This window comes from Hemicordylus capensis, chromosome 4 (assembly GCF_027244095.1).
Source record: "Hemicordylus capensis ecotype Gifberg chromosome 4, rHemCap1.1.pri, whole genome shotgun sequence".
NCBI classification, from domain to species: domain Eukaryota; kingdom Metazoa; phylum Chordata; class Lepidosauria; order Squamata; family Cordylidae; genus Hemicordylus; species Hemicordylus capensis.
Genome location: NC_069660.1, coordinates 79563695 through 79635419, shown reverse-complemented (window position 1 = coordinate 79635419; position 71725 = coordinate 79563695). Strand labels below are relative to the sequence as shown.

The following is a 71725-nucleotide window of genomic DNA, read 5'->3' as shown; positions in this document are numbered from 1 at the left end:
CACCCAAAACTATGTCCCTGGGGGTTGTGCAGCTCTCAGGGACATATTTTTGGGTGACACAGAATGCTTCCAAGTGAAGGGGAGAGCGTAGAACACCACCACCCCCGCCCCTATGCACAACACCAGTGCAGCATTAATCTGACTGGATGCAAATCACGACACTGACTTCTATGGGAGAAAGTAAATCAAGTCACTTTTCCTTTCCTGGGAGAAAGTAAATCAAGTCACATTTGCTGGGTTTGTGGGGCATCCCCTAGAGGTCAGGAGGACATAGCACATCAGAAACCCTTTTTGAGCAAACTTTAGAAGCCAACAACTAACTTTTTGATTTGATGATGATGATGATGATGATGATGATGATGATGATGATGATAATAATAATAATAATAATAATAATAATAATAATAATAGGATTTCTATACCGCCCTTCCAAAAATGGCTCAGGGCGGTTTACAAAGAGAAATAACAAATAAGATGGCTCCCTGTCCCCAAAGGGCTCACATTCTAAAAAGAAACATAAGACACACACCAGCAACAGTCACTGGAAGTACTGTGCTGAAGGTGGATAGGTGGATACTTCAAGTGACATACAATCTTTGGGCATAGCTTGGATTCCTCTTTTGCCCAAACCTCTAAAATTTGGAATGTCTTTTGTTTTTCATGTTTACCCTCACAATCATCTCTGTCAGGTGTGCTATTATTCCTAATTGTAAGATAATAATTTGTCCAAAGTTACACAAATCCTTTAAAAGGCAGAACCTGAACCTATGTGTGCTAGAGCTATATTGCCTGGTTCTCCAAATGAGATATACTATTTGGCTTCTTTCAAAGGGTGAAAAAGAGTGGGAGAGAACAGCAGGGAAAGAGGGAAGAGCAGAGGGAGAGGTAAGTGCACCCCCTCCACCATCGAACCGGCAGAACCAGACGCCTTTTGAACCAGTTCGGAGGCCCATAAAGAGCCTCTGAACCGGTTCTGTGCACATCCCTAATAGCAAATACCATCCCCCACAACTCCTACCCTCACCTTGGTGCAGGGAGGAGAGCTGATCTTCTGGTAGCAAGCATAAATTGTCCCCTTTGCTAAAGAGGGTCTGCCCTGATTTGCATTTGAATGGGAGTCTACATGTATAAGCACTGTAAGATATTCCCCTCAGGGGATGGAGCCACTCTGGGAAGAGCAGAAGGCTCCAAGTTCCCTCCCTGGTATCTCCAAGATAGGCTGAGAGAGACTCTGTCCTGCCTGCAACCTTGGAGAAGCTGCTGCCAGTCTGTGTAGACAACGTTGAGCTAGACGGACCAATGGTCTGACTCGGTATAAGGCAGCTTCCTATGTTCCTATGATAAAAGCGATTCAGAATTTCCCAGCGAAAGAGTAAATTCCTTCAAGTACCACTTAGGAGTCTATGAAGCTGATGAAAGAGAGCCAGCACATATAAGAGGGAGTGAAAGATCAAAAACCATAGAGGCCTCCCAAGCCTCACAGCTTTAATTCAAAGTTAAATGGCTGAAAAGAAGCTAATGGGCAAGCACCAGTCACTTATGGGAAAGCCCCTGCTGAGCACCATTGTCTGGCCATCTGTCACTGCATCCACTCAGAGTTACTTGTCAGCCTGTGCTCAGTTGAATTCCCACCTGACTTCATGCAATGTGAGGCAGCTGGAAGGCAGTCTGACACCATGGATACTGGGAGAGTGGGGGAGAGGCCCATCGTAGTGGGAAGAAGACAGAGATTCTTGTGAAGGTGGGACAATCTAAATCTTTAAATGTACCTGGCATAATCCCCTAAACATTGGCCTATCCAAACACAAAGCTTTTTGTGTGATTTCTAAAAATTAATAACAACTCACCTCGTTTGTCTTGAAGATGGTTTTTCTCCCTCTTTCATAGCATTTTAACTTGGAGCCATCTGATAAAGTTGATCGGCAAGCGAGCCAGGACTCACAGGGGGAATGTATTTCTTCATGTGTTCTTTTAATGAGTTAATAAGTTAATTACGTGTTAAAAGAACACGTACTCAACTTATGGAATTTGCCAGGGGTATTGCTAGAAATGAACAAGGGGGAACAAGTGTCCCCGGGCCCATGAGGGAGGGGTGGCCACTAACTAGGAAGCAGCCCGCTCTTCATTCTCCCCTCCCACCTCCCTGACTTATTGGTAAGCTGCTGGCTCCTGATGGGAGTGTAGAGAGTCAGTGTGTGGGATATTATTTGCATAGGAGCAAGAGAAAGGGCATATCGAGAATGTTTTGTTTTTTGCCATGTCCATATAGCTCTTTTGCCACAAAGACCCATGCAGGGGGGGAAGGAGGAGGAGAAGGCAGAAGATGCCCAAGAGCCCATCTTCACTTCCTGTCCCAGGGCCCACTTTGGGTGGGGTCTGGGTGTCAACCTTGCTACACCCCTGGAATTTGCTAAATGTAACCTTGCTAAATGTAAGTGCTATTGCTACACCCCTGGAATTTGATGCCACAAGATGTGGTGGTGACTACTAGTTTATGAAACTTTAAAAGGTGATTGGAGTAGACAAATTTACTGAGGGACCTATTACTGATGGTTATCACTGTCATCATCATGATGGTTATGTGAAACTTCCATATTTCAGAGACAATGAGGCTGTTCTCATGTGCAGGCTAACCCATGCTAGGGACACCCAGCCTGGGTTAGGCTGTGTGTGAGAACTGCTGGGATCAGGCCCAACCCCAGCGGGCCAGTGCCGCCTAGCCCAGCTTTTTAGCCCAGCTGCTAGACAATGTTAAGGGACCGAGTGCTCCCTTAACCCTGGCTACTTGCTTATGCATGAGCCGGCCTGCTTCCAGCCCAGCCCCACACAGAGAAGGGCACCTAGAGTGCCTGTCTCTTGGGGGAATCCCCCAATGCATCATGCATGTCACACAGTGCATTGTGGGATCTCCGGAGGCCGGGATGAGTCCCAGCCACTGTTTACCTGCACTGCCAGGTGCGGAGATTCATCTGCGCTGCTCTCGGCAGTGCTGATTGTGTGGGCATGCAGCTTGCACATCTTCAGGACTGTGAGTGGTCATCTGGGGGAAGGTATGTTGAACATTGCCTTCCCCCTGCCTGCCTGCCTGCCTGCACAAATGTGGTTGTGTGAAGACCCCAAGTAGATCTCTGAGAACCATTTCCTGAATGGCAACAGCAGGAGAGGGCTATTGTCTTCACGACCTGCTTGTGGGCTTCTCAGAGATATCTGGTTGGCCCTTCAGTATAAGGGAGAGTACTAGACTTGATGGACTTTTGGTCTGATCCAATAGGGCTCTTTTTATGGCTCTCTCCGTTAGGCTAAATCCTAAAACTAGATTTGTTTTGTAGGAAAATGTATACATTGCCAGGAATAAAACTTCATTCTTATGAACCTCATTTTACCAAACATGGTTACTTGGGGGGGGGGGCTTGGAGTCACAGGAAGATCCACATAATGCTGTCAGTCACCATATATGGTATGCTTTCAAGGGCTTCTTGACCTCAGAGTGAGACACTTGCATGGATCAGAGCTGTCAGAGAGTACAGCAGTTACTCAACAACAATCTTGCCTCCCCTCCCCAGAAATGGGCACACAGCTGTAGTCTTACAATCCTAGCTTCGAACATTGGAGTTTACACAATTTTGATAGTAATTTTTAAAATATGTGTGTGCATATATAAGAAAAACAGTATAGTCTGTGCAAAAAAAAAATGGATCTCTTCTTCAAACTTAGATAAGATTTCTTTAGATGGGTATAAGGTGTGTCAGCATGCAAATCAGCTGACAGGAAAAAGAAGAAAGGATTATGAACAAACTAAGGAGGCAATCCTGAGCTCATTTCTTAGAAGTAAGTTCCCAGATTTACTTCTGGGGTAACTTAAATAGGCTTCCAGGTCCCTGTGATAGCTAAACTGCTTGATTTCATTAATTTAACCAACTGCACCTCACCTGGAAGGGATAAGCGAAGTACGCTGGAAGGTATGCTCCCAGTAGAGTCACCCAAAGCATGAAGGTCATACCAGCTGCCCAGCTAAAGTAAGCAGGGACCTGTATTGGGCAGCAGCGATATAGGAAGGTGCTGGAGTCGGACGATCACTTCAGTGACAACGACAAAGGCCTAATGTCATACTGCAGGAGAAGGCAATGGTAAACCACTCCTGCATTTTACCAAGAAAACCACATGGATAGACAAAATAGAATTATCATCGATGTAGTGCCAGATGATGGGCCCCTCAGGTTGGATGGTACTCAACATGCTACTGAGGAACAGCTGAGGATCTCTCAGAGTACCGATGGTGTTTATAATACCGTTAGACTAAAGCCTTTTGGATGTCTAGCAGCTGATGTTGCCATGCGGAAAAAGAAAATCCAAAGCTGCAAAGACAGAATTACAGTGGGAACATGGAATGTAAGAACATGAATATGGAAAGCTTGACACAGTGGAAGATGAAATGAATCGACTACAGATTGACATCTTGGGCATCAGTGAATTAAAATAAAATGGAATGGGACACTTTCAATCAGAAAATCATACCATTTACTACTCAGGACACAGAAACCAAAGCAGGAACAGTGTTGCTTTCATAGTCAGGAAGGATATAACAATGACAGTACTTGGGTACAATACGGTCAGTGACCGACTAATATCAATTAGATTTCATGGACAACATTTTAACATGACAGTTCTTCAAGTCTATGCCCCAATGACTGATGCAGAAGAAAAAGTTGATAAGTTTTATGCTCAAGTTCAGTCTGAAATTGACAGAACATGCAAGCAAGATGTGATGCTGGTGACTGGAGACCAGAATGCCAACGTTGGAAAAGGTAACGAGGAAAACACAGTCTGCCTATATGGCCTAGGAAACAGAAACTAAGCAGGGGAATGACTTATTAGTTTCTGCCAAGCAAATGATCTCTTCATTATTAACACATTCTTCAAACAACCAAAGTGGTGCCTATACAGATGGACATCACTAGGTGGAGTACACAGAAATCAAATTGATTACATTATTGGTGGAAGAGCTCAATTATGACAGTAAAAACATGGCCAGGGGCCGATTGTGGAACAGATCACAAACTGCTCATGTGCAAGTTCCAAGTCAAGCTAAAGCAGAAAAACAAAGCTATCCAGTTTCCATGATATGATCTTCAGAATGTACCCACTATTTTCAAGGAAAACATCAGGAACCACTTTGAAGTTCTGAACCTCATCGATAGGGAACCAGAGGAACTGTGGAATGAAATCAAAGAAGTTGTTAAGGATGAATGTGAAAAGAGTCTGCCAAAGACCACGAAACAGAAGAAAGCAAAATGGATGTCAGAACAGATGGTGGAAATTACCCAGAAGAAGAGATAAGCCAAAGTCAAAAAAGATAAAGACCTCAGAAAGGAACTTAATAGAGAATTTCGTAAACCTGTTAGAAGAGACAAGGAACAGTACTACAATGACATCTGTGAAGACCTTGAGCACAGAAATAGACACTGAAATACAAGGCAAGTTTTCCAAAAGATCTCTGAACAGAGAGGGAGGTTCCAACCTCGAATTGGTATGTTAAGGGATGCTAAAGGACAGATAGTAACTGATTCAAAGAAGATCAAACAGAGATGGAAGGAGTATACTGAAAATCTGTACAGCAGGGATGTCAATATCCAAGATACTCTAGAAGATATTCCCTACTTGCAAGAACCTCTAGTATGGGAAGATGACGTTAGATCAGCACTCCGGTCATTACCAAGTTGGAAGGCTACAGGAATTGATGGAATAGCTACAGAAATATGGCAGGCAACAGAAGAAGAATCAGTCAAGGCTCTAACCAAACTATGCCAGCAAATTTGGAGAATGACACTATGGCCAACAGATTGGAAGAGGTCAGTCTACATACCCATACCAAAGAAAGGAAACTGAACAGATTGCGCAAACCATCACATAATATCCTTAATTTCACATGCTAGCAAAATAATGCTCAGGATCATCCAACGCAGATTAGAGCCCTATGTGGAAAGGAAAATGCCGGATGTTCAAGCTGGTTTCAAAAAAGGCTGAAGAACAAGAGACATCATTGCTGATGCATGCTGGATAATTGAGAAAGCCAAAGAATACCAGAAAGAAGTCAATATGTGCTTTATTGACTACAGAAAAGCCTTTGATTGCGTCGACCATGTCAAGTTGTGGAATATCCTTAGGAAAATGGGCATCCCAGAACATCTCATTGTTCTCATGAGAAACTTATACACAGGACAGGAAGCCACAGTCCAGACGGAACATGGTGAAACAGACTGGTTCCAGATCGGCAAAGGAGTAAGACAAGGCTGTATACTATCTCCTTTATTCAATTTATATGCTGAACATATAATGAGAGAAGCTGGATTGGAAGAAGATGAGCATGGTTTTAAAGTTGGAGGAAGAAACATCAATAACCTGCGCTATGCTGATGACACCACTCTGATAGCTGAGAATGTGGATGATCTGCACGCTCTAGTAATGAAAGTCAAGGAGCGCAGTGAAAAAAAATGGGACTACAAAATGTAAAGAAGACTAAACTTATGACAACGGGTACAGCAACCAGCCTCAGAATTGGCAGTGAAGACATGGAAGTGGTGGATAGCTTCTGCCTTTTAGGATCAACCGTCAACAGTAAATGATCAAGCAGCCAGGAAATACGCCGCAGACTAGCACTTGGTAGGGTTGCAGTGAAGGCCTTGGAAAGGATATTTAGATGCCATGACATGTTTACACCTACAAAGATTAGAATTGTTTGGACAATGGTATTTCCTGTGACATTCTATGGATGCGAAAGCTGGACTTTGAAGAAGCAAGATAGAAAAAGCATTGATGCTTTTGAACTTTGGTGCTGGAGAAGACTTTTGAGGAGACCATGGACAGCCAGGAAAACAAACAAATGGATCATAGAACAAATCAATCCAGAATTTTCAATTGAGGCACAAACTATCATACTTTGGAAACATTATGTGGAGATCCAGCTCCCTTGAGAAGTCCATAATACCAGGAAAAGTTAAAGGAAAGAGAAGAAGAGGACAACCAACAGCAAGGTGGATGGACTCAATGACGACAACAGTGAATGCACCACTGAGAAACATTAAAGGCCAAGCTGAAGACAGATCATCCTGGAGAGAATCTATCTGTGGTCGCTAAAAGTCAACACCAACTTGACAGCACTTAATCAATCAATCAATCACCTCACCTGGGTGGAATACTAACATAGCTCTTCTTATCATAAAAAGGTTGATGAGAATTCACCAGTTATAAGCTTATTGGTTTGATTGATATTCTAAATAAGGAAATGAAATGTGCTTTCAAGTCAGTATTGACTCATATGCTAAACTTTTTCTGTCTAAGGTACGGTAGATGAACTGGTCATGGTTTGTGTCAAAGAACAATTTGGTTTCAGAGCCAGTCATTCAGCTATTGACCATTGCTTTGACTTTGTGCATATAAAATATAAATATGTGAATATTAAGAAGTTTCTCTTGTATACTGCTTTTGCTGATCTTATGCCAATTTGTGACACAATTAATAGGAATAGATTCTGGCAAAAGTTTACAAACAGGAATCTAAATCACTGATCCTTGACGCTGATGAAACTACTGTTTTTAAAACCCAGCTTTTAGTTTGCATCTCCTCTGGAATGGAGGTGTGCACTCACATATCAGCCCAATTTACCCTGAAGTCCCTGCGAGCTATCAGGGAACACTTCTCACACAATTTGGGTTTTTCATTGTGCGTTAAGAGTGTAGACCAATTTATACCGTATCTGGAGTAAAATAATCCACTTTTTGCATTTTTTTGGGGGGGGGGGACAACTTCGCAGTAAAGCCTGAGCCTCACAGAAAACCTGCAGTAAAGCCTGCTGTCTGGGAAAGCTCCAGGTTGATGGTCAAATATATTTCTGCTGGCCTTTTGACCAAATAGCTTTATTGTTACTTCTGGAGTAAGACAGAGTGCTTTCTTGCCCCTTTCCTGTTATTTGTTATTTTTTAATAAATTATCTAAAAGCAGGACTTAAAGATCAATTTATCCCCCATGGTCGGCAATAGAAAATTATCTGTCCTGCTGCTCTCGACTGACAACAAAGCCCTTCTCTCTTACACCAAAGTAGGTTTGCATAGGCTGATAGCTGCTCTGGGCATTTTTTTGCAGTAGAAATTCACTGTGTATAAATTATGATAAAACAAAAGTTGTTTTTGGACACAAACCAGCTACTCACACATGGCGACCTGACTCACACATGATGGTATAAGTTAAGTCATATTGGTATCTAGGAGTTTTGTTTATCAGTTCTGGTAAACCAGCTGGAAAACCCACCTGACTCAGTCCAGTTAAAGACCGACCACTCAATTTCTGATGTCAATCTTTTGGGGAACACATGAGCTATTGCAAATTTCATCTGCACTTAAAATTCTTAAATTTAAATTGCATCCCTAATTACTTTATGGACTGATACTTTGGATTGTACAGACATGGTCCAATAGAAACATGGAATTTCCCCCAAACATAGTTTTAAAGAAAACTATAACTGTTGTACCAAAGGGTACCCCATGCATCTGCTAAGAGTTCCAATAGGAATTCAGCTTGTATTGATGAGGATACAAAAGACTGGATCAAACTACATATTCTGAGGATAGGTTACCAAAGTCTATTTGAAACCAAACAATATTGAGGAAGGAAGGAAGGAAGGAAGGAAGGAAGGATCCATTCTTTGATCCAGGCCAGCTTAGGAGTAGGGCTTTAGTTACTTGTATTCCAGACCTGGAGTAGGGGCGTGGCTAAAAGACAGCCAGCAGCAAGAGCACTGAAAAGCAGTCTGCCCTTGGAGAGGAGAGCTGGTTTGGAGAGGAGAGCTGGTCTTGTGGTAGCAAGCATGACTTGTCCCCATAACTAAGCAGGGTCTGCCCTGGTTGCATTTGAATCGGAGACCACATGTGAGCACTGTAAGATAGTCCCCTTAGGGGATGGAGCCACTCTGGGAAGAGCAGAAGGTTTCAAGTTCCCTCCCTGGCTTCTCCAAGATAGGGCTGAGAGAGATTCCTGCCTGCAACCTTGGAGAAGCCACTGCCAGTCTGTGAAGACAATACTGAGCTAGATAGACCAATGGTCTGACTCAGTATATGGCAGTTTCCTATATTCCTATGTTCCTCTCTGAACATAATATCTATTTCATTGAACTCTTAATATTCCTGATTCCATTCCACTGCCTTGTCCTTGCATACCACATATCATTGGATCCTACTATTAGTCACTTGCATCCACTTCCAACATGACTCCATTTATCCACTGTACGATGCTATAATAAAATTTAACCATTAGTTTGAGAGTCTTGTTTATCAAGTCTCTGTAATTTTCCTGAGAAAAGTCATTATTCAGGATTCAACAAACGCTAGCAGCAGTTCTAGATGAGTGTTATGATATTTCTTTTAATCTTTGCCACTGAGATCTTACACAAGTTATCCTACATTAGAATGTGTCATTTATCTCTAAATAGGATGAAAGTTTCCCAGTTACTGGTGGTGAGCTCACTCAAAAATCAGATGCATGTTTCCATATTTCTACTTGTAAGTAAACAAATAAAAAACACAGAGAAAAGAGGTTTTGCCCTGGCAGCACTGAAGATTGTTCTATGCATATGCTGTCAATTAGGCAACTAAGGCTGAAACCCTATGCATGCTTACCTGGGAGTAAGCATCATTAAACATAGGAGATCTACTACTGAGTAACATACACAGGGTTACACTGAGTAAATTTTCTGAAATAATGGTGCTCCAGCTTCACTGATCAGTTCTGGTAGCTGCTCTACAAGACAATCTGCATTGGAAAAGGCTGTACCAACTCACACTCATAGAGTATATCTCAGATCAATTAGGATATACATTAGAGAATAGTAGAAACAGAACAAATGGATTCCAGTTTCCATGCTGTGAATTATTCCTACTGGGACTGTTATTCTGCCTTTGCAAATGGCTCCCCCATGTGGAGTTTTTTATGAGTGTAAAATGCACTAGGGGTTCTGCTCCCAGGGATTCAGGAGTTGAAATGATTTATTACCACCTGCATCCTTTATTTGAATATTCAGGCAATGCTGCCAGCCCTTGTGGCAGTTAGGGAGCACAATACATAATGCCGCAGAAGCACTGAGACTGACTTGCATTGTTGTATAACAACGCTAATGAGGTGGCAATAACACAATCTGCCACGCATTGGCTCTAAGAAGATCCATTTGACACAGAATGCCCCAATGGCTGGGGGGGGGGGGAGATGCTGTTTTTCCTAAAGCTGTTTCAGTGCGATGGTCAGTTTCATAAGATTTCATCTGCAGTTTTCACTAACAAAGTTTTTTAGTGCAAGCTTTGATGTGCTAGAAAAACAGCATAATTTAGCATGTGTGCACTACCCGATTCAAAAATGAATGGTGGCATTTGAACTTGCGGTGGGGCTGGGCATATTATACATTGCATATATGTTCCCTCTGCAGTCACTGCTTCTTCATCCAGAAAGCAGTCACTGTCAATCATATCTCCCTATCTCGGACCTTCTAGCTACTTCCCCCACTGAAACTCGGTCCCCTCTTCCTGATGCTGCTGCATTGTTGCCCTCTCCTTTGGTGTCTCTGCTTCTGTTGTTTAATTCATCCTGAAGACCATGGTGGTGATGGTGGCCGCCTTCTCTTCAAATGCTACCAGTTCCAGTCTATGTCCATCCCATCCCCCCATCACACTGTTTCTCTACCTTTGGTGTTCATTTTGCAAGGCTCCATCCTCCTCTGGCTCACTTTCCTGCTCTCTGACACTTTGCTCCCACTTTGCTCCTCCCACTCCCACTCTGCTCCTTCAGTGAGTTCAACATTTATGCAGAAAACTCCCCAAACCAGTTCTCCCCTCCCCGCTCCTTGGAAAGACTCCCCTGCACACTGCCATAGCCACCCCTGACCTTGTCTTCACCAGAAGTGCTGTGTTTCTGACCTCCCTAAGGTAGCACACTCTGTCTGATCATTCCCTTCAGTACTGCACAAAGCCCATCCCCTCCGCATACTCCACATGCTTCCTGCTCCTTCCACTGCCTGCGTTCTATTGATCAAGCTGCTTTCTCTGAAGCCTTGTCCTCTTCTGTCTCCTTCATCACTTCTGTCCTTTCTCAGACTCAGCAGTTTCCACCTTCAACTGCCACCCATCTTCAGCTCTTGACAGGTTTCCGTCTCTCCCCCAATGAACTATGTGTTGGAAGTTAAAGGACTTTGCGCTGTCTCTTGTCTCAGACAGTGGAGGACAGACTAGTGAGTCAGAGGGCTAGAGGGTCAAGACACTGGTTATCCCTTCTCCACTGCTCTGACACTATCCCTTTGAAATGTAGATTGGTACTCTTAGGGATTAACTTCCTTCCTCTCTCTCTTCCCTACCTGTTCTTCTACCTTGCAACGTGGCAAGCTCCTCTCCCTGCACCATGTGTGCAGAGAAGATGCAGAATCCATCTGCATCAAGCTAGATAGATAGAGTAGAGATCCTAACTCCTCACTTTCCCATCTAGAATGGAGTTCCTTAATAAATGCCTTATATATTGATTTGAAACTATGAATTGGCTCCAAGTTAGTTTACTCTCAGCACAGTAAATTCCGCTGTGTTGTGCCTCTGTGCACTCTGCTATAATGAAAAAGGGATTCTCTTACCACAGAGAATTTCCAACACTATGCACCCTTTCCCTTCCCAGTCCTCAACTGTTTTGACTTTGCACAGAAGTCAAAGACTTCTTTGCTTCCAGACATTGAAGCTATTCACACACGCAGGCAAAACTGGGCTAAGGCGGCAGCACCTCAGCGGCAAATCTGCCTCCACAGCCATCCTATAAAATGAGAGGAGGAGAGTGAGCGCTCTCTTAACCCTGTTTCTCTGATCATCTGCCAGCGGTCAATCTTGCAGACCGCAAGGATCCCAGCCAGCTCCAGGGAGGGGAGGGGGAGCCCCATAATGCACCGAACACTCGCACTCAATCCAGGGGGGTGATGTGGGGCGATATATCCCGGCACCTCAAGCCCCCAAGCTATCAGCAGCAGCTGGTAATCATCTGGGCGAGGGCTCCGCCCGCCAAAGAGGGAGCCCATGATCACCTGCAGGTAGTTCAGCTTTTTAAGGCTTCCTCCACACTAACCCTCTTGCCCGTTTTCACTGCTTGTGAGAAAGGGCTCATTATGTTGTACCTGTGTTCAGATGTCTGTATGCTTGTACATGTTCTGCGTGGATGACTGTACCTGCGTTCATTTTAAAAGTGAACTTGGGTACAGACCCTTCAAATGCGTGGTAGAGAGAGGAAGTATGCTGCTGTATTTGCTTTCAACAAAACATGTGAAATATTGTACCTGTACACAGATCTATACCTGTGTACACTGTACACTGTACACTCATTGTTAAGAGTGTTCAGCATAATGTGTGAATAAGGCTCTGCTGGAACTCCCTCCCAGATTACCTGCACGGTGCCTCCTCTCCTATTTTCTTTCAAATTTCTCTCAAAATCTCTCTTTTCCATTAAGTCTGTGGCACAACTCCCTACTGCAACTAAATCTACATACCTTTACATGAAATAATCACACATTCTTCCCCATTTGTTCTGCCTGCCCTCCTTCTGTTGTCACCCTTGTGCCTATTTCTATATTGCAAGCCCCTCAGGGCAGGGATCTGTCCTCTTACTTCTTATATAGCACCATGTGCATAGATGGTGCTATATGGGCTGAGCAGGGGTATAGCTATAAATGAGCAAATGGGTTCAAAAAACCAGGGGCCCCCAGTTTCTTAGGGGCCCCAGCAACATCCCTCCCTATTTTCTTCATTATCTCCCTCACTCCAAGGGGCTGCTGGGGAGAGGGGTGAACATGGGCCCCATTTCCCCTAGCTACACGCCTGGGGGTGGGGTGGGGGGTTGTATAACACTATCTGCATATAGTACTTTACAACAGGTAAGAGGACATTTTTATTTTATTTTATTTTATTTTATTTTATTTTATTTTATTTTATTTTAGTGTGGATGGATACACGACTGATTGTGCTGGAACTCATTACTGAGTCTTCACATATGATTCAGGAAATATTCAGTCATACAGTAGGTGCGTTACATAGTTGTGGCGGTTTTTCTGCCCACCCTGAGGAGAAACTCACACTGTCAGTAGTATGGCGTCTGCTGCTATACCATCTTTTATTGAAAGAGCACATGTTCACACTGAAGTGGGCACCTTATCAAGTTCGATCCTCAAACATCTCAAGAAAGGAGTCACGATCAATCCAGCTTCAATGGGACTGGGAATAGTTTGCCATTTCAGACAAAGTTTTAGCCATTCCACCCAATCTCAGCACATCATTGCTCAGTTTCACATTTGTGACTTCCAGTGCCTGCTCTTTACATTTTGGCAAACCCTACCCCAGCCAGGACACTATCTCCTGACAACATTTTAATTTTGACTGTATATTCCATGTCAGCTCTTGCATAGGGTCTTCCCCCAGGTCTCTATGCTGTTCCTCCTTATTAATGAGCTTCTTATCTCAGGCCAACAGCTTTTGGCATCTAGGGAGTTATTTTCATCGAGCGGCTTTTTTCCTCTTTGGTTTGGCTGGGAGCTTCCCTGTCGTGTTCTCACTCTGAGCTATTTGCTGCTTTCAGCCACCTTCTGTTTCAACTTTCAGCCTTAGCTGGAGAAAGGAAGGTGGTCCCTGGTCTCAGATTACCATATAAAACCAATACCACTATCCTTGAATATAAGGATATGAGGATATAATATGTTTCTTCTCCATCTCTACATTTTCCAGTTCCTACTATTCCAATGACGGTGAATTCTTTGTATTTTCATATGAAGCAGGGCTGGATCTTATCTATGGGCAAAGTGGGTGGCACTCGCCTTAAATTTCTCAGTCAACCATGTTGTCTCTGCCTCCATTTTGTGTGCCTACTGCCTCCCTCTGTTGTTCCTTGTTGCTCTTGCCTGCAGCCTGCTGCTGCTGCTGCTGCTTTTAAGAGTTTTGAGGTGGGTGATGGTAGCACTAACCAACCTCAGAGAACAAATGGAAAAAACCACAGATCTTATTAATATTAATAAGGCAGGAGCCAATAAGCATGCTCACTTTTGCTTTGCAAAGTTGGCAGTCCTAGGACCACCCTATAAACCAATCAGAGAGGGACTAGGCTGATTGACTCCTCAGGCAGCCAATCAGAGTGCTCAGAGGCTGGGTAAGTCTTCTTCTTTTAGCTGCTCAGAAGAATCCAAACACCATTTTGGTTAGAAAGCAGGTAGGCAGGCTGGCTATTGGTCTTTTGCTAGCTTCTTTGTCTGTGCTTGTTTGGAGGGTAGGAATGCAACCTCAGCTTTCTCTCCCTTGCTCTCTGATCTGATCCGTATGCAAAGCACTATGGCCAATTCCCAAAATGACATGCCATAAAATATTGGAAGCAACAGCAAACTGTAAGACTGGACTAATTAGATCAGAAACTGGCATAAGAAGCCAGAAAGTTCTTTTAGGGCATATGTATGGAATTCTGAGTCCACTGCTTTTCAAATAATTGCAGGAGTGGCTTTCCATGTGGGTGTGGTGTAGAGAATGAGTGGATTCTGCTGGAAGGAAAATAAATTTAAAAATCCATTTGCTATGCAGAGAACTAACCAGGTTTTTCTCTGGATTGTGGCCAATATCTATAACGTTAATATGTCCACTGTGGCTTATGGTTCATTGGACAAGGATTAAAGAGGTGATCTCTATTTTTTTTTAAATGTTGTTTGCTAGTATGGACACCCAGGCTAAATGGTGGACACCCAAGGCAGGCAGAGAGTAGTACCCAGCTGTTCAGCAGGAATGGAGTAGGGAGAGGTTGTTCCCATGCACCTTTGCTTCCCATGGTGTCCTCTAAGTTACAGGAGATGGTTCATAGATGCAGCAAGCATCACTGAAAAACCTGTGATTTTTCTATTATTTATGTATGCATTTTTGAAATAGACAAGCAGAGCTGCCCTTGTAACTTCGGAATGGATTTGTTCTCCACTTTTGTAACTGGTCTCTGCTTTTCCTGTGACTTCTATAGATTTATTTACTTTACTATACTTACTTATATAGATTTCTTTACTTTCAAACTGCACACAAACCGAGTCACCCGGTCCGTGAGCTGGTTTGATAGAACTGGCAGTGGTTCTGTTCAAGTTGAACCCAGTTCAATTGCCCTGCTTGTAAAGGGAAATCCAGTAAAGATTCACCTTTACAAGCAAAGGGGGCGGGAGGGGGATTCCCTATCTAAAAATGGGTTGGGAGCAGGGCATTTTACTGGCTTTCATGGTGGCAAGGTTGGTTCTGCAGTGCTGGTGCTCACCCCCCTCACTGTGGGCCGGTGGGCATGCACAGAGGCTGGAAATGAGCCACCCGCTGGCCCATGGTGCAAGGGGGGAGCACTGGCAGGACCAAGAGGAGCCACCACCACACACCTGCCCCCACCGCTACAAGAGGGAATCCTTCCTAGCCCCCTTTGTTGGTAAAGGAGAATCCTTACCAGATTCCCCTTTACAAGCAGGGCAATCAAACCGGTCCAAACTGGTTCAATCCAAACCGGGCCTGGTTTGAACTTGGACCAACCCCTTCTTTTGGGGGGCTGGGCCAGGTCAAGGTCAAACCGATTCAAACATCCCTACCCAATAGCCCTATGAGGAAAATTATGCTGAGAGATAAAGTGACTACCCCAGAGTCACCCAGTGAGTTTCATGGCTGAATGGGGATTTGAACTTGGATTTCCCCCATCTAGTCCAGCATACGAACCACTGTACCACTCTGTACCACTCTGGCTCAGAGTTCCTTCTTCTTGTTATTAGTAGTATTCATTTTTGAAATAATCAGGCAGACTGAACTTCCCTGGTGACTTCAGAATGCATTTATTCTCCACAGAAGCAACCTTTTGGTGCTGGTCTGTGCTTTACTTGTGGCTTGTACAGTTCCTTTCCTGTGTGAGTGTGCTTGTGTTTTGATCCTGCCATGTTAGATACAAATCTACACACTACTGTAGCCCTGTTAAGCACTATAATGCAACTGAAGTTTTCCATATTTCTCTGTATCTATGCTGATGATGTAGAGGGGTGTGTGTGTGTGTGTGTGTGTGTGTGTGTGTGTGTGTGTCCAATTTGTTAGCTACAAATCTACACTTTGCCAGTTATTGCTAAGGCACCTGCCTAGTCCTGCCTCCGCAGCTGCACACAGTTGGCTCCACCAGGGGCGTAACTACCATTAGGCAGGGGGAGGCAGTCGTCTGGGGGCCCCACTGCCTTGAGGGGCCCCCCAGAGACACCTCACATGACTCCCCATTGTCCCCTGCCCAGCCCCAAGACCCTTCAGCCACTTGCACTGTTTGCCCTCCCTCCTGCTTGTCGTCCTGGTCGGAAATCAAAGCAGCAGGCCAGCTGCTTCTCTCCCCGCCTCTCAGCTGATCGGCGGGTGGGCGGGGCTTCCAGGGAGGCCTCCGTGTAGGCCTCAGTGAAGCCTGAATTCGAGTAGGCTGGCAAGCCCCAGGAAGAAGGCTTGCAGTCAGAGTGGCCACTACAGTTCTCTGCAGCAGACCCTCTTCCCAGGCCAGACAGCTCAGCCTTTGCCAGGTAGAATGTGAATTCCTTTTTGTGGTTACACCCCACCCCCACCCCTATATAGGGAACTGCTTGCCATAGGGCTTTGATTGGGGGGGGGGGGAGACTGAGAAGTCTCTGAATATTTAATTTAAAACTGATTGGAAAATTTGCTGGCTTAAAAAAACCCTCTAAAAAGTCCTATAAGTGGCTTGTTTCATGGCAGGAAATTACAAAAACTTCTGGGACAAATTTATTTATGTATTAATTAATTAATTAATTAATTAATTAATTAATTCATAAATACACTTATGTTCAAGTTGTTTTGCAACCCAGGTCTGAGTGAGAACTGAGACATGAGTGAGAACTGTGACGCATGTGTTGTGCTTTTATATTTTTTCCCCTTAGGGTAAATCTGGCCAACATGTGAATGCAGCACCTCCATTCCAGAGGAGATGTGTGTTAAAGGGCTTTAAAAGCCTCTTGTGAAAAACCTCCTGGAATCAAAGTTTACTGAATTGGTTCAGAATTCTGAGAAAACAAACATAGGCTCACCCTGCATGGTTGAAAGTCTCCTTTGCTAATCTGCAGCAAGGGGCCCATTTTAATAATTAGTGTTTCTAGTGTCTTCTCATTTGCCCAATTTTGTACATCTGTTTTTTGTATGTTTTGAATGAGGACAGAAATGTGAGAATAAAAGTCCCCTGCTAACTGGGCAAAGAGGCACCTTTTTCTCTTGTAAACCGCCCTGAGCCATTTTTGGAAGGGCGGTATAGAAATCGAATTATTATTATTATTATTAAAAAATTTCTCGGCGGGGGGGCCCATTTAAGAATCTTGTCTCAGGGCCCACTCCAACCTAGTTACGCCCCTGGGCTCCACCTCTCATTATCTATGGCTCCACCCATCACCTGCCCTGACAGCATCCCCCAGGCCAAGGCACCACCAGCCACCACTGATATGAAGCACATTCCTTCTGGCTCCAGCTAGCTTTGTGGACCTGTGAGTCAGTAAAATAGCCTTCAGGTTCACAAAACCAATTCCTATAGAGATAACTGTGTTCACATATACTCCTAATCCCTCCCTTTCTCTTCATTAAACTTGTCTGTTTAATGAAGCGCGCACACTTCATGCACACCCACACACCATCTGCCATGCTCAAAAAGAACACACATGGGGCAGAGTTGGTACAGAGTGGGCTTTCATTGTTAAGATGTGAAAATTAATTCTGCGGCCAAGTCATCCTTTGTCTTCCTTTGAAATAAAAACAGAAAGCTCACCATTACAGGGTAGGAAAATAGACATATGAGCAAATAATAGAACATTATTTCCCAACGAACAAACAGCCAAGTGAAAATGTGAAACAAGGAACATCAAGGAAAGCATCAATAGCAGACATGTACAAACCAGAGGGCTAGGAAAAACCCTTGAAGGTATACGAAATAAAATATCCTAGTATCAACATGTTGCACAGCATGATCAGAAGCATCCTGGAGAGTGAGTACATGGAAAGTTTAGCCTTTCTGCTCTAGTTCACCTGTAATCCTCACCTGGTGCAGTTGTTTCTCTAAAGTAATGTGAACCATCCTCTCAGCTCTCTCTTCAGATATCAGTATTCAAGTGGCTGCTCTTTCCATCTAAAGAGTCATACTAATCTAAAGCCCCTGCCAGTTCAAAACCTGCTCCTGGTTCAGTGAAGTGGCTCAGAAGAGTAAAATAAAATTCAGTATTGCCATTAGTGATTTCCAAGGATGCTGGCAAAGAGGCACTATCCAGTATGGACCAATACCACTTGTGCAGATATATTCTATATAGCAACCTCAACAGCCAAGGATGACCTGTCTGCTAAAACAACTGGAGTGATTCTTCAATTGTCAGTGACTCCTACATTGCTATTTTGGTGCTAAGAAAGCAAAATATCCCTGAAACCTTTAAGGGAAGATATCTTGATTCTATGTGACAGATGAAGTACAAATGTGTTTTTTGGTTGGGGGTGGGGGTTCATTCCTCTATTGTGCTTGTCTCAAGAACCTCCAGATTGGATGTGTATGGGAAATCTGTAATCTGTACATGTGAACATTAGTTTCAAATTTCACTGAAGTCATATGTTTCATTCTGCCCAACGTATCTTGTATGACAAAGGTCAGCCTGCTCAGATTTTTCTTTCTGGCCAAGGGAAGATTACCTATTCAGTCCAATCCTAATTAATAACCACTAATAGTTCAGTTTGCCTGCTAAGCTGAGAGTCCTAGCAGCCCGGGAGTATATATTTTAAAGGATGTTTTTGTTCAGGATATCTTTGATCCACAATTGAGTAGTGAAGCTTTAAACCAATACAGGTATTTGCACCCTAACTCTGCGCCGGTAGTCTGTCCCTATTCTCAGCAAATATCTAAAGCATGTTTTAATAAGTTCACATATGCCTTTGTTCAATTGCTTTAAAAGTAGTATGTATGTAGTTAATTGTTTGTTAATGGAGCATTTAATTTTCCTCGTATGCTAGAAATTCAGAAGTCCCATCTCATTCTCGTGGTATAATAAGTAATAAAGCTTATTCTACTATGGTAGTCCCAAGTATATAGGGGTGGAGGGAGAAAGTGCAGTTACCTTGCTCCAGTCTGGAAGAGGAAGAACCTGGGCCTCTCCTATTAATTCCCTGTGTGGTTTATATGCCTCTTGGCAATGCATTTTGTACAGAGGCTGACAAGTTGCTTACCTTCCAACTATCCAACTTCAGCCAGAATCATCATGATTATCAGAGAGTTCCATTCTGGGGGAAACCAGGAGCAACACCAGAAAATAACTGAGTGGGGACACAAAAGGGGCAAAGTGCATTTCTGGGTACACAAGTTGTGTTCCACCTGTTTCATTTCTGAAACAGAAATGGAGGTAGATGAGGGACAAACATCCACCCTTGCTCCCTCTCTGGAACTACCCAGTTGTCCCAGTTTTAAAGCCAGGGGTGCTGTGTGCCGCTATACGATTCATGCCTTTGTTAGGTCCTGAAAGAAAACCCCACAAAGAACTGCTCGTCAAAGCTATATTATATTTATTTATTTAACATTTTTATACACACATACACACCAAAGTCACATCTCTGGGCGGTTTACAACAAAGCAAAGGAACAGAAAAAGTTAACATGAGTTAAAATAACAAAATTAAAACACCAGTTAAAATAAAGTAAATGATACAGTAAAAGTTAACACACTACAACAATTCAAACCTTAAAACATTTTAAACAAAAATATATAGGCCTCTGTATTCTAAATCTTATAGTAATGTCAAGAACAGTTGATCACATAAGTTATATGAGGCAAGCAAACATAGGTTCTAGTAAATGTATGCAGTGGTGGTGGTGGACAGAAATTGAACTTTCCTCCCTAAAGCCTCAAAATGTAAATAGATGCTTTTGCTACTGGCCAGTTCCCACTGACTACAGATACTTGGCAAGTGAAATGCTTCGGTTAACCCTCGTACCTACTCTGGTAATTTGTTGATCAGTTGCCAGAGCCAAGAGTGGCTATTTAAAAACAAAAGAGTGCCTTCTTTAACTGAGCTAATAACTTCTTAAAACAGCAAATAAACCGTGTGTGTGTGTGTGTGTGTGTGTGTGTGTGTGTGTGAGAGAGAGAGAGAGAGAGAGAGAGAGAGAGAGAGAGAGAGAGAGAGAGAGAGAGAATGGGCTTGCTTGGATGAGAGAGTTGGGAGGGAAGGTGGGGGGAAAGAAATTGAATTTTTGTGGAAGGAAATGACTATAGGCTAAGTCCTGGACTACACGTGGAGGGCAGCTGCTTCTAAATTCTAAGGGCACAGGAGGCAGAAGACAGCAATTGTTCAGTGGTGCAAGAAAACGCTGTGGCATGGTCTTGTCTGAAATTGAGAGCCTCCTTTTTTTCAGGTCTCCAGTCATGCATATGCACTGGCTCTAAGCCTTGGGCACAGGGTATTCAAGAGAAAGGCTGAATTCTGATGTAACATGAAACCAGAGGTTGGCAAACCTGTGGTTTCAATTTTAAACTGTAAATCGCACCGCAGACATTTGTCCAACTGAAGTCCACCAACCTCCAGTTCCAGGAGAGGAGAGCCCCTCCCTGTACCTTGGCTGCCGAGGAAGATCCCAGGCACCACTCACATCACGGGAATGAGGGCATCGCATCCAGGCGGCTGCCATTGGCCACGATTCCAAAGGGGGCATGTTGATTATGCTTGGCTCTCTCTGGCTTCCCCGGATGAATGACAGCTTAGCCCCTTCTTCAGTGTACTCACAGTGATGATGTCAACAAAGCTGAAGCAGAACATGGGATTGCAGGCCAAATACTTGACAGCGGGAGTGGGGGCAGATCCTCATGCAGGGGACGGGATGGACACTGTTTTATTTAAAGCTCTGTGCATTCTGCTGCATGCAGACAGCTTAGGGCCATTTCCCATCTCCCCTCCACAGCTGTCAAATACCTCAGCTTTTCCTCTTCCTGCATCTTCTGCTCTCAAAACCTCAGGATCCATGGGCCCTTACACATCCAGATTTGGCAAAAGCAAGTCCTCCACACACTGTGCACCACCAACAGAGTCCCTGCTGTACATGGCGAGTCTTGCTGTGGGGTGGGGGATCCCAGCTCCCTCCCAGATCCATCCAACCACCCATCGGCCTCCTCACCATCGGCCAGAGGGATCCCATACCATTCCCTGCCCCATCCAACCGCACAAAGCGCTCGCCACCCTCCCCACCACTTGCAAGGGGGATCCCATGTCCTGACCTACACCATCCAACCCCACAAACCACTCATCTCCCTCCACACAGCTTGCCACATATGAGGGGGTAGCTCTTCACTTGCATTTGGAAATAAACACACCAATTTAATAAAGAATGCTATAACTTTATTAGGTGTTAATACACTGACAGCCCTTTCATTAGCAAGGCAGGGATGGGAGTTTGCAACTTCTGATCCCTCTGCTGCCAGTGCAGACAATGACCCCATGCTTCCATCAGCAGTTTAAAGGGTGACAATGCTGTTCCAACCACACGCACCTGCCTGCCTTGGCAGTGGACCAGAGGGAGCGGCTCCAAGGCATGTCTTGTGAAGGCCACTCTCACCTCACTATTGCCAATGACCCCGAGGGGCTAGGTCACAGGGCCCACCGGCACAGCACCCCCATCTATCCTGGGCACGCCTCCACCACTGCCCTCTGGATGTGTCCACAGGCTCCTCCAGCAGGATGTCTCCTCTGGTCTTGCAGATGTTGTGCAACAGGCCACAATCACCTTGGGCACAAAAGCCTCCTCCACACCCAGCAAGGTGTAGGGGGCGCACTACCAGGCTGTCAGCCTCCCAAATGCCTGCTCCACCACAATCCTCATGCTTTGGTTGAAGTTCCTCTCCAGGGCATCTCTGGGTGTGCAGTAGGGGGTGACCATCCAGTCTTGCAGGCTTTATCCCTGCTCCCCAACTATAACCAGCTTCACCATTCGCCAACCCACTCCATGGGCCCAGGTACCTCTGCAGAGCTTGGAGGCAAATGGGGAGGTCCAGAAAATGGCTGTGTCATGGTTACTGCCCAACACCCCGGTATAGACGTCCATGAACCGGCCCGTGGCGTCTACTACACCTTGCAGGATCATGCAGTAGTAGAGCTTCTGCCCAAAGTACTCATGTCATCGGGGGGCACTAAAATCTCAACATGTGTCCCATTTATACAGCTAAGGACACCCAGGAAACCCCTCTCCTCAAGCCCCATCACCTCCTGTGGGTCACCCACCCAGATCATGACAACCGTGAACATTTCCACTAGGAGCTCCACTACTTCCTTGACGATGACAACAACAAATATTTATGTAACGCTTTTCAACAAGATTTCCAAAGCGGTTTCCACAGAGAAACAACAAACAAATAAGATGTTTCCCTGTCCCCAAAGGGCTCACAGTCTAAAAAGAAACACACCAGCGACAGTAACTGGAGGTACTGTGCTGGGGGTGAGTAGGGCCAGTTAATCTTCCCCTGCTCAATAAAGAGAATTGCCATGTTAAAAAAGGTGCCTCTTTGCCCAGTTAGCAGGGGCAAATCTGTGACTTATCGGACAGATGGTGCCAACTACAAACTGGTTGCTCAGGGACTGGTAGTTCATGTTGGAGGCCAGCTTGTAAATGGTTATGGCGAGTCTGTTCCACAGTGAGATAGCATGGCATATCACAGTGTCCTGCTGGTGGAGCACTGGCTCCATTTCGCTTGCCAGGAAGTCCAAGGTGGCCCAGGATATTTTGAAGCTGCCCTGAAAGTGCTTGCCATCCTACTCATTGGCATCCTCCACTGACCTCCAGGTGCTGTCATACTTTGGCAGCACCTACCTCCTTTCCTCTGCCCAATTCTCATCCAGAGCATTGGCAGTGGAGGAGAGGGCTGCTGAACATCTCTTGGCTGCTTCGACAGCTGTCCTTGAGCATGCTATCAGCCCCTCAGATCTTCTGGAGATGACCAGGAAGTGAAGGAGACATTGGGAGGTACATGCTTCTTTTATCTCCCCCCCCCGCCCTTCACTTCTGGGTGGGGAAGTTTGGCTGCAGGCTTTGCTTGAGGCTTCCTCCCCCACCCCTTTCCACTTTGGCAGCTCCTTGGCTGCTCTGCCCTCCATAACTGCTTAGATATCAGGCAGCTGAGCCAACTCTACCCAACAGGCGAGTGGCAGGCAGCAGGGGTGAGGTTTTTCCAACTCTGGGACCTTAAGGAAGGTGGACAGTGCTGGGGGTGCAGCCTCCAGGGCAGCCTTCTGGCAGGTGCACCACTGAAGCCAGTGGCCAAAGGGTGCCAGCTTTTGGTGGTGGACTCTGGGGTTGGGACGGAGGGCTGGGGCCAACATACTGTTCTGGTCTCCTACAAAGAAGTTTCATCATTATTTTATAATTGTTGCCTAGTAATTGGTGGTGCCTGATAGATGTGTGTCTTGGGTTGTCCAGAGATGGGGAGGAGGGTGACAACTCTGGGGCAGCTCTTCCAGTGGTGGTAGGGAAGCGATGAAGGTATGGTGCTGGTAGGTCAGCAGTTTGTTATAGGAGAAGGGAGATCAGAAATTTAATTGCTGTTTCCCCTTCCAGCAGACCTACCACCTCTTTGACCTTGGACAGCAGTACCAATGACCCACAGAACCTTACCACTTTAATGTCAGGTCAGACCAAAATAAGACTGAGATCATTCAAGACCGGATCGTGGATGAAGGAGCCGACCTGGTGTGCATTATGGAGACCTGGTTGAGAGACGCTAGTGGTCCCACTAGGAAGGACCCATTAGGTTGGTCCACCTAAGGAGGTTATTGAATCCAATTGGATTCCAAGAAGCCTTGGAAGGGTTGAGTATTGGCTCTGCTAATGATTCCGTCAATGCTCTGGTGCAAACATGGAATGACGAACTCACTAGCGCAGTAGACACAAACACTCCCAAGCATTCTCTCTGACCTGCTTTAAAGTCAGCCCCAAGGTACTCATAAGAACTAAGGGAATTGAAGTGGCAAGGTAGACAACTAGAGTGCAAGTGGAGGAAGACTCTGTGCGAGTCTGACAGATTACAACACAGAGCACAGAAGAGCTATGCTCTGGCAGTACAAGCAGCAAAGCAGCAGTTCTTTTCTGCTTGTATTGTTTCTGCAAATTCACACCCAGCTGAGTTGTCTAAGATTGTGAGAGGGCTCATTTATGCCCCCTCCCCCTTGAATTTGAAACAGTTGCTTGCTGTGACATTTTAAATGGATTTTTTTTTGGCAGATAAAATCTCTCATATTTGGGTTGAGTTGGCTTCACACAGTTACTACAGAGTCTACTGTAGAGTTGTCCAGCAGCAACTCCTCTAATAGGATTAGATTGGGTCACTTTTAGTCTGACTCCCAAGGATGTGAACAAACTGCTTCAGACTGTGTGTCCTACAACCTGTTCTCTTGATCCTTGTCCAACTTGTCTTATTTCATCTGATAATTGTATTATCAGAGAGGGTCTGGTAAATATCATAAATGCTTCTCTGTGGGAGGGCAGGATGCCTCACTATCTCAAGGAGGCTATTTGACCTTATTTGAAAAACACTGTATTGGACGTCTCAGACTTGGCTAATTACAGACCAGTTTCTAATCTTCCATGGTTGGACAAGGTGGTGGCCTCTTGGCTCCAGGCAGTTTTGGATGATACAGATTGCCTAGACCCATTTCAAACTGGCTTTTGGCTGGGCTATGGGGTTGAGACTGCCTTGGTCAACCTGATGGATGATCTCCGGTTGGCTATCGACAAGGGGAATGTGACAGCTGATCATTTTGGATCTCTCAGCGGCTTTCGATACCATCAACCATGGTATCCTTCCGGATCACTTGAGGGAGGTAGGATTGGGCAGAACTGTTTTGCAGTGGTTCCATTCCTACCTTTCTGACAGATTCCAAATGGTGCCACTTGGAGACTGTTGCTCTGCAAAGCAAGAACTAGAGTATGGCATTCCACAAGGCTCTATATGGTCTCCAATGCTCTTTAACATCTACATGAAACTGCTGGGAGAGATCAGCAGGGGATTTGGTGCAGGGTGTTATCAATATGCTGATGTCACCCAGATCTATTTCTCCATACCAACTTCATCAGGAAATGGAATAACTTCCCTAAATGCCTTCCTGGAGGCAGTAATGGGCTGGATGAGGGATAACAAACTGGAATTGAAACCAAATAAGACAGAGATACTGACTGTGAGGGGTTGGGACCGAAGAGATGATTTAGATCTGCCTGCAATGGATGGGGTTACAATCTCCCTGAAAAATCATGTACGTACCTTGGGAGTGCTCCTGTACCCCAAACTCTCTCTGGTTTCTCAGGTTGAGGTGGTGGCCAGGAGCACTTTATCAGCTTCGGCCAATATCAGCTTTGATGATGTCTGGAGGTAAATGACCTTAACGATGGTGCATATGCTAGTAACCTCTAGGCTTGACTACTGTAATACACTCTACATGGAGCTGCCTTTATATGTAGTCCAGAAACTACAATTGGTACAGAATGCAACAGCTAGACTGGTTTCAGCGACAACTCAAAGGGACCACATAACACTGATTTTGGAAGAACTGCACTGTCTGCCGATAAGTTTCCCTGGGAAATACAAAGTGCTGGTTATTACTTACAAAGCCCTTAACTGCTTGGGTCCAGGGTATTTAAGCGAGCACCTTCTTTGTCATGAACCCCGTTGCCTTCTAAAATCATCTGGAGAGGTCCAGGTATGGTTGCTGCCAGCTCATTTGGTGGCAACTTAGGAATGGGCCTTCTCTATACCTGCCCCAGGGCTTTGGAATATGTTCCCTTCTCAGTATGTTTTCAGGAAAACCCTCAAGCCACACTTGTTTTCTCAGACTTTTAAATGAAGATTTTGAAATCTTCAGTTGAAACACAGCATCAGCAAATTGGTTGCCCTGATCTCTGCATCAGAAAACCAGTTTCTGTTCAAGAATGAGAACCAGCTAGATATCAGTTTACTTGTCCAGCAAGCTGGAAAACTGAATCTGCATCTTTCTAGAACATTGAAGTACATGTATTAGCATTTGTTAGAAGTAAAAACCAAGTAGTGAAATTCTGAAGTCACTCAAAGAAAAGCCCAATTTGCCAGATCAAGACACAGAATGCACACAAAACAAACAGGGGGGAAACTGCAGATCCAAACTTCATTGTAATGTGCATGCATGCACACAGTAAGAATGAGATTTTTTTTTTATTCCCGAGGGGTAGAGGAACACAACAGTCAAACATGTAGTCTCTTTTGCAAATAAGATCTCGAAATCTGGTTCATGATGATCAGTGCTGGACAGATGAGCAGCCCCAGGCAGTAATACCAAGCCACTCCTTTAATCTGGGCCTGAAACCAGTCTGAGTGAATGCCCAGTACCATAGTGAAGGTAACCAACAGGTAAACTATCAGTCCATATATAGTGTGGTACAGATGGAGCTGGGCTACAGGTGGTGTCCTCAGCAGTTGTGGAAACTGTAGGCAAAGTCCACACAAGATCTGCCCACACATGGCCAGAAGCGTAAGGAGACCCAGAACACTGTGCCAGGAGACAAAGTGTGGGAGCTCACTTTGGTTCTTGCTTGAGACAATGTAAGCCAAACCCAGTGTTGCAGCCATGAGTGCCACTATCTGTGCAGTCCAGTGCAGCAGTACTTTCATCTTGTGAGAGCAGGAGCAGAAGAGAGTGCCCTCTGGGGAGAAGATCAGGATGGCTTCAGTCAGGCAGAGGCAGAACTGAGAACAAAGGAAACCTTTAGCAACATGGCAGCTGTTTCTTTTTGAGCTTGCCTGTCAGATCACTGCAGGCCCTGCTTCAAGCCACAAGAAAAGCCAAAGACTCGAGACCAGTTTATAAACTCAGCAGAATCAAGTTGCAATGATTCCTTCTTTGCCATGCATCCCCTGCAACTGAACCAACTCTCAGAGCCAATTTAGACATCAAAAAGAATTCAAGTGATAAATCTTTTCCTGGATTGTACCATCTCAGGCTGTAGTTGGGAGATTGTATATTTGAATTATTTGACATTTAACACAACTAGCATGTATGAGATAAGGGTTCAGCCTAACCACCTCTTCCACAGGTTTGTGCAAGAAGTTTTTGTGGAAGAGCATATAAACAATACAACCCCACAATCACTGCCTGAAGTGGTACAGTTAAGGAGAAGCTTTATTATTTGATTCTGCTGAATGTATGAACCAGCCCAGAGAATTAGTTCAATTGGCAGTGTTTTGTGGCAAAAGAGTGACTAGGAATGACTAATTCAGTTACAATTTGGAGCTATGCCATTGCTATGTCTAACAGAACCACTTGATATGTTATAGGAAAAAACTGACCTCATGAATGGCTGAGGCTTCCAAGCACTTTTACAGCATGTTTTCAGAAGTGTTAGTATTATTCAGATATTAAAGATAATACACAGTCAACCTGACATGGAAGAGCAAGGACCAGTCTTTTGCTGTGTATAAAGAAGTCTGAAATGGCATGAGCCTCTTCTTTTCCAGCAAACACAGCATAGCCACAGAAGGAGGATGACCGAGATGTACATCTGCAATACACTTACATATATGTTAATCCACATTAACTATCAGAGCTTCTTCCCAGAATCACTGGGAAAAGCAATTTTGTAAAGATGTTGAGGATTTCAGAAAAGCATATTAAATTATATGTATATTCCAACCTTTCTCCATTGAACTTAGGGCAGCATAGATGGGATGTGCATGTCCATGCCATTTTATCCTCACAAATGTGAGGCAGGGTTCCCAGAGGTGATAGCAATTGGCCCAGGGTCACTCAGTGAACTTCATGGCAAAATGGAATGTTAACCTGGGTCTCCCTGCCCCTAGTCCAGCACTAACCACTACATCACACTGGCTCAAACAAGGTACCCGACTCTTATCTACACTCATGGTTGGCTTCCACTGGACATCCACATACCTGAATTGAATTACTGGGGGATTAGCACAAGCTGCACATTTGGCTTGTCTCTTGAGATACATGGGTGGCACAAGGAAATAGGAACCTGCTTCTGTTGCAGGTGTGGACAGCTGCAATATGGACCTCCTAAAGAGCTACTCTGCCCAGGATTCTTTAAATTTTCCCATCAGCACATGAGTATCCCCAGCTATAGCCCTTATCTGAAATACAAAAGCTATGCCTCCTAGCTAAGAGCAGGGCATGCACAGGGCAGCTCTGATACAGAGCACCATTTTCTTTCTATCTCAGCAACAGGCATCTTTGAATATATAGATCTGCCATATCTGCCAAAACATCTGAAGCAAAGCTAAAAGGGGCCAAGCTAGGAGGTGCCATTTTGCAACCAAAAAGACATTATTTAATGCAACTGTGCTACTGACCCCAGCCAACAGCCTAGCTTCCAAGACTCTGTGGTTCCATTCTGAGGTGTATTTAGTATTAAAATGAGAACAAAGAATCTGCTCATGAAATAATGGAAGCAAATGTAGGCTGTGAACAGAATCACTTTTGGGGGAATGGAAATAGCTTTGTCCTTTGCTATACAGTGGCACAAGATCTGTCTTGATGCTCTTGTTTGTTCCTCTTGTTAGGAGAGGGGAATCCCTGGAGATCTGTATTCTAGCACTAGAGAGAGGACATGCATATTCTTTTAAAATATGGATTTTAAGGAAAAACAACTGATCTTGAAATGGCAGATAGCTTTGCAGTTTATTTTTAAAGGGAAACTGAATGAGCCCCATCTGCTACAGCAGATAAGCACTCGTCCTTTAAGGAACAAAAAGGGAAACCACATCATGCATGAGAGTGAGGAAAGTGTGTTGGCCATTACCAGTAATGTCACAAACATTGAGCCGGGTCTCACGATCCGTGAGACCCGGTTTCTTCAGGTGAGCGGGGAGAGGGAGCCCTGGGTGGCTGGATCGGCCTCCCCACATGATTGCCAGCTCCGAGATGGAGCCAGTGGGGGCTGGGCAGCTCGGGGGCCATTTGGCCCCCAGAAGCCCCAGTATACCCTGCGCGAGTGCAGGGAGTCTCCCGGAGTCAGGAGGCGGCTTTTCGCCTCCCCTCCAGGGGTCTACTCATGAGTAGGCACGGCACAAAGCCACGCCATGGCTACTCATGATTTTGGAAACCAGATTTGCGGAGCACTTGCTCTGCAAACCTGGTTTGGGGGCAGGGGTTCTTGAGCGGGTTACCCACTCTAGAACCACCAGGCTCGCAGCCGAGCCCGGTGGTTCTGACGATCTGCAAAAATCAGGCTAGGCTATCCTAGCCCGATTTTTGCAGATCGTCAGAATAGCCCCATTATCTAATAGGTACTTGGGATATAAACACATTGGAAATATGCCTATCTGAGACCGCTTTGGATTTTAGCAGGTACCTCCTGATATGCTACTAATTTATGATGGATAGAAGCACTACAGGAAAAAAGGTTTATGTTACCAGCCATAAAATGAAAAGAGCACTTCTGTCTCTCTTGAAGGCTAGTATTTGCACCTTGTCTCCAAACTTTATCATGCTATATTACTGTTTTAACTAATTTGGGGTTGTTGTTTTTTGTTAAAAACTGTAAACTTTTTCTCTACAAAGTATCTAGAACATGTACAATATACAAAAATTAAAATCTCTGCCATAAGCAAAAATTAGCTTCCTGGGATATACATTGAACAAACAGAACTTACTGCTACTGACATGAACACAGGGTGCCAGGAAAATAAACCTGTAAGGGAGAGAGAAAATGCTTAGCAAAATTAGAGTATAACACACCACTTCAATAACCAATGACTTGATTGTAGTAGCCCATAATCAAAGAAGGCTCATCTGTGACAATCTGTCACTACAGTGAAGCAGCCCTGTAAGAAGCAAGCAGAATTTCCTTATCAGCTGTGCAGTGGAAGACAGCCTTGTGTCTTGCATGGCCCACAATGGAACCACCCTGTGCATGAAGAAGTCTGTATAATAGTCTGTGCATATTCATTCCCTACTCTAATATTGTCTAACACTAGAGCTGGAGATGATGCAATGAAGATTGAATGCTATGACCATTAGTGTCAAATGGCCCAATTTCTTTGGTAAAGCCCCTTCCAAGTACTCTATGTATAGTACGTACACACGCACACACACACCCCAGATGTGCAATTTGTTCTAACTAGAGGATTATCGAATTCTGAATATTTTGGCAAGGCTGAAATAAGGAAAGCTGAGCTCTGCATTGTACAGTGTTCCCAGATCCCTGATAACAGAATGTGCTAACCCTCCACCAGACTGTCTGTACTTTTATAAACCTTTAAGCAAACACGTATCCCCATATCGTCAAGATTCTTACTACAAAGATGAACTAGCACCTTATTTTTAGGAGAGCAGAAGCAGAGATGGAAAGGAGAGCTGGCCTTGTGGTAGCAAGTATGACTTGTCCCTTAGCTAAGCAGGGTCTTCCCTGGTTGCATATGAATGGGAGACTAGAAGTGTGACCACTGTAAGTTATTCCCCTCGGGGGATGGAGTCACTTTGGGAATAGCAGAAGGTTTCAAGTTCCCTCCCTGGCATCTCCAAGATAGGGCTGAGAGTGATTCCTGCCTGCAACCTTGGAGAAGCCACTGTCAGTCTGAAGATAATACTGAGCTAGATAGACGAATGGTCTAACTCCATATATGGCAGCTTCCTATGTTCCTAGAGACACTCAGACCTCTGAAAACACAATCAAATTCCACACTATTAACTCAGTTTCTAAAATTTGCAACATGACCTTTGCAGGCCTTCAGCATTCTGGACTATGTTATGTGAAAATAATGGAAGATTGTGCCTACGTCTATTCTGATCTCCTATATAAGTATTTCCAGTTTAGCCAACCGTTCATAAATACAACCTGACACCCAAGTGTTCAAACTGAATCCAATAATGTATTTTATACTTGGTTGCATTGAAAGAATAATTATTAAGGCTGTCCCCCGGCAAACCGAAACTGAACTATATTCCTGGAACAACAGAGCACTCAAAGTACTATTTTACATTAATTCATTCCATTGCTTCAAATCCTTTAAAGCCATTCCATGCAATGCAACAAGTAGAGTTTAATTCTTTACATGAGAGCACTAAAGACTAAGGGACAGATATCCAAATGACTACTGGTCTCCTTACAGTCAGATACCTTTTTATCCTACCTGATTTAAGTTCAGGGAGGGCCTGAGCCTGCCCCCCCTCCCTGCCCAGGTTTCAAGGGAGGGTTTGGGAGGGGAAGCATGTCCACGCAGGGTAGGTCACTATGAAGTTAGTCTCCAAGAGCTTTCCCTAAGATATTTAGATTGTGGCCTTTCTGCACCTAAGCATGTCATATAGCAGAGAGTCACTTGAATACTTTGCCACAAGTTTGAATACCACTACAAACCTTCCAAACATAGCCTGAACAGTGAGCTGCAACTCTGCAACTTGTACTCTTTACAAAGGAGTCAGATGATGTGGTAGCTTGGGGCTACCTGTGCAGGCTTATTAGAAGTTCCTAAGCAAGAAGACTGTGTACAACAGTGTACAAGCAACAGTGTACAAGCTTTTCTGAAAAGAGCAGCAGCCATCCATACTACTGATCTCTGCCTGCCACACGCACCGGGGGTGGGGGCAGGGTCAGGATTCCAGCATGTGGTGAGGGGCTTTACCCTTTGCCACCCCACCCCCCATGGTCCTGATCCATGTCTCTTCCCTCCCATGGCTACTATTTCAGAGACAGCAAACAATGGCCAATGGCATGCTAATGTAATGTCATGTTTAGCCTTCAGTCCTTATAAGGCAAAAAGCCCAGCAGGGCTAGTCAGTTCCCTGTAGCAACCAAATGTGCATGCTAGAAGAGTCCCCAAATTCGATTACTTCTATAGCAAAAGGTCAAGGTTTCCTCAGCAGACAACTCAATGTGGAAAGGATTTCCCAAGCATAGGGAACTTTGGCTTCCCGCACACACTTGTTCTGTCAAGATCATTTGAAAAGCTAAGTTTTAGATTAGAGGTGGAAAGAAGATACTATCATTCAAAAATCTGAGGGAGAATTCTGCATAATAAAAGGTTGTTCCCTCTGTAAATTATTATTAGTCTATGCACTGAGCTTTTTTTTTTTTTTTGAGCTCTGAAAAAAAAAAATTTCTCTGAACTAGTCCACATGCTGGATAAACATTCATCTTAAGACATCACTCAGAAGCCCACTACAAATTGAGTGTGCCCATCAATTACTACTGAAGAGATAGAGCACAATTTAGCCACAGTTAAGCCCCATGGATTTCAAAGGAATAGTTACAGATGCTTAAATTGACTGAAATCTCTCTCACTTAAACATGTTTTAATTGTGGCTGAATCATGCCCATTGTTTTTAAACAGACACAAAAAGCTCTCATGCTAGAAGCAATGGAAAGCAGTACAAAAGAATGAAATGCATGCAGACAGACTAAGACTGTCAGATCAACATTTAAAATATAAGAGACTCTCAGCAAAGACCTGGTGTCTGCCCTATAAAGTTCACTGAAGCTGTTGGATCCTGAAATAAGAAACATCCATTATGTACCAGAGAGCTGTCATGTTCTAAAATAAGACTTCCAGCAGCCATAACGGAAGATAAAAACCATTCTAAACTTCACTAGAAAAGACACACAGAACACCCCCACACTGGTTATTAATAAGTCATAAAATGCAAAATAAGTCATAAAATGCAACTGTAGTGTTTACATGACTGCAGAAAGCTAAGCAGATAATTTATTATATTTATACACCACTTTTCAACAAGAGTATTCTCAAAGCAGTTTACATAGAAAAAAGAGGAGGAGATGGTTCCCTGTCCTAAAAGGGCTCAGATACGAGGTAGACGCCACAGCAGTCAGTGCAAAGATGCTATGCTGAGGTTAGACAGACAGTTGCTCTTCTCCCACTGCCCCAGCTAAACATAAGAGAGTCACTACTTTAAAATGTGCCCCTTGCTCCAGTTAGCAAGGTATACTATGTTTTATATGGAAACCAAATGAGAATAGCAGTATTGCACTATGGCTACAACTGAAAACTTGAAACGAGTTACTCTTCCCCAGTGTTGGATTTAGGCACAAGCTAAGTAAGCTACCTTTTAGGGCCTCAAGTTATGAGGGGCCTCTGAACACCAAAAAGTGACTAAATTTCAGGTTTTAAATAACTGGTTGGAATTTTTATTATTATTATTATTATTAATTTATTTTACATTTATATCCCACTCTTCCTCCAAGGAGCCCAGGGCAGAGTACTACATACTTAAGTTTCTCTTTCACAACAACCCTGTGAAGTAGGTTAGGCTGAGAGAGAAGTGACTGGCCCAGAGTCACCCAGCTAGTATCATGGCTGAATGGGGATTTGAACTCTGGTCTCCCCGGTCCTAGTCCAGCACTCTAACCACTACACCACGCTGGCTTATAAATAAATAAATAAAACTCTAAAATAGAGATTACCCTTTTGATAAGACAGAAATACCGTTGTATATGGCTCCCCAACTACTTATCACATTACGTTTATAAATCTGTGAGGAACTAAGTTATATTGACATTTTATTAGACCAGGGCCTGGTTTAGACCAACTCCCACCATCTCACTTACAGGCAGTGTTGGTCTCTTCAGATGAACACATAAGCAACACAGAGAGGTGGGGTGAGTGACATACGGAGTCAGATCTTGCAACCCATTTTGTAATGTTATGGGGTCTCTGAAGCTTGATGTAGCTTAGGGCCTCGGCATGCCATAATGCTGCCCTGCTCTCACTAGTATCCTGACTTTCCATGGAAACGGACAGAAGAGTCAAACAGCACATTACATTCAGTGCATGTTTTAATCCTCTATGCTTGGGGTTTTTGTTTGTAAACAGGATTGCAGCCATGGGGGAAGGGGGCTCTACCCCTTTGCCACAATTCCTATTTGGATTGCTTCCCATCCATAGCTACTATTTTTCCTGGAAAGGATGCTCCTATTGGTACCAATGGGAACTAGAGGGGTGGGGATAGCTGCCATAGCAGGGTGGGATCCTGATCAGGACAACATAAAGGGACAAAAGGATTAAAACTGCTATTTACAGAAGAACAGGCAGATACACCAGGGCTAAGCTACACATTTAACACAGTGTGTACTTTGGCCCTAGACTGCATAGTTTAATGCTTAATTCCTTTCATTGGGCTGCAAGTAGTTGATTTTATAGCATCAGAACATACCCTCCAGGAAAACATACCAAGTCATTACCCTCTTATATGATCTTGCAGTTTAAAAACCTAGTCTAGTCAGCCTTTTCAATGACAGGTAGCCACTTCAAAACACTGTGAAGTTCTTACAAGGAAAGTTCTTTCATGGGGGGAAAGCATGCAGTGTCAACACACAAGCAGCAAAGCATACAGCCTTCCAATCACAGAAGGCATCTCTTCATGCTTCCAGCGTTTGCCTCTAAACGCAGTAAGCATGTTCAGCATGGGAGAGAAACTTCTGAGGAAGTCAACAAGGGCAGGGCTTGCAGGCATGCTTGTGGGATGCTGTATACAGACATAGTTTCTCTCCTTTAAAAAAACACATATATCTGAAGAGGAAGGGACATAGCAAGGTTGTATTGGGCCCAGAGACAAGATTTTTAAATCCCCCCCCCCAAAGCTGAGCTCGTGAAGTAAAGAAATATTAAATGAGGCTGAATAGTGGTAACAAAAAGCATAGTAAAATGTCATTTAATGGTACTAGAGAAGGACATGCTGTTCTGGTAGCTACAGGTCTTAACACTCACATCAGTTTTGGAGGATGAAAACAAATGAAGGAAGCCCGGGCAGGTGTGTGGCTGGGGGAGTCAGTCATGTGACCTGCCTCTGGGGGCCCCCCAAGGCAGTGGGCCCCCAGACAACTGTCTCCTCTTGCCCTATTATAGTTACACCCCTGTGAAGAGGGCTATGTGCATGAACCAGACAAGTTATCCAAACCCCTCTTAAAGCCATCCATGGTGTTGGCTGTCACCACATCTCGTGGCAGAGAATTCCACAAATTGATTATGCATTGTGTGAAAAAGTACTTCCGTTTGTTGGTCCTAGATTTCCTGGTGATCAATTTCATGGGATGACCCCTGGTTTTAGTGTTATGTAAGAGGGAGAAGAATTTCTCTCTATTCACTTTCTCCACACCATGCATGATTTTATAGGCCTCTATCATGTCTCCCCACAGTCGTCTTTTTTCTAAACTAAAAAGCCTCAGGTATTGTAGCCTTGCCTCATAAGGAAGGTGCTCTAGGCTCCTGATCATCTTGGTTGCCCTCTTCTGCACCTTTTCCAGTTCTACAATGTCCTTTTTAGATGTGGTGACCAGAATTGTACGCAGCCACCTCCAGCCTCAAAGGCAGAATACCTCCGAGTACCAGTTGCAGGGGAGTAACAGCAGGAGAGAGAGGGTATGCACTCAATTCCTGCCTGTGGCTTCCAGCAGCATCTGATGGGCCACTGTGCGAAACAGGATGCTGGAATAGATGGGCCTTGGGCCTGATCCAGCAGGGCTGTACTTACATGTAAACAGGGCTTCTATTGTTTAACTAAATACAGTATTTTCATATAACCATATGGGTATCACTTCAGCTCCATAAATGCAATCCTCTTTGCTTATATTGTACAAAAAAGCCAATATCCTATGAACATACATAAAATGAGAAAGACTGTAGCTTCCTTACAGATAAAAGTCTGGAAGTGGGGAGATTTAAGTGTGTTTTCATTGCATTGTATCACAATGCACATAGTCTTGTTTTTACCAGCAATTTGCATCACTATTCATTCAAACCTTGTTTTGCCAAAGCATAAGGGGAGAAAACAGACAAAAAAATGTTAAGTTTATTAGAAGTGCAGCCAGGAGAAAAGGAATGACTAAGCAAAGAGAGCCTTACAAACAGGCCTACTTTTTCTTCTTTTCAGGGGTGCTGTGCTAAGCAACTAAATTGTGGCATAGGGTACAAAGGTGTCCACAGAACTGTTTGTCCTTTAGAAAGTTCCTGAACTGTTTCTCATAGAGGTTTTAAAAAATTTGCCCATATGCCTCTAAAGTTGTTGTGCCATTGGCTCCTGGTGACCGTAAAGCCCTGTGGTTGTCTTTGGTAGACTACAGGAGGAGTTTACCATTGCCATCTCCCACACAGTGAGATGGTGCCTTTCAGCATCTTCCAATATCGCTGCTTCCCAATATAGGTGTTTCTCATGATCTGGGAAACATACCAGCACAGATTCAAACTGGCAACCTCTTGCTCACTAAGCAAGTTATTTCCCCACTGTGCTATAAGGTGGCTCCATATGTTTCTAGAGCCCTCTAGTCTCCCCTGCAATGTTTGCTTGGTACAGCCGGGTTTAGCATGCCTCTCAGGCAGGACTTTATAGGAGTACTCTTGTCTTCCCAGTGTAATAATGAGATGCCCTTCTTTGCTAAGGCAAGTTCTTGGTAGTAGTTATTAATGGCAGCCAGCAATAGCTGATCTAGAAGAATTTATATATACAAGAAAATGGAAACCTTGTGAAGGTGAGCAATCGTGATTGGTTGCAGAGTTCACTAAGTTACCACCCCACCTCCACCCCAAAACACACACACACAGGGCATCCTTCCTGGAGTAACTCCCACTTCTCCCTCTCCAACAGGAGCTCTTGGGACCCCCTCTCCTCCTCTCTTGTCCCGAGATTTGCCCTGAGGAGAGATGGAGCCTGGAGGAAGTAAAAAGGGCCACTCACTGGTGCCAGGCCTGGAGAGCAGCGACAGAAAGCACGTCATGCCCAGCAGCGCCAGGTGCGCCAAGACCCGGCAGCCGCGCAGCAGCCAGCGAAGACCGCGGCGGGTCCGCCAGCTTGCAGCGACGTCACCGGGCATACTGGAGACAGCTTCCTCCGGTCCCGCCGCCGCGGGCTGGTATTACAGAAGACGGAAAGGCTGGGTGTGGCTTGCAGCCGGCCACAACACACACCTGTCGGGGAGGGAGGGGCTTGAGGCTCAGAGGGCAGGGCAATTACCCGAGGGCGACTATTCTGCTGTGGGGAGGAAAGAAGACAGTGGTGGGGGCGCGAGCGATTTCGATTCCAGTCCACCTCGGTGGCAGGCAGCGGGTTTTATTTGTTGTTTTAAAAAAATATTTATTTCTTGTTAAATTTAAACCCCGCCTTTCATTAAGAAAATCCCAAGGCGGCTTTGATTCCGCCCCCACGCATAGCTTCACTGGAGCCCGCCAGCACTTTGATCCGGATTGAACCAGGTTTTGACCCAGCAGTGTGGAGCAATGATCATAACAGAGTGGTGCTGAGCGTGTGCAGAGTGCCTACTGAGTAACCACGACACCCGTCTCCAGACACTCTGGAAACTGAGCTTTCGCGGAGGGGTGCGGGATTTCTAAGCAGGCTTGAATCTCGGCATCTCTCGCTTTAGAAATGTAAGCACTGTTGTTAGATGCCTTCAGGGGAGAAAAGGGGTTCTCCCTCACATATTTTCATACACATAGCAACCCTAAACATTTACTAGAAATGTTTAAGCCCTATTGAATTCAGAGGAACTTGTAAACATGTTTCCAATCGCACAGTGCTGGAGTGTAATCATCACCAGTCATAAATGGGGCTATCGTCAATTGTAAGGGGGCATGCAGATTTCAGTGGCGGGGTTTCACTCACAACGAATACACAAACATGGGATCCTCCAATTTCTTGCCAGTCAACTTTCATGTTCATTACAGGCTCCTCGGCCATTTCAACACTTGTGCTAACTGATGGCACCACTTAAGCCCTAGTCAGACTTTGTTATAGGAGTGTGCATATACATGTGTTTCTGTGAATGACTGTATCTGCATTCATTTTTAAAGTCAACCTGTGTACAGGTCTCTCAACTGCCTGATACAGATAGGAAGTATACTGCTGCACCTGTGTTCAACACTATATGTGAATAACTGTAACTGTGTATACCAGTGTACACTTGTAAACAGTTGTACATGCTTGTCCTGTGTACAGTCTACATAAGGGCAGCTTAAGAGTTGTACATCCAAATGAGTATACTGGGTCTGTGCAGTTTGGCAGGCAATGGAGGCTGCAATCCTAGGCACAGTGATCTGAGAGTACACCCTGTTTAAATCAGTGGGACTTATTTCTTCGTAAATTTGTGCAGGCATAAGTTAGGAAGGAACATCTTACTGCCATGCTGAACACCCACATTCTGCAGCTTTATAGGGAAAATAAACGTAAAGTTGTGCCATCTAGTCAGTGTTGAAAATACTGACTATTATTTATCAAGTAGTAACTTAACATGACATACACTACTTGGTAAGCTGCTCATCTCGTCAAATGGTGTCTTGGCACACATCTGTACCTGATCATAAACCCAGAGAAGCAGCAGGAGAGTGGCAGAAGTGCCCTCATCACTTGGCAAGCAAGACTGTACAGATGACTAGCTTACCAAGTTACATAACTGTGCATGTTGGAAGCTGCCTAATTGGTAAGTGGTCATCTGTATCATGACCTGTAGCGGTATCATAAGTGTGTGGATCCAAATTCTGCTTGATTCTACTCACATTCTCCAACTCACATACTCCTGCTAACTGAGCAAACGGACACTTTTTAAAGTGGTGATTCTCTTATATTTAGAAGGGGGTGGGGGGAGCAACTGGCCCTATCAAACCCCAGCACAGCATCCTTCCCGTGGCTGTTGCTGGTGTCTGTCTTATGTTTCTTTTCTTAGACTGTAAGCCCTTTAGGGATAGGGGGCCATCTTATTTATGTATTATTTATTTTTCTATGTAAACCACTGAGAGAACTTTGGTCGAAGAGCAGTATATACATAATTGTCACAGTAGTAGTAGAAACATGCTAACTTGCTCATGTGAATGAATCAGGTTGGTAATCCCCTGGTGAAATGCTGCAAATACCACCACCCCTCCTCCTATTGCAGCAAATCTTGAAGCCTTCGGACATCTAAGTTGTTTATCCCCACCTGAAGTAGGCCTCCTATTTTGACATTACTGCCATCCATCTTCCCCACCAACCATTTGCCTGTGTCCTGTTTCCCTCCCCTTCTCCTCAGGCACAGACCCCTCTCATGCCAAACCTGTCCTATAGCTTGCAGTGACCTTTTAGGTCATGACAGCTTCAGGCAGCAATCGTGCTTCTTCACTTGGTGCTTCTCTCTGCAAGAACTCTGTACTAGACAGCCCTGTATTTGGACTCAGGTTCCGTACTCCATTCATTAGTCCTGGTCTCCCACTGTCTCCTCTTCTTCAGGTTGACTGCAGCTGAGGTAGTGTCAGATGCTGAAGCAGGCAAACATCTCCAACTGTTAGGTTCAGGGTGGAAGTTCCACCTCAAAAGACTCTTGCTCCTAACTGCAAGCCATTTCCTTAGGGAGTCCCATTAATGGCTTTTCATTCCTGGGGTGTGGAGGATGAGGCTAGCTTCACACTCCCCTCAAAAGTTCTATCCCTACCTACCATACAATCTACATGTTTAAGATGCAGATTGAGATACATGGATAAGGGTTTTGCATGTACACGTAATTAATGACAAATTATATATTGGAGCCATGGAGACACACCCTTATAAAACACATCTCTCAAGTAATTTATTTTCCCATAAGAGCTCCTTGATGTATTCAGCCATTGGAGGATTAAATTTTTGTGCAACCGCTTAGGTTCTCTTAAATAAAAATAAAGACATTCAGACAACTCTGCATTCTTCTAGATCACATCTAGAATCAGAGTGTGAAAGAAAGTGACAGAATGGTGCAGTGGCTAGAATGTTAGATTTGGGAAGTCTAGGTTCATATTCTCACTTGGCACAGAAGCCTCATGGGTGGGTTTGGGCAAGTCATGATGGTCTCTTAGCCTAACAACCCCTGGAAGGAGAGAATGCAAATAAATTTTAAAAAAGAAAGTCCCTTAAGCTTTCTTTTGCGATGGGGATATTTGCACTAAGTATAAAGAACTACTAGCATAGAGGAAAAGAAAAGCCGCCTTCTACCAGTAAGTGGGCAGCGGTCTAAAAGAAACAGCCAGCTCTTAATAACAGCACAGGGACATCTGACTGAAACAAAAGCATCACTCTTATTTCCAGTCCTATATCAAAGTTCTGTTCATCTCTGAAAGCCAAGATGCCTCCTGCAGCATGCAAGGTCACAGCCCTTCTGCCCAGCCCCAAATAGCCCCACATCATCCAGAGAGCAGGTTGGAGAATTCTCAGCACTAGCACTAGCATCCATGCATGAAACTGCATGTCACAAACAACCCCCGCTGCCCCCACCACTACTGTGCTATACTTCCAGTTTTGTTTTAAAGTTTACAGTTGTTTTAACAGTGGGAAAGCCCTTGGACTGATACATTCCAAGGACGGTGTTAACAGAGCACATGCTACCAAACGACTCAAACAAAGGCAAGTAAACAGGTGTACATTTGGGCTTCTTTGCAATTCTGAAGGAAATCAACCTATCAGAGTGCTTTGTAGCTAGTATGTATGTCTTCCAGATACCTCCATTTTTAAAATAAATTTTGTCTTTGCAAGAATTGTGAAACTGCTGAGCAGGGAAGAACAGGAACAAGAATAGTTGCCATAGAAATGGCAACCATAGGAATGGAGAGAAAGGCATATTTTGCAATGGTAGGATGCACAAGATCCTACTGTTGACCTCTACCACCCTTGCAATCAATTGTCTGCCTAAATCCTTCTGAAAGGTAGGGCTGAAAGAAGCTATTAAGTTTTTGCCACCTTGTCCACTGGCAATGACTACAATGCCCTGCCAACAAGAAGACAATTCAATGCAATCATACATCTTGGGGGATACCAGTACAGTCATGTGTGCGCAGGTGGGTATCCTGACAACCGGCAGCTCTTAAACACCCAGTTCTTTCTATGGAGAGCCATACATGCAGGCTCAAAAGTACTAAACTGGTTTTTAAAAGTGCTTGGCGGCTGCACTTGGTGCATGGCATGCCTCTCTTGCCATCTCTCTTTGATAGGCTTTTAAGACTAGACCACAAGCAAAGTCACACACAAACAGCCACCATAACGCTGCACTGTGTTTAGACCCAGGGCAATATATGGAGGCTACCTGCAGAATGCTCTCTTTCTGTTCTTGCCCCCAAAGACAACAGGCTTGTTTAAGGCTAGGAGAGAGAGAGCGAACCAAAGTGGCTGTTTCAGTCTCCACAACAATTATGTATTTTACACAGCCCAGTGCTAGGGAGGGTGTACTTGCAGCTCTGGTTTCAATCTTTTTTAGCCTTAGTAGTGAGATGCTTTTTTTCTTTAAACAGGCAAAAGGCAAGAATCACTGTGCAGAGCTATACTGGTGGGAGAGTGGCAGAGGAAAAACAGCACAAGTGAGTGGAGCAGAGAACAAGCAACCATCCCCCAGGAATTATTTGCAGAACTTGGCCAATACCCAATAGCATCCCCAGGAAGACACACAGATGCTAGCACAGCCTTGCAGTGGCTTTCCATTTTGGGTCCCCCTCCCTCTGCTGTTTTTTTTAAAATAATAAATTAAAACAGAAAATACGTATCTCAGTTTCACTATGGGGCCACTGCCTCTGCCCGTTCCATCTGCATTCAAACTCTCAAGTGTTGATTGCTTGTGTTTTGTATCTTTTTTCTTTTCCTTGTGTTGCATTTCTTCCCACCCACTCACCCTCCTTCCAAAGCAGGAAAAGAACAGTAGGAGTCTTGAGGTATTTTAGAGGATTTTTTTTCTTTAAAAAAATACTATAAAGTTATAAAAAGCAGGAGGCTTTGAACTGGATCCACGGGCTCCAAGTCCTCAGGCTGTCAGCTCCTTCTGCAGAACGCAGGCACTTGCTGTTAATGCGCTTTCGACTGTAAAGAGACAGAGAGAACAGGGTGTCAATGCAGAAGGTGACAGCTTATGTAGCACCATTCACAGAGAAGTGCCTGCTATATAGCTAATGCTGCAACTAGCACATGTCTAAAAAGACAAAAGTCTTTAAGCCTGCACCTTAATAAGAAAGAAGTTTACATGGCAACCATTTATTAAGTTGAAGTGGACTATGTGTGGCATCCTGTAAACAAGAGTCTGCAAGTGCACATTAAATGCACCAAGTTGCTAATCAAGATATTTGAAAATCTATATTGTTGCTCCTCTCTGCACAATGTTAAAATGATGCTGAAGGTCTATGATCCCCGGCTGCTCTTTCTCAGAGGCAAGGAGTGATCCAAAACATGGAAACATTACTGCTGTGACACTCAAGCTACTTCTCTGTGGCTTCTTCCCCATGTGGCTCCAGGAACATTTGAAAACTGGAACCACATGGCTGACATTCAAAATATCTTCTCCACCAAAGCATTCTTCAACTAGGAGGTAGGACACCAGTTGAGTAAGAAAGCCCCAAGCAATTTCAGCATTTAAATGTTACAACAGTGGTATGAAACAGCAACCTAAAGCCAATAAGGAACTTGGACTCATTTGTGTAGGAAAGGACATGTTGTCCTGACATCATAACCCCTGAACTCTTCTGATCTGATCACACCTCCAAAGCAAGGATCCATGGTTGAAACCCTCAACACCACTACAGGCTATCACAACCAACCTCTCATCATGGGATCAGTGATCATGGAAACAGCAGCTGTATTGCCATATCTGGTGGGTGTAGAACTCACTTTCAGAGAGAAACATTGAGCTGGTCTATGATAGCCAGTAAGAGCGGCTACACCACTCTGAAGGGCGGTATATTCTGGGGGATTTATGAAATATTTAACATTTTATTTTCATATAAGCAGAGGGTAATACTGAAGTAACAGGGTCTGAATCCTGTATCACATGGTCATAAGAGCAGCCCTGCTGGATCAGACCAAAGGCCTATCTAGTCCAGCATCCTGTTTCCCACAGTAGCCAACCTGGTGCCTCTGGGAAAGCCACAATCAGGAGATGAAGGCCTACCTCCTCTCCCACTGTTGCTCCACTGCAACTGGTATTCAGAGGCATAACTGCCCCTGAAGCTGGAGGTAGCATATAGCCCTCAAGATGACAACAAAACCCTGGTGAGCCCCTGGTGGCGCAGTGGTAAAACTGCCACCCTGTAACCAGAAGGTTACAAGTTCGATCCTGACCAGGGGCTCAAGGTTGACTCAGCCTTCCATCCTTCCGAGGTCGGTAAAATGAGTACCCAGAATGTTGGGGGCAATATGCTAAAATCATTGTAAACCGCTTAGAGAGCTTCCAGCTATAGAGCGGTATATAAATGTAATTGCTATTGCTAAAACAGCTACACGATGGGGCGGGGGGGGGGATGCAACAGGTGATGCTTTTCTCTTGCATGGAGACGTATTGTTGGAGGAACTATACTTACACAGTATCTCACAAGAGAAAAAACAACCACCATCCATGGGTCCACTCACCCACAGAGGTGGGTCAATAATATTGTTATCACCCCCTTCCTCCAAGGAGCTCAAGGCAGCATAAATGGTTCCCTCCCACCTCTGCACACAAAGCATGTGCCCTGTCACTCAGTTATGGCTTCTCCTAAATTCACAGAGGACAGGCATCTTGACAGATGTTAACCAAGAGAACTAAATGTTCATGTTCAGAGGCACTATTGCACTGGATAATCAAATGGTGGGCAATAAGGATAGAGATGAAGGAGATCACTTCAGCACACCCTGGTTGTGAGCTTCCCAGGGGCATCTAGTACAGGAGAACCTCAGTATTTGCGGGGGTTCTGTTCTCCACAATTACCGCGGATAAGGAAACCATGAATTCTGAGTAATTGTGTCTATGGGATCGTGGGGGTTAGGTTCCCATAAGTTTTTAAAAAGTGCCAAAATGGGTTAAACTGTCCTAAAATCCGGGTGTGTGTGTACCATAGTCTGTCCCCAGCTGTCCAGCAATGCCCCCCAAATGCTGCAACTTCATTTTTTCGATGGAAAAAATGCATTTTTCCCTGTTTTTTTAAACAGAAATGAGCCAGAAAATGGCTTCTTTACACAAAATGACAGGTGGAAATGACCTCAGAGGTCATTTCTGCCCACTCACAACCCGCGGATACGTGAAAGTTACCCCCCTCCCTTTTTACAGTTGTTTTCCATGTATAGCAAGGTTGGGTGCCAATTACATGGCCGCAGACATGCAAAATCGCATATGTCAAATCCACGATTAACAAGGTTCTCCTGTACTGTATTAATGAACAAAGCATTTCTTTTCAAAAGTGAAAAAAGGAACCAAAATGGAATTATAGCAATGGTTAACCACTAGATACATGATAATAACCATTGTTGATAACAGAATCTCTCAACAGGGGGCTATCTCTTCCAGAGAGCAATGCACTGAGAATCTTTCACTGCAGTACTTGCTTATATAAATATTTCCCATTCAGCGCAATCCACACACATGCACTGTATATACAACTCCCAATAGCAGCTGTAACACCAATTTTACAACGCAAAATATCATTCATTGCAGTTCACAAGCTCTTGTCAGGTCTGCAGACAGTAAGTATCCTCAGCTTACACTGACAAGACATGCAAGTACCACTAGTTAATTAATATAATTATCATATCTGACTTGAAGCAACTCTTTATCTAAGCTTCATTAATGAACTACTTAAATCTCCATTTTCAAAAGGGTTTTGTGAGATCTGACTAGGAGACAAAAATATGATCTATAATCCTGCTAGAGTTTGTTCCCAATTTACCTGGCATAATTTTTGCCCCCACGGCTTCATCTATGTGGATCTGTGCAAACTGGTCCCTCTGAGTAAAGACTGACTACTTCCAATATAGTTAACATAGGACAAATATAGTTCCAATAAGGAACTATACTTCCAATAATTAATATAGGCAGCCAAACCATTAAAAATGAGGGTCCATCATTGATATTTTTAAAAATCTCTGGTTCAGTTTCGATTCAGAACCTAAAGTGGTTTGGTAATCAGTTCAGACATTTTGAACTAGTTTAGATAAATTCATACAAAATAGTATCAAACTCTTTTGCTCGCAATGTAACTATATGATATGAACACAATGATAACTAGTTAAGTTGAAGAAAAAATACAAAACTATTTATTTTTGAAAATTTAAAAAGTGTTTACCAACAAAATACCTACAATCAGATTAAGCGGGGGGGGGGGGAAGACTCACTATACAATTTCAAGCTGAGCTCCTAATTACTGAAACACTTATTTTGACTTATTTTGAATGTTTATTACTATTACTATTATATTTAGGGGTTCAGTTCCCATTCAGGTTCAAGGCAACCAAGAGCTCTCAGGCTTGGGTTCAGTTCCAGTTTTTCACTGGAAAAATCCCTCTGAACTGGTTTTTGGATTTGGTTCCAGGTTTGATTTCCCACACAGTAGCACTTCTTAAAGCATTTCTTTTCCTTCATCTTAAAGAGCACTTCATCAGGTTTGCTACATTTTCCCTCAAGCAAAGATCTGTGCCTTAACACACCTGTATGAGAAGAAGATCAGCAACAGTGAAAAGGCATCTTTTAAAGTGGTAGCTCTGTTATACTGGGGGAGAACAACTATCCCTGTTCAATACCAGCACTGTGCCCCTCCCAGCAACCTATTGCTGGCGTCTCCTTTGTCTTTCTTCTTAGACTGAAAACCCTTTGGGACAGAGAATCATCTTATTCCTTTTTCTCTGAACCAGTCTGAGAACTTGTTTGTTGAAAAGTGGCATATAAACTATTTGTAATAATTAATAAAATAATACTTTTTCCTATTTTGGCATTTCCATGCCAGGAAAAATCTGCACTTCCTGAATTTCTGCTGTTATTCAAAGGCACAGAACCTCTGCTAGGGAAAAGGGGAATACTAACCTGGCACAGGCCAACTTCTTTTAAGACTAAAGGAGCAAATAAGGAAGGGGACAATACCAGCTTAAACATTTTCTTTCCTTACATAGAAGAAATGTTCTGTGCAGTTTGCCTCCAACATTTTAAATATTTTTTAGCTCAAAAAAGGCATCAACTTGCCCTGTAATTCTTGTTACATGGGACCTTACTAGCCTCACTCCTAAGGCTTAAAAAAAAAAAGTAGGACAGTCTACTGAAAAAGGATTCTTAATTTATCACTGACTTAACAATATGATTAACCAATTGCAGATTTGGTTAATCATACTGAAAAATCTCAATACAGGTGCATTTTTTATTTCATGAAAGAAACACTAAAATACTCTTAACGGAACATTGCCATGGAACAAATAATGCCAATATATCTAATAATGGTACATATAGCTTCTAATTTAACAAGCAAAAGCTACCCACTTTAGCTACCACTTAATGTTAGAATAAGTTATGTTTAATATTTTGCGTTGCCCATTCCCTACATTACCAGCACACGAGTACCAACATAGCCTCAAAAAAGAAACCTGTCCTTATTTCTCAGAGCTACAGATAAAAATCAGCCTTCACCAAGCAATTAATTCAAGGTTTAGTTTATTAACCTACCAAATAAAACTTGCTGTTCTAATTAAAATTATGTAGCTCCAGAAACTGTGGCCAGTGACAGTTAAGACACAGAAGTGTCCATGTTGCCCTCCTTTTTGTTGCACTACTGTGCAAACATATTCTGAAAGCAAAGCACATGTTATAAAATGCTAGCTGAGCACTGGCTCCCAAAGATCATTTCAAGTATTGGATTATATCCTAAGAACACTGGCTGTGACTAAGCACCACTGAAACCAGAACTTGGTCGTGACAGTCATATCTAACTTAAGCTCCATTACTTTCAATGTCACTTTAAAAGCCTGACTTTTTAAAGATAAAATTCCATGTCTCCCAGAAATAGTGTGTACAAGAAGTTTTAGACAACAGCGGAGGTGAGATAGGATGGATACATTCATTTATTAAACCTTAACTCGAAAGCTCTTGTTGTACCACCTAATGACGCAGCGGGGAAATGACTTGACTAGCAAGCCAGAGGTTGCCGGTTCGAATTCCTGCTGGTATACCTATATCGGGCAGCGGTGATATAGGAAGATGCTGGAAGGCATCATCTCATACTGCACAGGAGATGGCAATGGTAAACCCCTCCTGTATTCTACCACAGACAACCACAGGGCAATGTGGTCGCCAGGAGTCGACACTGACTCGGTGGCACACTTTACCTTTACTTAAAACTCTGGGTTTTTTAAAAAATAGGAAACAGTATAGAAGGTCATGATAATGAAATGCCAAGCCTTGGGGCGAACACTAGAAAACACAAGTTTCAGAGCAAAGTACTGAAGGGTGAGAAAAAGCAGCCAACAGATCCTGTGGTAGCTCTATATTTCCATCGGGATCAGAGGTGAGATTCCCCTGAACAGCAGGTGCAAGAGAACACCAATTTGTTGCCCTCTTCCCCCTGCTTGCGGGCTTCCCAGATGCACCTGATTGGCTGCTGCGTGAGGCAGAATGCTGGACTGGCTGGGCTCCAGCCAGGGCTTTTCTTACGTTCTTATGGAGGTGGGAGAAAAGGGTTAGCCACACATTCAGAATGCATAAGGCAACAGCAATATACCTTCATTGTGTTCTGCTTCTCCTCAAAGCCCAAGGAGACCACTGGCTTCTTCCTTCTGACAGAGCCACCCAAGTCAGAAGAGGAAGGAGAAGGCAAGGGAGCGGGGGAGTGCTTGGCTTTCACTGGCCTACAGTAGGTGGCTGTATTCTTGCGTCTCTTGGCCTCCTCATCAGAAATGCAGTTGGCCTGCAATGCTTTTGGCCCATTCAGCGAGGAGCCCCGGTTCTCCAGCTGTGAAGCTCTGACTGGCACATGGCTGGGAGATCTGCAGTCCAAATGGCCGACCCTCTTGATTCTGGCACCTCCCGATGCTGCTCCATTGAGGGCGAGAGTGGAGGGAGAGATCACGGATGGCTTGGCCTTTGCTGAAGGGTGGGAGATCTGGCAGCCAGCTGCCTTGCTCTTGCCCAGATCCAGGAAACAGGTCTGTTTGTATGGTGGGCTGGCAGGGGCACTGGACTGCTTGCGCTTCTGGGCCAAGGCTTCTGGCTCCATGCTGCCAGCCAACTCCCTGGCTTTGGAGGACTTGCTGGCCTTGGTCAAAGGCAACTTGCTGAAGGATGGCGATGGCGTGTTTGCTGGGAGCGGGGAGGTGATGGACTGGTTCCCGCCCATGCAGTCTGGCTGGCTGCAGGCAGCTGCAGCATGGGGCGAGCCCACTGCATAGTTCATACTGTGGTGACTGCGGCTGTCCCTGGATGCCATCGTAGCTGAAGCTGCGCAAGACACAGAGGCCCTGCCAGGGATGCTGTGAGGGAGGCTGCACACCAGCGAGGAATTGCAGCTTTGGGAAGTGCTGGGTGTGGAGAAGCCCAGGAGCACAGACGATGGCATGGAGAGCATCTGGTGATCTGCAGCTGGAGGGATCCTTCTGGTTGAGTCAGAAGGGTCAAAAGGGAGTTAAGAAATGGATCCTACCTCTTCAAATAAAAGCAGCAACAACAACCCTCCACTTTCATTTCCTTTGCCCCCAGTGCCACCCTAATCTCATGGATTCCCTTGTATATTAACATGCATCTCTCAGACGCTGTACCTATCAGACCGAAAGCCACTCTTTCCCCCCAGGTCTCCAAAAGTCTTTACAAACAGGACACCCTGCAAATACACACACAGAGAAAGACAAACACTCAGCTCCTCTTCCTCTCTGTCAGGATCATACTAGGTATGACATGGGAATTCCTAATGTCTTTTTCAAAAAACAGTCATGGTGATGGGGGAGGGATTTGGATCAGGGCTGTGCTACAAGGGGTTTAGCCCTCTGCACTGATCTCCCAGTTTTAACATCCTCCATTGAAGCTGTTATTAGAGGGGGAAAGTTGCAGGCATAAACAGCTATCTCACCTCCTGGTTGCTTTAAAAAAAGAGAAAGACATCAGGTGTTTCAACCACACAAGTCCCACATCTTGCTTAGCTTGGCCCTCAGACCCTGGTGTTTCTCCCCTCCCTTTGCTCAGATGTGCTTTCCTGTTCATAAAGCATGCATCATCAAACCCTGTAGTCCAGTGCCACCTACTGGATAAATTAAGATTGAAACAGGAATGAACAGGTTAACTGCAGGAATAAATTGCTTCCAATGACAACCGTTTGGAGGACTGATGACACAGCTGTACAATGAGAACATAATGCATGGACGTCTTCTATTCGAGCATCTAATGAGTGCTAAATATGTATCTCCATACCAGCGTTACATAGTTCGTACATATTTTTAACATACTGTACTGATTAGGCTGCAATCCTGTGAACAATGACTGGAATAATCCCATCAAATTCAGTGGGGCTTACTTTTGAGCAAACATGCATAGGGTCTGGCTGTTTACTCCTTTCCAGACTTTATAATAAATATGTATAAAATGTGCAACTGTTCCTATTTTGTTGTAAAGGATCCATATGTCCTTTCTCAAGTTTAAAACCGAAGAGAGACTTCACTTCTCCACAGCTTTAAAAAACCACACTTTTTTGTCACTTCTATTGTTCTATTGAGTTCCATGAGGAATGTGGTTGGAGAATGGTGAACTGATGCACTTGGGAGCATTACACCCAGAAGCCCAGCTGTCTAACATGGCTTAGGGGACCATTGCCCGAGTTCAGTTGGTGTGCCAGCTACACTTGTTTCTGGATCGTCCATGCCCTCTTTCCATCTCGCTTTGATTATTGTAACATGCTTTATGGGGGGCTGCCCTTGAAGACCCTTTGGAAACTTCAACTGCTCCAGAATGTAGCCACAAGAGTCTTGACTGGGTCATGACTGATCAATCATATTACACTGATTATTTGCAAGCTGCACTGGTCACCAGTTTGCTTTTGAGTGCAATTCAAGGTACTGTTAATTACCTTTAAAGCCCTTTATGATCTGGGGCCAAGATACACGAAAGATTGCCTTCGCTCGCATGAATCTGTCTGACCTATAAGATTGGGCAGGGAGGGCCTCCTGTGTGTGCCACCATTATCTGCGGTTCATCATTTGGCAGCCACATGAAGTAGGGTCTTGTCTGTGGTGGCCCCTTCCTATGTAAATTAACCAACATCAGTGGCTTACAGCATAATCCTAAACTCAGTTACTCAAGTGCCGATGCATTAAATGCAATTTACTCTCAGGAAAGTGTGGGAATAGGTTTGCAGCCTTAGTGATTTGCATTGCATGTCTATCCTGATGGAAAGACTGCAAACCTGTCCTCAAAAAGAGAGAAATTTTCCTGGACTTGTGCACACATTATGTCTTTGTGGCATTTTTCCCAGGGTGGTTGCCATCTGTTTCCAAATAATGCTACGGATTGGTTGTCCCTCCGTCTCTCACTTCTCCTGCCACTGCTTAAAAATAGACCTTACAGACCCCTAGAGAGAAAAGGTAAGGCTGCGCCAGAGAATGTGCATGAACATTTAGTAGACATTTTTACCCCCTGCACCCCCATTTAGCAATCTGAGCAGGGTTACAAAGAGAGGCAAAATGTTTGTGGCAGCCCTCCCTGACACCCAGTCAAAATGAGGGTGTTGCTTTCACTCAGAATTGGCTTGATGTCATTACCAAGGAGCCAGATCCAACTGGCTACATAGTGCCTTGGTATAATCACACTGGAATGATCCCAGATGGCTGGGATCACATTGCCAGCAAAAAGAAGGTGGCAGAGATGCAAAAACGAATCTCTATTTGGGGATCCTCAGGGAACATTTTAGGCTCCCCAGAAGGCCCACCCCCACCTCGTGCTGAAATGGTTGCTTTCCAAACATTCAGCACAGCCCTAATAAAAAGCAGCAGTTATATTATGGGATAGAAACCAAGGGGGAAAATACTGTATGCACAAGCTCTCACTGATTCTGGAGCTCACGCTCCCTCACCAGGTAAAACACAAGCTACAGCAGGAAGCAGGAACAAGTGCTGCTGAAACATTATTTGTTCCAATATGTATTTGAAACCACACAATTCTGTGCCCCTGAAAAGACTTTTTCCTACACAGAGATCTTCCAGTATATCTATACATGCACAAGGGCATTAACATACCCAGTTTCATCACAGAACTGGCTCTGCTGCCCCTTAGGAAAACTTACTTCCACATGTGTGAGCTGAGATGCCTCTCCAGCATGGAACTGAGTGCTGAACAGAACCGATCTAGCCGCCGGCTGAACACGTAACAGCCGGGGCTCACCAACCTGCTTCCAAAGGTGCAGAACTGTTGGGCAGAGAAGACAGAGGTCAAAAGAATTAGGAACACAGTGTCATGTCAACAGTATATACCCCTATTGGGGTAGCAGTATGGTAATGCTCATGTGAAAGAAGTTGTTCATTCTGCCTAGGTCACCTCCCCAGCTCCTGAACACCAAGTTATCAAAGCATGGAACAAAGTGCAAGGAGAGGGCCTACAGATCAGGAGTGGGTGTACATTTTGTACATCTATGTGATCCCAGGTTGAATACCTGGTATTTTGTTGAAAGGATCTCAGGCAGCATGGCTGGGAAAGACCTCTGTCCAGGACCTTGGAGAGCTGCTGCTAGTCAGGAGGTGACAATACAAGAGAAGATGGATCCATGATCTGACTCATTCATTATATTATAACTATATATTATATAGTTAAGATGAGGATTTATTTCAACATTCTACCATTATAAGCCCCGGACATTCTAGTGCTCATAACATCTATAGTACCCATCCAATCCCCCTGAAATTTTGCACACATCAGCTAGGTGACCCCTCCAAATTTGGTGCAAGAAATTAAAGTAGTTTAAGTTCTCAACTCCTACAGAGAGGGGTCTGCATGTTGGTGACCTTTTTCCACCACAGACATGTATCTATCCAGACTTCAGGTCCATGCTGGACTAGTGCTTTCTGCTTGTTTAAAAAACATCCATCTAGTGGTTTTATGGGTTTCAAAATCCTCATAACAGGGTAAAATAGACTAAGATATCCAATGGACCACCATTTCCATGGTATTCCTCTTGAAACATATGGAGCAAGTTTCTGCCCTCAAGAGCTTGAAGAAACCAGTTTACAGGGAACCTCTGCTCTCAGTCTGTTACTTACTGCCTGGGGGCGCGGTGAGCGGGTTGCATAATGGCAGTCGAGCTTGTGGGAATCCTCCAGTGCATCATCCTCACTCTCTTCACTTGAAATTCGGCCAGTGCCTTTGGGCGCTGGGAAAGGGTAGAGCCCATGGTCGACTTCACTAGAGGTGGGAGGTGGGTCATCAGGGTCACTCTCTGAGGAAACCCTTGACCTAAAAGCAACAAAGGAAGATAACGAGGGTCACTTCTCAAAGGGGAGAATTTTCTGATTCCCTGGCAGAGATATCATTGGCTCCTTGACTGAAACTATATGCTGTATTGAGCATCTATGGATAAAGCTCACAGATGCAGTTATAAAAGTGGGTTTTTTGCTGCTGCTTTGTATCTTATGTTGTTAGTTGTACATGTTTTTAAAACTTTTTAATTAGATTTGTATTTTATATTCCAATTTAATTTTTATTGTGCTGTTTTTATAGTTTTATACTGTTTTGTCTTGTAAAACACCTTGAGATTATTTTAATGAAAGGTGGTATACACATTTAACAATATAAAATAAAATAAAATAAAATAAAATAAAATAAGCATTCTCCTCCTTTGCGGTCTTGTTCACATCTTTAGTTGAGCAATAAAACTCCAGGCCGTCTTAATTTAAGTGTACATGCAACTGTGCATGGACAATGTGCTCCACTCACTTTACCTGGGCTGGTATTGGTTTCCATACCTGGAAAGTGCACAGTGGGAGTAGGGCTGCTTTATTCGGCAAGGAGAAGTATGAGGCAGCACCAGCGACGTCTGCGAGAGCGAAGAAGAGTCCTGCGAGAGTCGTTCAGAGGCTGCTTCCTTTCTCACGGGGCTCTTATCTTTGGAGGACTCTCCTTTCCTGGCATTGGCCTTCAGTTCAGCCACCAAGACATCAAAGTCCTTTGCACGCCCCTGCACTTCACGCCGCTGATGTACAGAATGGATCTGGGACATAGGCAAGAGGGACTGGTTAGATATACTGGCTGACAAGTGTGTTTGCCACTGCCTTCCACTGGATTCTATGAGACTTGCTCATGTACATGCGACACAGCAAGGCAAAAACTATCACCTCGAAAAGTTGAGTGTCTTCTCAACACTAACCTGCCATCATGAAACAAATCAAAAGGTGACAGTGGGAAGAAATTTCATCTCCCTGGTCTCACTCAGCTCTGGGTTTCAGGAGTATACTTTGGATTGGGTCCTATTATACATTAGGCCTTTTAACCCTTATATTCCTTGTACCCCTCTTTTGGACAAGTGTCTCACAAAATATTGCCCAAAGATCAGCAGGACTGGGACTCTTTTTGATGCAATTCATGTAACATTCTGACTCTTATTGGTGCAGTTCATGTAGCATTGACTCTTATTAGTGCATTTGATTGGGTGGACCTTATGAGTTCAGCATTCTGACTCTTATTGGTGCAAGTCATGTAAAATTGACTCATTGGTGCAATACATATAACTTTCCGTGGAAGAGTGTAACATTCTGTTCACTGTGCAAGAGCATGACTCGCCTTGTCACAGAATGCTGATTTTAACCACAGTGAACTAGGGTCTGCTATTTATAGCGAAGTCTTTTTCTTCTCTTAACTTTATGATGGAGGCTCCTGAACCAGGTAGGGCTGCCACCTTTGCATCAGCCCTGCTTCTACACCTTTGACAAAAACCTTGACACGCAGCTACTGAGCAGGTGAAGCATTTTCTGACATAGAGATAAGCGGTGGGCAAATCTTCAGCTTTCTGCATCCCAGGCCACTGTTAAAGGCATAGGAGCAAGGCTGCTTTAAAAAACTGGTGGCAACCTTACTGCCAAGGCTGTGTAAGCAGAAGCTGACATGGACTTCCTGCATTGTACTTTCCCATAACCCTCCTCCCCAACTTGGCTCACATGAATCATCATTCATAGAGGACAGGTCTATCAATGGCTACTAGTCTGAGGGCCATAGGCCACCTCCAGCCTCAGAGGCAAGGTGCCTCTAAATACCAGTTGCAGAGCATTAACAGCAGGAGTGAGGGCATGCCCTCAGCTCTTGACTATGGGCTTCCTACAGGCACCTGTTGGGCCACTAGGTGAAACAGGAGGCTAAACTAGGTGGGCCTTGGGCCTGATCCAGCAGGGCTGTTCTTATCGTACCTTGCAGGTCAGTAACCGAGTGCAAATCTTCTTGGTTTCAGGGTTTAGCACCCCACACTGCCTGTTTAAGTCACATTCTTTCCCTGTGGGGGCAAAACCAGAATTCAGCACACACATTCTGCACGCTGCCTCCTGCCAGATTACACACACTCTCAAAACACTCTCAAAAACTCTACATTTCAAGTAACTTCCATTCTTGCAGTCAGAATAACAATGTGTGTGTGAACTGTATTTATGCCAGTGATCTGAGCAAATTATGTTGTACAAGAAGAATTTATTTCCTGGCTTCATTCTTCTATTTCATATTATAAGCCTCTTTTGAAGGGTTCTGTCTTTATAGACTGCTACCACTCTCTATTCTGGAGGCAGTTCCAAGCCAGAAGTTTATTGTGCTAAGAAAGAAAGACACTCCGGGCTGGGAAGAAGAAAGAAGACATTAGGAATCTTTTCTGCCAACCCAGTCCAGATGTACCCAAATTTCAGACTGCACCCATGGCCAGTGTTCCCTCTAAAGGATACGAAATGTTGTTGACTACAACTCCCATCATCCCCAGCCACAAGAGTCTTTGGCTGGGGATTATGGAAGTTGTGGTCAACAACATCTGAGAATCCCTGTTACAGGGAAGACTGCCCACGGGCTCTCCAAATTCACTTCTTCTTGCACCCTAGACTCTTAAACCAAGTATGATGCCCTCATAGTATTGCCTCTACCATTCCTCAGCCCAATACACAAGATGTAATCATTCCTGTGCAGTATTCAACTCAGGCCCAGGATAGTAACCTAATAAATGTCCACCTATGCAAGGGTAGCTCAACATGCTAGCTTTGCATGCCCATCCTTAATTACTGGCTGGGAGGCCGGGCATCTTCCTCTTCAGAAGGGGATCATGAGAATACAGGCCAAAATACCTGGGAAAGGGCTCTTAGGCTGGTAGCCTGGATTTCCCCAAGCTCTCTCCTTCCTCTAAGCTGACAAGGAAGTATAGAATAGTGTAGGACTTCCACCCAGCCATGTCTTAGACCACAGAGAAGATGAATCCCCAGAAGCACTATGGTAAGACCCTGAAGATAATGAATTTGGGGCATCTTAGAACAGGTTTTGATATTTATTGGCTCTGAGAGTCAGCCCCAAAATTTAGGAGCCAAACAATGGACACTTGACAAAATTACTTGACTTAGTCATGGACATAGTGGAGGGGGAGTATAAAATTGGCTTCTCTGTATCCCATTTACAAGTAACATACAGGTGGACCTCATTATGCGTGGGGATACCATTCCCACCAATTTCCATGGATAATGAGACACGGAGTCAATGGCAATTGGGGAGTTAAGTTCCTGGAGGTGAAAACCAGCTAAAAGTGGCAGGAATCAGAAAAATAAAGTGCCGTAATGTCCCGTCCCCCCGCCGGCCTCCAGCTGTCCAGCAGTGCCCCTCCCCAACCTCCAATTTTGGCGATTTTCCGCAAAAAAATTGCGGTTAAAAATTTTTCCCCTAAGAAAGAGCCACAAAATTGTGGCTCAGCAAAAATGGTGGCTGGAAATAACCTAAGAGGTAATTTCTGGCCACTTAGGAACCGCAGATATGCAGATTTTAACCTTTTTCCAACCCGTGTATACCAAGGTCGAGTGCACATGGCCCGATCACAGATACGCAAAACAGCAGGCGCCGGGGCCACAGATGACAGGGTTCACCTGTACTTAGAACAGAAACAGGGCTGCCTGGAACAAATAAATATATATTTTTAATAACTCTATTTCTGAACAGCCTAGTCTAGGCACTATGGTTAAATTTCTAGGCGTCATGACTCCCTGGCACTTGGGAGTTGTCAAATTCTGTCTTCGAATCTGTCGTCCTAGAGCTAGAATAAATGTTTATCCTGATTCCTTAGACAGGTTTCTGGGGAGCAATCTGGCTCATGTCCTAACTGAAGCCTCGAGCAACCCTCATCTTGGAGGGGGGGCACCCCTTGACACCCATGTTTCCAGAATCTGGAGAATGAGACTCTACTGTGCGCAGAAACACTATCATATCCTCCTCTGTCCTGATAACACCAGAAGCTGAGAAGGCCCAATATGATGAAATAGAATCAAGCAACCAGCCCCTAATGCCCTGCCTGTACCCTGCACTGCCTCCAGCCACAAGGTTACACAGCGTCACATTCTGCACAGAGGACTCACGTGGCATCTTCTTCAGAGATTTCACAGCACCAGGCTCCTTCTCTCCAAAGGTTGGCGTGCTCTCCAATTTCCGGCCCAAGCTATCAGCAGGCATGATGGAGCTGCCACCTGCCTTCGCGGGCACTAGGGGTTCTTTTGGTGATGCCACTAAGGATGGCTTGCCCAGGATCTCTTTTGTGCTGGCAGAAGACTGTCTGGAGTCAGAAGGCTTTGGAAGGGCCTTGATTCCGTCTGGCTTTGAAAGGCTGGAGATCTTCTCTAGGTTCACAACAGGCACAAACAAGCTGGGAAGACAGTCATAAATCAGAAATGTTGCAAGAGTTTGTCATCTGCCACCTGTCAAAAGTTTGCACGCGTGTCTCTCCGTTGTACTGGGTTCTATTTCAACCATGTCCCCAAAGGAAAAGCCATCATCTAGAATATTTAGATACTGCTGTTAAGCCAAGATGTTCTCAAAGCTGTTGACACTGCAAACACACCAGGGGGCCCTAGAAAGGCCGATTTTGCCGGCTGGGTTCCCAAACAGGGATGACCTGGGCAGCTTGGTGAGCAGAGCTGGTCTGCCCCCTGAGCGACAGTGGCCGACATCCTGACTAATGAAGCTCTCACATCAGCGGGGTCTGTAGGGAGGCAGAAGGACCCCTCACACAACTCCCCCACTTCTCTTATGGTGCCGTGCACTGTCTGCGCTCAAGAACTGCTCTGTAAGAGTAGAAACACATTGCTCAGCAACATGTTTCTGTTCTTACAGGGCACTTCCAGAGCACAGGCAGCACTCAGAGGTATTCACGCTCTTGTGTAACAGCACAAGCACAATAGGGGCGTTGCACACAGGCTCCCATTGTGTCCCCACAGACCCTGCTGGTGCACATGAACTGTTACTCAGCCAATGTCCGTAGGAAGACTAGAAAAATATCAGCTGGGGCTCCAGAGTTGTTCCAAACAGCAAGGAGGCCGGCAAGAGAAGAAGCAACAGAGCAAAAAGCAGGAACGGCTCTCACAAGTGACACAACAAGAATATGGAAAAAGTGGAAGGCATGGAAGGGCTATATCCCGCACACCTTTCTAGGGCCAAACAACAAAGTCCCAACCCAGCTTCAGTCAACAGCAGCAAATGAAGAGAAGGAAGCAACCCCTTTAGAGCACCTTCTATCAGCAGACCAACAAGTATGCTCTGTTAGTGACCACATAATAGAGCTGTTCAGACCTTCCTTGCAGCATTTAAACCAGGCTTACCCTCAAGACTAGCCACTAGTCCTCAAGATGCTACAGAAATAGATTGCAGTAACCTCAGTTACTCTCACCAAAAATGAGTTCATTTAATGTTTACATTTTGTCTGGTTTTCCCCTACAAGCTGAAGGGTCACAGCAACTCACAAAGGTCACAAACCCACCAAAACCACATCACTGTGGGACCAGATTGTATTGCTTCTCATGTTGCTAAGGATTTTTTAAATGGTTAATTTCTCTTCTATTTATTGTTTCAGGCTTTAACTGAACCCATAACCCTCCCTGAAGATTTTTATAGCAGAAAATCAGGAGACAATTCTAAAAAATAAAATTAGGTGGAATGTATCAAAAGTCTGTGCTTTAAAAAAAATATTAAAAAACAAAAACAGACCCATCCATGCCAATTTGGACCATGAGAAAAACAAACAACTTCTCATCTTATACACTACTTATAGCTATTGCTTTATTCTTGGTTGCACTCCATGCCCAGAAGGGGATCATTTCCCCCATTCTTCCCCCCACCCACCGGCATAGGGCTGGGATGTCTCCCAGAGAGAGTAGGAAGATGAGAGAGTCTCCCCAGCCCAAGGAGGTCTTTTGCCAACCCCATCCCTCTTACCAGGGGTTGTCCTTCGGCATTTTGTCTGGCCTCTCAGGTGGGTGCTGGCCTTGACTGAAGGAGCTTTGGGATTTCTCCCGCCAGGACTTGGTGGATCCATGACCCCCACTGGCAAGGGACCGCCCATTGATTGCATGGCACTTCTGTAAGTTTGAAGAGGTCTGCACACGGGCACAGAGTTTGCCGAGAGGTCCATGTCGTCTCTCTAATACGAATACGAATACGACAAATATTTATATACCGCTTTCCAACAAAAGTTCCCAAAGCGGTTTACGTAGATATAAATAAATAAATAAATAAATAAAATGGCTCCCTGTCCTCAAAGGGCTTACAATCTAAAAAAGAAACACAAGATAGACACCAGCAACAGCCACTGGAGGGATGCTGTGCTGGGGAAGGATAGGGCCAGTTGTTCTCCCTCTGCTAAATAAAGAGCATCGCCACTTTTAAAAAGTGTATCTTTGCTCAGTTGGCAGGGGACTCTCTAAGTGGAAATTAAAGATGCTGTTGTACCCAAAAGCTTGCAATAGGCTAGCCAGTGCAGTAAACTGTATGGCAGCAATGTATGGCAACATACTGCAAATCACTGGAAATGGCCCCAAATATAGAACTGGACAGCTCCAATAGCAGCCCAGTAATCAGGGGGTGAGATTTCTTTCCCATTCCATCTCCAGCACTGATCATTCTGTTTCTACACATTTACTGCCACAAATATTCAGTGAATCCTAATCTCCTTCATCAGTCGAAGACAAAATATTGTAGCAAAAAAATCTTCTAGGGGACAAAAATATTGCAGCAACAAGCTTCTAGTATCCAGCATGGCCTGCACCTCATCCCCACAATCCAAGCTGTACTTCTGGAGCACATCATGCAAGTCCATTCAAGTCAATTTATGCAAAGGGACCTAATTTGTGTATCTTATTCTAATCAAGATTCTGGAATTTAAATATTTTTAAATGCAAAAAAAAATTTCTAGATCCTCCACACTAGACTTTACAGTGTAATGCTCCAGCATCTTTTCTCCCCTTTTGATTTGAAAGGTCCTCTTTGCTGAGATCTCTGAACCCAGGATGAGCTTGGGAACATCTACATGCAAAGTTGATGCTTTACCACTGAACGGCCCCATTCTTTTTGAGATGCATCTCATCTTATAATTCGTATGACTCATCATTCAGATGTTACACGGACACACGGATTTTGCCATTTCCTAAGCCCTATTAATTACGTTATGTTCAACACTCATACAACAGTGTATACAGATACAGGTCTGTACACAGGGACAGTTATTCACATTATAGGAATTCTGTTGAATGCAAGTACAGCAGTACACTTCCTATCTGTATCCTGCATTTCAAGGGGTCTGTACCCAGGTTCACTTTTTAAATGAATGCATATACAACACAGAAACATGTACATGCATAGAGACATCTGGATGCCACGTCTGCACAGGGCTCTAGTGGTCTCCCTACGTTCATTCCCAAAACACAAGCAGCGGAATATAACATGGGACGTGTTCCTAACATGATCAGACTTTGGTGTCCCCCCACCCCGCCCTTTTTCACAGGCTGCTGCTTTCCCAGAAGTTATCTCACACACTGAGAAGCAGTTCAAGCGAAGAAAACCTTGCCCCAACTTTCAGGGGAACAACAGAACAGGGCCTTTCACACAAGCGCCACCCACTGGCGGCTGAGGCAGGAGCAAGCAGCTCTGAGCACAGCTTTCCCAGAGAGGCTGCAGAAATCCAACTGGCATGCACGCTGCCTAGCTTACCGCAATGCTTCTGAAAGGCTTGAGGTTTGACCACTTGGCCACAATGGTTACACACCACCAAGTAGAACTCATCATGAGCTGGGCAATGACCAAAGATAGACATGTCTGAAAGGACAAGAGATGAGAGTGATGAGAGCATGCCCTGGGAGCCACGTGTAACCTTGTCAGGTCTTCACACTAAGAGACGCTTCATAACATGCATTTATTCTGGCCAATGAGAGGCATTGCCTATGTTGGCAGCACAGCAAACCGCAGCTACTGTTGGACTACAACTCACATGATACCCGACTACTGGCCACTATGTCTGGGGATGGTGGAAGTTGTAGTCCAACAACTGCTGGAGGACTACAGTTGTGAGAGCCCAGGTTTAAAATAGAACAGAAAATAGAACAGTGAACTGAGAAGCACCTGTTGTATTTCTGCTTGTGACTATGGAGACTTATGGTGGCCTGGAGCAGCTTTCACCGTCAGTTCCCGCAGTTTTACATTGGGAAGAGGGGCTAACAGCCAGACTAACACCATGCTGGTACAACAGGGTTTTTTGCCACTCGAGGGGAGGGGCTGATTTTCAGTAAAGCCCCCCTCCCTCCGCAGCTCTTTGTGCCTCCTGGAAATGTGCTCCCAAGAACTGGGGCGGGGGGACCTCAGGGACATGTTTTTGGGAAGCACAGGTGGTTGTAGGAGGAAAGGGAGGAATTGCCCAAAACTGGCCCCCACCCCCATCCCACGATTGAAAAACCCTGTTGCACCAACACAGTATTCGGCCGGGTGTTGGCCACTACCACCGAGCTAGCTTGCTTTGTAAGCATGCCAAATCAGTCAGAAAGAGCAATTGCAAAGTATGCTGTTAATTTAGACTCATACAGAGTCAGACAACTTGTCCAGCCAAAAGAAGACTCTGGACTCAGATCGGCTCCTTGAGAACCTTCTGCCGGAAATGCTAGGGACCGAACCAGGGCCCTTACACATGCAGAGCATGTCATCTGCTGCTGAGAGAGCATCCAGATCCGAACTGGGGACTTCTTGCTTGGCTGTCAAATGCTCTCCTACTGAACTATGCACTCGAGGACTGACATAACAACTTATATGTTACTCAAGTCAATTCTTATCCTCACAATTGCCCATCTGGCTTAGCAAACAGCCACTGGATTGATGTAGCCTCCCATACGCCAGGCACCAGTCCAGGGATAGGCCATTTCTATCCAGCCGAAGATACGGACTCCAATGTTAACATACAAAAAGGAACCAGAACAACGTGTTACCCTTTGGTGATGGGACAGTCACATTCTGTCCTAAGCTCTCTTAACTTTGGCAGCCTGCAGGCCGACCTCCTAGTCCAGCTGGGGCGGCAGAAAGGGAGAACAAAGAGACACAGACAGGCTGGGAAGCCATGAAAAGGCCAAGGGCAGCAGGGCAGGGGAGGAGAGCTGCCAAAGAGGAGGGAGGGTGAAAGCTCCACTAACTGCAGACTGTCTGAGGGCTTGACTGCTTAGGAGGGCGTGCAGAAGTAGGACAATAGCCCAGCAGAAGCTCATGCGAAAGCTCTGCCCTGCGGGGCTGCGAGTCCAGTGAGTGGGACAGGCAGCAGCAGTTCACATTTCCAAATGCTTTGCTGAAGAAGCAGAAGGGGGCCAGGTGTTGCCTTTGCAACAACCAACTCAGCTTAGGGGAAAGCCACACCACCAGTCGAGGAATCCACAAAAGGCTCCAGTCTGGGAGATCCTTTAGGGAAAGCCAACTTTCCAGCACAAGGAGAAGTTCCATCAGCATTTCCACCCCACTGAGAAAGGGGTTTCCTTAGGAGCACAACACGGGGATGGAGGGGGAGGACTTCTGCTCTGTGGATTGAGCAGGGACAGATGGGGGGCCAGGACATATTTCCCTAACAACAACATTGAGAGAAACGGCAAATGCAGCCATATATCCTATCCTATTTTCAAATTGGAGTTGCACTCAGTAACACTTCCCTTGGGATAACTTGGCAAACACATTTTGTTTGTGACCATACATGAGTGATTACATGACATTTGAGGTCAGCAAAGAATCTTCGCAGTACAGAATGGATACCAACCATTCTTGGCCCTCCCCTGCAGCATGTAGCTTGGCTGGTTTGCATGAGCCATCTGCTTTGCACTGAATTTGGTTTCCTACTTGTGATCCATAGTGGTCTGGATCATGTAGACTGATCAGGAGGGAGGCGATGGGCTGATGATCTTTGGGCCAGATGGAATGGAAAGTTGATGGCCTTGTGGACACTGCCACATTCACGATTGCGTTAGAAATAATTTTCCGTAACAGGTGGGACTACAAAGCAAAGGCATGTGCATGCAGTTTGAACCACTCTTGGTTTATCCTGAATCAGCAGTAAAATCCTGTTAACTCGGTGTCTGGTGTGTCGTGTGTGGAAGGACTGCAAAGAATCATGTTTGGGACTCAAGACAAAGCTCACGAACCCATGCATTTGTCACGGAAGGTACAATTTATCCAAGACTGAGTTTCCCAAGGCCTATGTTGTGCCTTCTACTGCAAAACATAGGTAAGACCTATGCCTTGGTGACTAATAGCTAGACAAGCCATTCGCTCCTTTAAAATGGACAGAACCATCACTGTCTACTGAGATATAAGAATGCAACTACCAGAAGGGTGAGACCTGCCCTGGCTTCCATCCACTATGTTTTAAAGCAGAGAATGCCACCAGCAAACCACAACAATCCCACCCCAATCCCATTCTACACAGTCCAACGTCCCCCCCAAGAGACTAATCTCACAGTGTGGAGCAAGTACAGCTGGCCATCATAGTGCAGCAAATTGCTCTATGACCCTCATTCAGCATCACTACAGACAGCTTACTGTTGCACTGGCAAGGGAGAACAGCTGTCTCCTCTCTTGTGGCAATGAAAAGTTGGTATGGTCTCAGCTAAGGGTCACCTGCTGTGAGAGAATGCACTGACTACAGCTCCAGACAGGTGGATATAACCGTTTCAGCTGCCCTGTGCTTCCCCCTTCTGCAGAACATTCACAAACACAGAGCAATCCATTCGGAACAAGAGTCTCTACAACAAAAATCAGGCCACTGAGGAGCAGTCCAAGTTCATACCTTCTTTAATGAGGGTCATTGCATCCAGCTTCTTGCTCCCATTCTTATTGATCTCTTCCAGCTCAGACCCTAGTGGACAAAAAGGATTCCCATATCAGCAACACTAATAAGCCATCATCCACCAAAGCTGCTGAGAACTCATGATGCTTGAACACATTAAGATTAATTAGTTTCCCCCATAACTGCATGATCCTAAGCTTGTTTACTTGGTCACAATTCCCACTGAGAGAAATATGACTTGCTTCCTAGGAAATGTGTTTAGGATTGCAGACTTAAAAGGCAGGTTCATAATACCTTTAAGAAGAGCTCAGTGGCAGAGGAAGTTCTCCAGACTTGCCACTATAGAACTATGTTCACTACATTACGATTCAGAACTGAAAAATCCATCAGCAACCCACAGTGGGCAGGTCACAAGCACCAAGAAGAGGAAGAGAAGGAGGACATCTGTAGGTTCAAATCAGGCAGTTTCCCTTGGAACTAGGAACCAGATTCAAATCAGACAGTTCCCCAGAACTGCAGCACACATGAAATTGGCCTTGTAATGATGTGCATATTTATATTATTATCATTATTATTATTACATTGATATTTTGCCCTTCCTCCAAAGAAGCTTGGGGAAGGTGCATATGTGTGAATGTATGCGCTTGTATTATCTTATTTTATCCTCACAACAACCCAGTGAAGTAGGTCAGGCTGAGAGAGGATAACTAGCCAAAGTCAGCCAGTAAACTTCATGGAAGAGATTAAAAACAATCATTTCCATAGCAATAGAACTGCAGTTCTTAAAGCTGCCAATAAAATGCGGATCCCAAAGAGTCAGCTCCCCTAATACGGCAGATGTTTCAGAGCTTCTGCAAACACACAATTGTGGACTTGCTGAATCTCAGACTCCACTGCCTGCTGCTTCAGCAGAATTGTGCTGCCAATCCGTATCAATCAAGGGGTGTTTGGAAGACAATGACAGGCACACAGCACCATCCACAGACAGCTCTGCAAATTACAACAATGTGGCCACAAGGTACAAACACGGCTCTCTCAGTGCTTGTTGGGAGTAGCCTCTTTAAAACTCCCCTTTTCATTTCAATGGATTGTGTTTGAATATCCAAGGTCCAACAGAATTCTGTGCGCGCGCGCAAACGCACACACACACACACACGAGAACACACTTGCACAACAGGGAGTAAGACAGCTTTTTTTGCTCCAATGGCCTCTGTGCTCTGCTAGGTGTGATCAAAAAGCTTCCAGAACAGATGCCCCAAAATGGATTTCAAACCTAAATTCCAGATTAAATGTAAGCTGCTGTATTTCAGCTCCAGAAACCAAACCCTTCCTGATAAGAAATAATCACAGGTGCCACAATCTAAACCAGAAGAGCCTACATGTAAATATTTATAAGCTTTTCATTACAGCAGGAACCTTTTTCTTATTAAACTAGTTGTGTAAGCAAGTGTCTAGAATAACGTGGCCTGTAACCCAATCCTAGCATGTATATAAGAAATCAAACACATGGTTTCAGAGGTAAGAACATCTGACCCTTCCCCTAGCTCTTTTCACCTGGGCATCTCCTTGCACCACACAAACATTCATGAAATGTCCACAAGGGATGCTGGTCAGAGTCCACAAGGTGGGGGGGGGATGACAGAGGTAGTGGTCTCAGCCTGAGCAAGGAGAAGAGCTGCTCTCCAAAGTCCTGACTCCCCTGCTTTAAAACCATGACATGATACTACCCTTGCACTGAATAGATTCCACACCGCATGGTACCCTCACAAAGACAGGATGTACCTGGTTACAATGCATCAACTCTTTCAGCATCAATACACTGCAGAAATCCCAATAGTTGGGGTGCTGTCTTTTTCTTTTTGTTTTTGCATTAACACCAGTAACAGAAGCATTTTTTTAAAAACCAAAACCCTAACAGATTTTTATTTTTTTTACAAAGAAAGAAATCCACCTGTGGGGGTATTGGGGAGAGAAGGCAGAAACTAAGTGACCTCTTTCACATCTCTGAGATCCTTAGCATTTCCCTATCTAGAAGCAAACAATAAATAAAACAACCCATTTAGGCTGCAATAGGAAGCTGTTTGCAAAGGAAAATTTACAGTCTGCTTCTAAATCCTTAAAAACACAGAAGTCATTATGCAAACTCTGCTGGAGCTGTAAGTAGATCAGGAAACATACGAAGCACCAACTATATCAAGTGCAAAGGGAAGATAATGGAGGGGGAAGGGAGCTCAACAATATAAAAAGCATCACCAGGGACAGCTCCACGAGTCTCACCGCCCCTTCTAGAGTCTGCTGTCAGGCTGCACTTGAGAAAGTCAAACATCCTAGGGAGGTGCTCCTGAATGATTTCAAGGATTCCAAGGGCAACAGTCACAAGGGGCCAATCTTTCCACCCACCATCTTCACACGCATAACACCTGCCACCCACCCATCTCCGGGCAAATTAGAAAATGAGGGCAAACAGAGCATGAGACAAAACAGAATGGAGGAGGAGCATGGAGATGCTGAATTAGGGCTGAGGAGATGCAGCTTTATAGGAGGAAATGGGAAATTCGACAGAGTGGGAAATTCAGTGGCCAGGTCAACAGGGCAAGGAGAGCTCAGTGTAGAAGACAGAAGAGAAGAAGATGCAGGGAACACAAAGCAGATGGATGGGTGGGGACCACCTTCAGTGGCATAAGCTAAGACCCTAATGGAAACTGAACAACTTCAAGAAAAGATAAACCAGAAATACAGCTGAAGAGCACAGATGAGGGAGTGCAATAAATGTGGACTGCTGGAAACACTTTTAGGAACTGGCTGAGAAGACAATGATTGGATCAAGACCAATGGGAAGATATGGGTGGTTAAAGTTCAAAGGGCAAATGCTAGAATTGGTGGAGGGAAAGAGAAAATAAATATTGGAAGGGTTCATCACCTGGAAAAAGATCATCAAGAAGGATCGGGGATTTCAAGATATCTTGGGAATAAAGAAGATCAGGAAGGCTTATGGTCTACAAGTGTCATGGTTGTAACTCAGCATGGAATGTTAAATGCACTATGTAGAGGATATTTTGAGAAAGTGAATGCATCAGGTGGAGGAACAAAAGGAGAATGCTCAGGTGAAATTGAGACAGACAACATGGACTCAAGGATCAGATGCGGTCAAGGCACCAACGTGAGGGAGCCTGGTGAGATAACTAGTACTAATACGAATACTAATACAGCATTTATATAACACATTTCAGAGACAACTGTAGACTCGAGGGTTTCAAAAAAGATCAAAGGGTCGGGGAAATCCTGAGAATATGGCTTAACGGATGATGCTCGTGTGACAAGGAACACAGTGGGGAAGAGAGCCACAGTACCACGCAGGAACTGGAAAATATGTGTGGATTCTACTGGAGGCAAAGAGTCTCCTTGGGTTCTGGAAGGTCCCAGCTGGCATCCTGGTTAGGTCAAGCTCGGAAGAAAAGACCCAATCAGTGGACTCGAGAGATCTGAGAGAATCCGGTTTAGCAAGAGAAGACTCCACCAAGCAGGGAACTCAGGGGCGCTAGGACCCGGCGGCTCCTTTGTTTGGGGCGGGCGGGGTGAGGGAGTGAGAGAGGGAGGAAGCTCGACGACGACGGCGGCGGCGGCAGCAGAAGCGGCGACGGAGTGTCCCCTGCTTCCCCCCGCTGCCTCCCGCTATCTATGAGCCAACGAGCGTGGCAGGCGCGCTCACCTGTCTCGGCAGCGGGCGGCCCAGCTCTCTCCACCCAGGCACTCCAGCTCTGCCCCGCGAAGTCATCGAGATTCGGCAGCCGCCGATCCACAGCAGCCATTGCTGCTGCTACCGCCGCCGCGCGTCCACGCACCGCCATCACCGCACGAGAACGCGCAGCCCACCCCGCCGCTGGCGGCCTCCTGCGCAGGTGCGCCATGCTTTGTGCACCATGGGAAACGTAGTTCTCAGGAACTACGGCGCCTTCGCTGTACGCATGGCCAGGAAAAGAGAAGAGCGCCAGAAGGGTGTGCTCGAACTCTGTCTTCCCCGCCCCCTTCTCCACCCCAAGTGATTTTGTTTAACTGTTTATATCGGGGAGAAAAATGAAGAGTTCCCTCTGTGCCTGCAGTGGAATATCACGCACGCACCACGCAATATACTATAGGAATATAGGAAGAGCCCTGCTGTGTCATTTCCAAGACAGCGTCCAAGCATGATTTCTCTGGGCCCTGTAAAAACTTGTAACGCGACCCCTTAACTACACACACATACACACGAAAGGCCTTGAAAAATTGAGAGAATCCTTTAGTCCTGTAGCTCCTTTTCATTTCTTTTGTTTACAGTCTGTTTCTGGCTGCCTGATTTTTATTCGTAGCCATGACATAAATCATGTATGTTAGTTCTACATAAGTGTGCCCTTTAGACCCTCTGCCCTGACCCTGGGTTAAGTGTCAGTTCTTCCACATGCTGCAGCCCAGGACTAACTCAGTTATTATTCATACAGGCCTGCATATCCATCCTACCAGTAATACTGGCTCTCCCCCCTGTTCCTGGGATCTCAACAGCTTTTGCTCAGGTGTTCAGATTGAACTAGGGAAGAGGGCGTGTGCTGTGCTGGCTAGCACGGTCATGCCCACCGCTCTCATGGTGTTTAGTGCTTGTTTGCAAAAGCAAGTGCAGAACCTGGAGAGGGCTCGGTCCAGCAGGGGTTCTAGGACACAGAAATAAATTATCCCTAGGTTCAGCATTTTCCTCTGCAGATAAGCACTGAACATAGAAAGATCAAGGAGAATGGCCTTTTCAAACCATCTAACGGGTGGTCATCACCACATCTTGTGGCATTGGGTTCCATAAATTAATGATGCATTATGTAAATAAGTAATTGCTTTCATCTGTCCTGGATCTAATTGTCAATCACTTTAACTGGATGACTTCTATCCATTAGAATACATGTTTACTCATCCCATCACTGCTAGATTTATTCAGGCTCCTTTGGTGTGGGGCATATGATTCCAGATGTGGGCCCCTGGAAGAGCAGATGAGATTAGTGGAAGGCAGATTGCCATGGAAGCAATCTCCAGTTCAGGGGGCATATGGTAGTACACTACCCTCCCACCATTTCCTTCACTCTTTAGAAAGTTCAAAGGAAAGAGAGAGGGCCAGTGACGGGCAGATAGAAAGTTGGAAATGATGAAGCCTAAAAAGGAACTACTGATACCCCTGGGTTCCACTCATTCACTATGAGACATTTCTGTAACCTTAACAATTTCATACATTTCTCCATGCCTAAGACAGTGAAGAGATCCACATGTATGTATCTTACATTACATATAACTCTCTCCCCCACCCATCACACATATTCTGCTGCCCTCAGTGCCATCTAGTAAATGTTAGTGTAAAAGTCACCTTACATGGTAAGGCAGCAGGTGAGAAGTGAAGCATTTCTATTTCTGGGAGCTGGAGGGGCGCACAGAGAAACAGCAACAACCTGGCATAAAGGCACTTATTAATATCCCAGCCTTATTTGCTTCAAAGTACATTTCATCCATTTAAATGGAGCTCTCATCAACACAAATTACATAGGATTGCAGCCTAAATATCTGCCAGCAAGACACACATGTGCCAGAACTCCTGTCCCTCATCACCCTATGCCTGGAGAATGCTCTGTAGGGAATTTGCCCAGGCATTCCTGAGACTGCCATGCTAGCTTGGCTGGTCTGAATCTTCTGCCACAGTGACAGAAGATTCCCTTAGGTTTTGAAAGAACTGCAAGCCAGGGGGCTCTCTGTATCCTTGGAAGCCTTTTTTGCTCCACATATCCCCTCCCCAACGTGTCGATCAATATCTTGCGTGCCAGCCAGCATCCTCCTGTCCAGCCTGCACAATGAATTCATCCATCACTTTGCTCTTTTCCTAATGAATATTTTCTCCCCTGTAAGGGCTGTTGCTAAAGTCTCCAAACGGCAATATTTCTCCTTCAAAGATGTCACTCTGCTTAGCAGACTGGCTATGGTGGAGTTTAATAATAGTGTTCTTTCTTACCACTGCTCAGTGAAATCTTCCTCTCCCAAATGCACCCCATTCAATGCCCTCATGAAGAGATTATATATAAAAATCCACCTCTTCTGTGAGATTTTCTGCTGATGAGATGGTATTCTGAATCAAAATGGGCTCCCAAACAATGTGAAATGCCAGAATTACATTATGTAAAAGGCTTTCTTGCTTTACACAACTAGGTCAGGCTACCCACCCAAGGTGCAAGATGCTATTCTGGATCCTTGTCATCTTGCCTAATGAAGAAAGTATTGTATGTTACTCCAAGAAATTCAGAAGTCAATGCTGTTACTACAGAGACCCTTAGATCATGTATACCACCCAGCGATGGAAGTTTGGGGCAGTGTACAAATATAATAAATACATGTATTATGGGGTGAATTAATACACTGAACCTACAGCCCAGCCTCTTAGACACCAGTACAAGGAAGAGATAGCACCTGTTATTATGATCATTTTATTAACTGATGTTAGCTGCCTTGAGGGCCACCTGATAGAAAAGTGCAATCAGAATGTTTCAATAAATACATATACATCCCTAAGTTGTGTTAGGACACACACACAGCTCAACCAGCAATCAAGAAAGAATGAACTCTGTTGAAAACCAATCTTAATACAAATCTAAATGATACACAGCAATAACTGAAGCTCTGCAGTAACCACATCCCATAGATGCCTGAGCTGTGAATTCAGAAAGGCTAACTTTTAAAAGGCTTTTTAGTTTAAAAAGAAAGAAACACAGACAAAGTGGGGCAGGGCTAGATGACAGTAGTTTATAAAATTATGCATAGTGTAGAGAAACCAGAGGTTTTTCTCCCCCCTCATAATAGTAGAATTCAGTTACCCAAGAAATTTATTAGCAGTACATTCAAGATAAACAACAGCAAAAGTTCTTCACACTATGCACAACTAATTTATAGAATTTGTTGTCCCAAGAGCAATGATGGCCACTCAGATGACTTCAACAGAGGATTAGACAAATTCAAGAAGGATAGCTCTATCAGCAGCTATTAGCCATGACAGCTAAATTGAACTACCAGTTTTAAAAGTAGTATGCCTCTGCATACCAATTGTGTGTGTTGGGGGAGGGCAGGCTAACAGAAAAGGGCTGTTTCCTTTATGTTCTGCTTATAGATGCCCTAGAAGCATCTCACTGGATACTGGTGGAAACGTTACTCTGACTAGATGGACCCTTCAACTGCAAAGGCTCTTCTGCAATGTCCAATGATTGCAACAGACTCCTGGCACATAATATAATCTATGTAAGGATGCAACACCAGAGCAATCCAGGGAGCTTCCTGTAGTCATAATTATGTGCTTTACTACACAACTTGAAGACTTTAAAAAAAAGTTATGATTATGTTGATATTTAAGGATGATCTCACTATCCTTGAACTGTCATATGACAGTAGAATTGAGTTGGACACCGCATTTCTTTAAAGCAGGGCTGCTTAACTTTGGCCCTTCTGCAGTTGTTGGCCTACAACTCCCATAATCCCTTGCTATTGGCCACTGTGAGTATGGATTATGGGAGTTGTAGTCCAAAAACAGCTGGGGGGCCAAAGTTGAGCAGGCCTGAAGTCTTGGGGGCAGAGGCAGTGTGCCTGAAATGGAAAACCACTTTGTGTTGTTACTCCAATTCCTAATTTCCAGAGAACAGGAATCGTTTGATACAACCCATTGTTACTGTAATCTGCCTTTTACAATATTAACACATTTTGCTCACCTCAGCCACCTTAACAGACAGGAGTTAACTGTGAGAAACACCTGAACTTGGCAATGTTTTCACCACTATATCAGTACGGGAGACGGGGGAGAGGTATCTGGATTCAAACAGAATGTTGCTTTAAAGAAAGCCAGGGCATCTGTTTTTTAAAAAATAAATGGAACAGTCCTAATACCTCAACTGCTTATAATAAAATATGGACACACACTCCTTTCCCTAGGTCTATCCATACACACACACACACACACACACACACACACACCCCTCTCTCTGCAACGGTGGTGTGTTCAAAACTGCATATTTTAGCCCCAATACTACAAATGAAAAAAGTGAACAGAAACAGGATATCCTTCACAGGAGCTTCTTTTGACTCAGTGTGGATAGTCCACACACACAGCTACTCCTACATGATCTATCTTGTGCTTCCCCATTTGCACAGCAGCACTAAACACTTTGAAATATAGTAGGTGTTGATTCCACCTCTGTGGTGGCTTGTTGTGTGCAAGTACATCCAGCCCCACTAAAAAAAAAAAAAGTACTGTGAACGATTGTTTGCAGACTTCCAGAGTAATGGGTGTAAGCAGGTGCATTCATTGTCATGTAGATCCACCCCGCAAAAAAACCAACACCTGTTTTATTTCATCCTGTCCTTTTGCACCTCCAGTACACATACACAAATTAATATAAACACAATATTCAAACTGCCGGCATTCAACAAATACTATACCCATGGCAGCTGTGTCCATTTCCTGCCATTTCTAAAAAAAGGGAGAAGATGGAAAAAGTGAATTGGAGGTTTTCCAAAGAGCAATTTACTCCTGCTTCACTATGCATAGGGTAAAAAGTAAAGGTAACGTGTGCCATAAAGTCAATTTATGGCGCCCACATAGTACCAGAGGGGATTCAAACTGGCAACCTTCTGCTTATTAGTTAAG

The 71725-nt window shown here is 44.6% G+C and overlaps 2 protein-coding genes and 1 long non-coding RNA gene across 7 annotated transcripts; 1 reads left to right on the top strand and 2 right to left on the bottom strand.

Moving 5' to 3' along the window:
- Positions 1-16459: 16459 nt before the first annotated feature.
- On the top strand, positions 16460-39711 carry LOC128323902 (uncharacterized). Its single transcript, XR_008306519.1, has 2 exons — positions 16460-16594; positions 36662-39711. It is a non-coding gene; the product is annotated as an uncharacterized LOC128323902 (long non-coding RNA).
- Positions 26203-36887, bottom strand: LOC128323901 (probable transmembrane reductase CYB561D1). 3 transcript variants are annotated; one of them, XM_053247825.1, is made up of 3 exons: positions 36752-36887; positions 29722-29759; positions 26203-26799 (listed from the first exon to the last, which is right to left on the bottom strand). In XM_053247825.1, the coding sequence occupies exons 1-3, from the start codon at positions 36885-36887 to the stop codon at positions 26299-26301; spliced, it is 675 nt and encodes a 224-aa protein (XP_053103800.1). In that variant the 3' UTR covers positions 26203-26298. The 3 variants fall into 3 exon arrangements, with proteins under 3 accessions (XP_053103800.1, XP_053103801.1, XP_053103803.1); XM_053247826.1 differs by lacking the exon at positions 36752-36887 and adding an exon at positions 31641-31699; XM_053247828.1 differs by lacking the exon at positions 36752-36887 and adding an exon at positions 31425-31621.
- An 87-nt stretch (positions 39712-39798) lies between the features above and the next one.
- ATXN7L2 (ataxin 7 like 2) lies at positions 39799-66938 on the bottom strand. Of its 3 annotated transcripts, none has more exons than XM_053247822.1 (12): positions 66749-66938; positions 63040-63108; positions 59943-60047; positions 58173-58377; positions 56324-56607; positions 54146-54228; positions 52712-52956; positions 52010-52202; positions 51040-51161; positions 48838-49008; positions 47497-48367; positions 39799-41854 (listed from the first exon to the last, which is right to left on the bottom strand). In XM_053247822.1, exons 1-12 carry the CDS (start codon positions 66885-66887, stop codon positions 41840-41842), a joined length of 2502 nt encoding a protein of 833 aa, XP_053103797.1. In that variant the 5' UTR covers positions 66888-66938; the 3' UTR covers positions 39799-41839. The 3 variants fall into 3 exon arrangements, with proteins under 3 accessions (XP_053103797.1, XP_053103798.1, XP_053103799.1); XM_053247823.1 differs by lacking the exon at positions 66749-66938 and adding an exon at positions 65293-65637; XM_053247824.1 differs by lacking the exon at positions 48838-49008 and having other exon boundaries at positions 66749-66932.
- Positions 66939-71725: the final 4787 nt, after the last annotated feature.

Coding starts and splice junctions, on each gene's coding strand:
- LOC128323901 (XM_053247825.1), bottom strand. CDS start 36,887: ATGCCCGGTGACGTCGCTGCAAGCTGGCGGACCCGCCGCGGTCTTCGC. Junction 29,760..36,751: donor GCTCTCCAGGCCTGGCACCA/GTGAGTGGCCCT, acceptor TCTCCCTTACAG/GTTTATTTTCCTGGCACCCT. Junction 26,800..29,721: donor CTGTGTTCATGTCAGTAGCA/GTAAGTTCTGTT, acceptor CTTTGTTCTCAG/TTCTGCCTCTGCCTGACTGA.
- ATXN7L2 (XM_053247822.1), bottom strand. CDS start 66,887: ATGGCGGTGCGTGGACGCGCGGCGGCGGTAGCAGCAGCAATGGCTGCT. Junction 63,109..66,748: donor GCCGCCCGCTGCCGAGACAG/GTGAGCGCGCCT, acceptor TTTGTCCACTAG/GGTCTGAGCTGGAAGAGATC. Junction 48,368..48,837: donor TTTTTTAAAGCAACCAGGAG/GTGAGATAGCTG, acceptor TGACTCAACCAG/AAGGATCCCTCCAGCTGCAG.